Raw genomic sequence first — 71,808 nt, forward strand, 5'->3', positions numbered from 1 at the left:
GCAAAATAGATCTATTAGGAAGCAATCTACTTCCGTTCTTCTTCGCAATTTTTATGTAGGCATCACTCCTTGGAATAGATATATTCTTGATAACATTACCGGGGGAAACTTCCTGAGTAGCCATACTTTTGATTCTTATAATGCTATGATAGATTTGTTTGGCCCACCTCCTCTTTTTGTTAATGGAACTATTTTAACTTTGGAACATGTGATGCAAAGGCTTGACATTATTGAAAATAAAGTTGCCACCATAGAGTTGATTGAAAATTTGGATAAAAAGACCCACAGCCAAATTACCCAATACGGATCTAAGGTAGGAGTTGCTCTTAAAAAATTTAAAGAAAAGGAACCCATGGTTAACGAAAAGATAGATCAATATTCCACTAGAATTGATAAAACTGAGGATATTATTACCAACTTAGGGTCAGCCTTTTCTTCCGTGAAAAATACTCCAAAACCTCCTAATGCTAAAATTGCCAAACTGATGTATGTTCCTAAAAATAAGGGTGAAACTTATAGTAAGGAAAATGCGAATCTCAAATCCATAAGTGTTCACCCCAACTTTCTCGCTATCATTAAGGAACCTTTTGCTATAAATTATTTTCTTGATTTCTTGCCTAGGAGTTTAATCATTAATAAAAAGAAGGAAACTCCTAAGGGTTATAAGTGTTCTATTGAAGAATTGCCTGCCAAAGATGGCGATACCTAGATCTATGGAACAATAGCGCTTGTTGGGAGGCAACCCAATTTTATTTTTGTTTCTTTATTTGGGTGATGTTTAGTAATAAATCTTTGATCTAGCCTCTAGTTATATGTGTTTTCATGCTTTAATTAGTGTTTGTGCCAAGTAGAACCTTTAGAAAGCTTGGGTGTAGTTCTTATGATCTTGCTGTAGAAAACAGAAACTTTAGCGCTCACGATTTAGCTGCCATTGTTGACTGGAGAGTGCTATTAGGTTGATTCTTTTTGCAGAAGATTAATAGACAAATTGCTCAGGTCGTCCTAAATTTTCAGAATTTTTGGAGTTAGGTAAGTATACGTAAGTTACAGATCGCTACAGACTGTTTTGTTTTTGACAGATTCTGTTTTTCGTGTGTTGTTTGCTTATTTTGATGAATCTATGGCTAGTATCGGAGGATATGAACCATAGATAAGTTGGAATACAGTAGGTATAACACCAATATAAATAAAGAATGGGTTCATTACAGTACCTTGAAGTGGTGATTTGTTTTCTTATACTAACGGAGCTCATGAGATTTTTCTGTTGAGTTTTGTGTTGTGAAGTTTTCATGTTTTGGGTAAAGATTTGATGGATTATGGAACAAGGAGTGGCAAGAGCCTAAGCTTGGGGATGCCCAAGGCACCCCAAGGTAAAATCCAAGGACAACCAAAAGCCTAAGCTTGGGGATGCCCCGGAAGGCATCCCCCCTTTCGTCTTCGTCCATCGGTAACTTTACTTGGAGCTATATTTTTATTCACCACGTGATATGTGTTTTTCTTGGAGCGTCTTGTATGATTTGAGTCTATGCTTTTTAGTTTACCACAATCATCCTTGATGTACACACCTTTTGGGAGAGACACACATGATTCAGAATTTATTAGAATACTCTATGTGCTTCACTTATATCTTTTAGAGCACGGTGGTGGTTTTATTTTATAGAAATTATTGATCTCTCATGCTTCACTTATATTATTTTGAGAGTCTTATAGAAAAGCATGGTAATTTTCCTTGGTTATAAAATTAGTCCTAATATGATAGGCATCCAAGATGGGTATAATAAAAACTTTCATAAAAAGTGCATTGAATACTATAAGAAGTTTGATACTTGATGATTGTTTTGAGATATGAAGATGGTAATATGAGAGTCATGCTAGTTGAGTAGTTGTCGATTTGAGGAATAGTTGTGTTAAAAGTTTGTGATTCCCGTAGCATGCACGTATGGTGAACCGTTGTGTGATGAAGTCGGAGCATGATTTATATTTTGATTGTGTTCCTTATGAGTGGTGGTCGGGGACGAGCGATGGTCTTTTCCTACCAATCTATCCCCCTAGGAGCATGCGCGTAGTACTTCGTTTTGATAACTAATAAATTTTTGCAATAAGTATGTGAGTTCTTCATGACTAATGTTGAGTCCATGGATTATACGCACTCTCACCCTTCCACCATTGCTAGCCTCTCTAATACCGCGCACCTTTTCGCCGGTATCATACACCCACCTTATACCTTCCAAAAAACAGCCACCATACCTACCTATTATGGCATTTCCATAGCCATTCCGAGATATATTGCCATGCAACTTTCCATCGTTCCGTTTATTATGACATGCTTCATCATTGTCATATTGCCTTGCATGATCATGTAGTTGACATCGTATTTGTGGCAAAGCCACCTTCATAATTCTTTCATACATGTCACTCTTGAGTCATTGCACATCCCGGTACACCGCCGGAGGCATTCACATTGAGCCATATTTTGTTCTAAGTATCGAGTTGTAATTCTTGAGTTGTAAGTAAATAAAGTGTGATGATCATCATTATTAGGGCATTGTTCCAATGAGGAAAGGATGATGGAGACTATGATTCCCCACAAGTTGGGATGAGACTCCTGACGAAAAATAAAAAATAAGAAAAAAAAGAGGCCATAAAAAAAGAGAGAGAAAGGCCCAAATAAAAAATAAAAAATGAGAGAAAAAGAGAGAAGGAACAATGCTACTATCCTTTTACCACACTTGTGCTTCAAAGCAGCACCATGATCTTCATGATAGAGAGTCTCCTATGATATCACTTTCATATACTAGTGGGAATTTTTACATTATAGAACTTGGCTTGTATATTCCAATGATGGGCTTCCTCAAATTGCCCTAGGTCTTCGTGAGCAAGCAAGTTGGATGCACACCCACTTAGTTTCTTGTTGAGCTTTCATACACTTATAGCTCTAGTGCATCCGTTGCATGGCAATCCCTACTCACTCACATTGATATCTATTGATGGGCTCTCCATAGCCCATTGATACGCCTAGTTGATGTGAGACCATCTTCTTCTTTTTTGTCTTCTCCACAACCACCATTCTATTCCACCTATAGTGCTATGTCCACGGTTCACGCTCATGTATTGCGTGAAGATTGAAAAAGTTTGAGAACATCAAAAGTATGAAACAATTGCTTGGCTTGTCATCGGGGTTGTGCATGATTTAAATATTTTGTGTGATGAAGATAGAGCATAGCCAGACTATATGATTTTGTAGGGATAGCTTTCTTTGGCCATGTTATTTTGAGAAGACATGATTGCTTAGTTAGTATGCTTCAAATATTATTATTCTTATGTCAATATTAAACTTTTGTCTTGAATCTTTTGGATCTGAACATTCATGCCACAATAAAAAGAATTACCTTAAGATTTATGTTAGGTAGCATTCCACATCAAAAATTCTGTTTTTATCATTTACCTACTCGAGGACGAGCAGGAATTAAGCTTGGGGATGTTTGATACGTCTCCAACGTATCTATAATTTTTGATTGTTCCATGTTATTATATTATCCGTTTTGGATGTTTAATGGGCTTTACTATACACTTTTATATTATTTTTGGGACTAACCTATTAACCCAAGGCCCAGTGCAAATTGTTGTTTTTGCCTATTTCGGTGTTTCGCAGAAAAGGAATATCAAATGGAGTCCAAACGGAATGAAACCTTCGGGAGCATGATTTTTGGAACAAACGTGATCCAGAGGACTTGGAGTGGACGTCAAGAAAGAAACGAGGAGGCCACGAGGCAGGAGGGCGCGCCTGCCCCCCTGGGCGCGCCCCCCACCCTCGTGGGCCCCTCGTTGCTCCACCGACCTACTTCTTCCTCCTATATATACCCATATACCCCGTAAACATCCGGGAGCACCACGAAACCCTATTTCCACCGCCGCAACCTTCGGTACCCGTGGGATCCCATCTTGGGGCCTTTTCCGGCACTCCGCCGGAGGGGGAATCAATCACGGAGGGCTTCTACATCAACTCCAAAGCCTCTCCGATGATGTGTGAGTAGTTTACCACAGACCTTCGGGTCCATAGTTATTAGCTAGGTGGCTTTTTCTCTCTCTTTGGATCTCAATACAATGTTCCCCTCGATCTTCTTGGAGATCTATTCGATGTAACTCTTTTTGCGGTGTGTTTGTTGAGATCCAATGAATTGTGGGTTTATGATCAAGATTATCTATGAACAATATTTGAATCTCCTCTGAATTCTTTTATGTATGATTGGTTATCTTTGCAAGTCTCTTCGAATTATCAGTTTGGTTTGGCCTACTACATTGATCTTTCTTGCAATGGGAGAAGTGTTTAGCTTTGGGTTCAATCTTGCGGTGCTCGATCCCAGTGACAGTAGGGGAAACGACAGGTATTGTATTGTTGCCATCGAGGATAAAAAGATGGGGTTTATATCATATTGCTTGAGTTTATCCCTCTACATCATGTCATCTTGCTTAATGCGTTACTCTCTTCTTATGAACTTAATACTCTAGATGCAAGCTGGATAGCGGTCGATGTGTGGAGTAATAGTAGTAGATGCAGGCAGGAGTCGGTCTACTTGTCGCGGACGTGATGGCTATATACATGATCATGCCTAGATATTCTCATAATTATGCACTTTTCTATCAATTGCTCGACAGTAATTTGTTCACCCACCGTAATACTTATGCTATCTTGAGAGAAGCCAGTAGTGAAACCTATGGCCCCCGGGTCTATTTTCCATCATATAAGTTTCCAATCTATTTTTACTTTGCAATATTTACTTTCAATCTTTATCATAAAAATACCAAAAATATTATCATCTCTATCAGATCTTACTTTTGCAAGTGGCCGTGAAGGGATTGACAACCCCTTTATCGCGTTGGTTGCAAGGTTCTTATTTGTTTTTGTAGGTACGTGGGACTTGCGTGTGGCCTCCTACTGGATTGATACCTTGGTTCTCAAAAACTGAGGGAAATACTTACGCTACTTTGCTGCATCACCCTTTCCTCTTCAAGGGAAACCCAACGCATGCTCAAGAGGTAGCAAGCAGCAACAATAGTAACTTAGCAAGTATCAATATGTGGAAACTCGTAGGCACTGGATCGGTGATGATGGTTGTGTTGGATTATATCGATCGTATAGCAGTTATAAACTAGGGCGACACGGAACTAGCTCAAGTTCTTCAATGCAATGTAGGCATGCATTCCGTAAATAGTCATACATGCTTATGGAAAATAACTTGCATGCCATCTTTTGTCCCACCCTCCCGTGGTAGCGGGGTCCATAAGGAAACTATATATTAAGGCCTCCTTTTAGTAGAGAACCGGAACAAAGCATTAACACATAGTGAATACATGAACTCCTCAAACTATGGTAATCACCGAAAAGAATCACAGTTATTGTCACCCTGGGGGATGCAGATCATAACACATAGCAGGTGCATACAACTTGCAAGATCGGATCAAGAACACAAATATATTCATGAAAACATAAACGGTTCAGATCTAAAATCATGGCACTCGGGCCCTAGTAACAAGCATTAAGCATAGCAAAGTCATAGCAACATTAATCTCATAACATAGTGGATACTAGGGATCAAGCCCTAACAAAACTAACTCGATTACATGATTGATCTCATCCAACCCCTTCACCGACCAGCGAGCCTACAAAGGAATTACTCACTCCCGGTGAGGAGCATCATGGAATTGGCGACGGAGATAGGTTGGTAATGACAAAGATCGAAGATTCCCCTCTCCGGAGCCCCAAACGGGCTCCAGATCTGGCCTCTTGATGAAGAACAGGAGGTGGCGGCGGCTCCGTCTAGTGAAACACGATAAAACTTCCTCTCCTATTTTTTTCTCCGTAAAAGTGAATTTATAGGCTTGGAGTTAGGGTCAGGGGGGCCTCCAGGGCCCCACACATCACGAGGGCACGCCCCAGGGGGGCGTGCCCAGGTGCCATGTGGCCACATGGGACCCCCTCTGTAGTGGATCTTGGCTCCATAATTCCTCATATATTCTATAAAAATCCTCAAAAAGTTTCGACCAGTTCTGAGAACTTTGATTTCTACACAAAAACAACACCATGGCAAATCTGCTGAAAACAGCGTTAGTTCCATTCAAATCATGCAAATTAGAGTTCAAAACAAGAGCAAAAGTGTTTTGAAAGTAGATACAACAGAGACGTATCATCCCTCCTCATCATGGAGACCGCCGGGATGATGAGAAGGCCTTCGGTGATGACTTCCTCCTCCGGCAGGGTGCCGGAACGGGGCCCTAGGTGAGATCCTTTGGTACAGAGGCCTGCGGCAGCGGCATGGAAGTTCGAGCTTTATTTCTGGGGGTTTCTCTATTTATAGGATTTTTCAGCTTTGTAATCACGCGAAAAGGAGCTACAAGGGGCCCACAAGGCAACACCACGTGACCCCCCAGGGCACGCAGTGATACCTTGTGACCTCCTTGTGAGGCACATGGTCCTCCCACGAATCTTCGGGGGACTCTTTTGTCCCCAAAAAAATCGTCAGAAAATTTGGGGTCAATCCAAGAACTTTTATTTCTGCACAAAAAACAACACCATGGTAGTTCTGCTAAAAACAACGTCAATCTGGGTTAGTTCTATTCAAATAACACCAAAACCATATAAAATTGTTGTAAACATGGCATAAATACTTCATAAATTATAGATACGTTGGAGACATGTCAGTATCCTAATCGGCTTTAAGCTTCTCGTGCCCTTTCTTGATGCTTTGGGCGGAAGCGATGAGCCGCCGGCGGAAAGCTTCCAAAGCAAGGAAATCTTCAGGGACGACAAACTCGTCCGGACCAGGCTGATGTCCTCTTCCGATTTAGGCATATAGTTGCTATCACCGGGATCATCAAGGTTCTCGGGGCCCATCGTTCCCGCAGCCATCAGCCTGATCAGGCATGGCGTCATCGCCATTGGCCTGGTCATCGGTGCCATCACTAGTGTCCTAATCTCTGGCACCATCCGAGGTGGTATCGTTACCAGGAGTATCGTTGCATGTATTGTTGTTGCTCACGTCTCCTCTGCCAGTGCGTTTATCGCGCTTTCGTCGACGTCCGGATGCATCCCTTTTCTCCTCCTTTTTCTTGTCGTCCTTAGGTGTGTCCACCATGTAGACGTCATAGGTGGAGATAGTTGTCTAGTTGTTGGTATTGGATGTGGGAGCGCCAGGCAGCTCACCGACGTCTTCATCCATGTCGGTTGCCTCATCGGAGGCGTAGTCGAGTACGTCGGTTAAATCTTCGACCATAGCGACTAGGTGGGTGGTGGGTGGGATATAAATTTCCCTATCATCGGCTTTCCATCCGATTTTGTCGTAGACCGAGGTCTGGTCATCCAAGATCCCGAGACTCTCGATCGGATCCAGCACCTTTTTCAAAAGCGCAAACTCTGTCGGGCCCATCTCTACTGTAGGCGAGGCAAACCTGCAGCCTGCTCAACGAAGCATGCGACACATCTTCGGAATGGGGATCTGCCTGGGTAAGGGCCTGGTCTGGTTCTATGGTGATCAGATCAAACTTGACGTTGGTTCCGAGGTGAGGCCCGACTTGATGTCCAGGTCTGGGGTCGAATCCGATGTCAAGGCCACCGTATTACTGGAGTTCTCCAGCCAACCTGGCATCCAGCCAGAGAGGGCGAGATCACCATGGGAGTCGGCAGTGTATTCTAGATTTCCAAATCTGACGATCTGATCTGGGGCGAAGTTCTCAACCTGGCCAAGGTGGCTGGTCGGACCGGCGTGAAGGACGAAACTGCCGAACACAAAAAGTTGGCCGGGGACGAAGATGTATCTATAGCCGATGTTGCTATTGATCTAAAGGCGGGCCATTGATCCTTTTTTACCACACGGTGGGACTTGCACGGGCCACCAATGTCGATGCTAAAACCGGCGGATCTCGGGTAGGGGATCCCGAACTGTGGGTCTAGGGCCAATGGTAATATGGGGAAAACAAGAGACGATGCTTACCCAGGTTCGGGCCCTCTCGAAGAGGTAAAACCCTACGTCCTACTTGATTATAGTGATGTGATGGAGTAGAAGGTACAAGATGATCTACCACGAGATCGTATGATTGTGTTGTAAACCCTAAGGCTGGTAATCGTGTCCCTAAAGACTAAACCCCTCGGCTTATATATGCACCAGGGTACATAGGTTACACACATGGTCGGTTGCCAAGGCGTCTACTACAGAGAAATCCTTGAAGTACACACCAAGTGTTTGGAGGTTTCCATCTTGGTCACGCCGAGGTTCGCAACTTCAGTAGTCCTTCCTTCTAGTGATCGGCGGGCCATAAGCCCTGGGCCGTACGGGTTAGCACCCCTCAGTCCAAGATACCGTTAACTCCCTAAAAATCCAGAATAAATCACTACACTGCAATCTCTCTGAAGATTGGATCCTCTTACTACTTGATGCTTGGTGGCCCGCCATAGAGTTTGTTGTTTTTGTGTGTTTAGGATAGATGGATCTCCATGTGTGTCGTGTGGTTAATTACTACAGTAGACTAGATAGATAGAGTTTGTTGTTGCTCAATTGGCTTAGCTCAACTACTTAATAATTAGCTTAAGATGGATCCGATCCGCATGCATCTGCTATAGCCAATCTATTCTCCGCCGCAGCGTCCTTCGCGCCCATGGACTGTCTTGTAACCAAATCGACATCGAACTTTTCGACTGTGAGTAACCAGTCCACTCAGCAAAATATTCCTGAATTCTTAAACTGATGCTCGATCTTGCACAAGTATCTACATTTATTTACTTGCCTGATCTTGCACAAGCACCTGACAAGAGCTCTCAACACCTCGCACTTGAAGAGGTTAGAGCTCGAAAACATGGCATTTGTTGGGAGCTCTCTGGATTTTTCAACTTGCCAGGTGCTTGAGGTGCTAGAGTTAGGAGAGGGTTGCTACATTTTCGGAGATATCTCATCCCAATCATTACGATATCTTAATATCTATGGTGGAGTTTTTGACCCGCGTGCACATTTTGGTCTAGACCTACTATTAGGTGCTGGTTTAACTCCTACGCTTGATAGCATGCCATCACTAGCAACCGCAACTATTCTAGTTGGGGAAGGGTGGAAGGACTATTGTTCCTGCAACCGCCTTGATGATCTGTCATGTGATATAAGCAATGGTGAAGTTGGCGAAAGCAACTACTCTCATGTTCTCCAAGCTTTGTCCAGCGCTACAATTTTGAAACCATCATGCAGGAGGGGGTTAATTAGTACTCCCTCTGTAAACTAATATAAGAGCATTTAGATTACTAAAGTAGTGATCTAAACGCTCTTATATTAGTTTACGGAGGGAGTACTTGTGGTACATGTATGTATGTCGGGTGAAACCATCATGCAGTAGCAGTCAGGCAAGCTTATGAGTGTTCATTATGCAGTAGCAGTCATGCAACTACTCTCATGTTCTCTAGTTTGATTCGCTCAGGAATTGTTTCTCTTGATGCACTAGAAAAACTGTTGTATGCGGGTATGTCTCTGTCTGTCTTTCTGACAATGTGGAAGAATATGTATCGTGTATGGTTAATTATTTCATAATAAAGTTTATACATAATGCAAGCAGGGATAAAAGAGACGCATCTACTTGCTACTAACAAAGTGATACCAGAATATTGGGGTGAAGCCTATTTACAAAACAAAAAATGGCCTATGAAAGTTGGAAACAAGTATGTAGAATTGTATCACCAAGACGAATGCAACATCTTGTTACCCTGTCGTTGGTTGCACTAAAAAGAAACAAGAATGTAAGTATAAGAGAAGAGGTACTCATTTACTTTTGCCTTGTCAGATTCTTTTGGGGTACATACATTTGAGTGCGTTTTATACATACATAGTTTTGCCATCTAGAAAACCAAGTCGTCATTCATCACTCCATTGCTGTGTGTGCTCCTCTAGACGCCGTGTTCATGCTGCTCATTCACAATATTCAGACAAAAAACAAAGATACATTTCAACAAAACAAAAAAGGAAATAAAGTATCACCCTTCCTATCTTGGGCAGACATAACCATATATAGCACATTCAAAAAGTATTATTTTCTTCAGCTAGCATATCTAAGTGAAGATAAGAGTTGCCTTAAAAGTTTATATTCAGTACTAAAACCAATCCAAAACTACATGTTCCTGGCACATAGAGTTAACTACAACCTCTGAAGTCAAAGCCAGGAAAAAGCTCAGTTATTCATTAATCCATCCCTGCTAGGCTAGGATATGTGCAGATTTTCCGTGTCTCTTTCAACCTTGTTAGAACAAATAAACTCTTAAGAGTAGGAAGCCAAGATCAACTGTGTCATTACAACTAAATTGTTGAAGCCTGGGACCTGAATGCTAGCTCATATTAACATAGAGTTAACCCCCTGACTTCTTCCATCAGTTATTTCCAGAAAAGTAACATCAGCTATTGTATTAAAAAAATAATGAAAACCACTATCGCTTATCGGAGTCGTATATATAAATGATAATATCAAAATAAATACTTGGGCGAGTACTCCGACCTTTATCCATCTTATTCTACAAGGTAACACCAACTAAACCCAGCAAATTCTTACAGTTGCCTGCCTCTGAGTGCTAAAACTAATATACATTTAAGTGCTTGGTTCTTCCATAAGGTACCATCTTATGCAATCAGCTACTTCATAATTCTAAATCAAGTGCCATCAAAATTTATTATGGCTTGGTGCACTTTTACATGCTTCACTCAAACTAAATGTGAAAGCTCACTGGGATCTGAATATTTGGGCTCACACATTGTTTACCAAAACTGAAGGTAGAATGACATGGAAGCATAAGAAGCAGCCCTCCTCTTTTTTGCTGCCAACCTCCCTCTCAGATGTCGATACTCTCTGAAAAATTTGCATGATGCTCTTCTATACAATTTTGGAAAGAAAACCATTCTTGAATCAGAAAATTGCTAGCTATCATCGTTTATCAATTATAAAGTAGACCAAGGCAGCAATCATATTAAGCTGGCAAATAAAGGACAACAACCACACTATCAAGAAGATCTATAAACTCTGTACGTGTGTGTGTGTGTGTGTGTGTGTGTGTGTGTGTGTGTGTGTGCATGCACACTTGTGCAAAACACGGTGATTCATCAACATGGTAACTAGAAAATACACTGCACACTGAACCTGCTATATGATCCATCAACACGGTAATTCTCTTGTGCAAAACACGCAGTACCTACATGAATAGAATGAAACAAAATAAGGTAACTCCTTTAGAGTACAACAATATTACCAACTGAATGACATGCACTACTACTTCCATGTACCATCTGTAATTCTGACAATAGAACAAACAAAAATTATAGATACGTTGGAGACGTATCATCCAGCGTACCACGGGGCCGGCTGAAACTGCTGCGTGGACAGGCGGCTCCTCCCTGAGCGCCGTGGGGCTGCTGCTGCTTGCGCACACCACGCCGACCCCCGCGGCGACCCCCATTGGCAGTCAGGGCTGGCTGCTGCGGCGGGAAGGGGGCCGGCACCTGCGGGAAGGCGGGCAGCGGCGGGGTGGCCGGCGCGGGGCGCGACTGAGGTGCATGTAGCGTCGAGCCACCGCGGGTGCCGGTGGTGAGGGCGGTGTGCGTAGCCCGTGTCTGCGCCATCTTCATACATCGCTCCTCAAGCTTTAGGTACGCCACAACCTTAGCGAAGGTCGTCTCCGGGATGAGGGTATGGACGCGGCGTTCCCAAAGTCTTCGTTGAGACCGGCGGTGAGGGTGCTGATGAGGAGCTCGTCACCGACCCTTCTCACCAAGATCACGGAGCTCATCGGCAAGCTTTTTGAGGCGCATGCAAAAATCATCAATGGATGAATCAAGCTGCTGGCACACATAAAACTCGCCGTGAAGGAGGACCTTGCGCTGAAGTTTGTTGTCAGTGAATAGGCCGTTGAGCTTGGTCCAGACAGCGTAGGCGTCGTCCTCATCGCACACCACCGTGTTGAAGAGGTCCTTGGAGATGGTGAGGTAGAATCATCGGATGATGGTGGCGTCGAGAATCATCTAGTCCTCGTTGTTCACCATGAGACGAGAGTCCACGGTGCCACCGTGTAGCAGGTACTCACGGAACACAAAGGAGAAGTACCTTTTCCAGACGGAGTAGGAGGCAGTGGACCGATCAAGGATCACCAGAACGCGTTCGAAGATGTTGAGATCACGAACGAGGTCGATGTCCGGACCGGCGAACGGGTTGCTGCACCCGGAGGAGACCGAGGAGCTCGGGGAGGCCATGGCAGCGGGGTGGATCGGTGGGAGGGAGGGCGGCATCTAGGGTGAAAGGAGAAGGCAACGGTGGGAGAGGGTTAGGGTGGGGGCGGTGGCTGCGGGGACAAAGGGTGGTAGCGGTGGCTAGGGTTAGGGTGGCGAAAGCGGTGGAGGGAGGCAGCGGCGGCGGCGGCTAGGAGGAGCGATGGCGCCGACTAAGATAGGATCGTAGAGAAAACTGATACCATGCAGAGACTTAGGTTTAGGCAGTGCAACTCACAATGCATTGACCAGATGCACTAGACACGTATATAATGTACAAGACACTAGACACGTATATAATGTACAAGACGGGCCACAACCTCAACTATACAGGAAAACTAGGAGGTGGACCTACGACACAACATACATACACAAATATATTCAACACCTTCAAACACACCCTAGGTGTCCAAAAATATAAACTGAAATGTTGTAAAAATCGTCGCATGACCATAAATAGCATGTAGGAACAGCAAAATCCATTTCCCTCGAAAGGCACTCAGTTACCAAACATAAAAAATATGAAATGTCATGAAAATCACCACTGGGCCCAAAATATAGGCCAGAAATACCCCAACATACTACCTCATTATGGGCCCCAAAATAGCCATGAAGGAACAATGAGTGTGATGATCCAACAAAATATGCAAAATATTTTATGGGCAAGTAGAAAGCAAAAAAGACAGATCCAAACTTTGCATGCTACTGCATTCATCAGATTTCTTTCCTTTCCTTTCCTGGAGCTTGCTTGTGAAAGCAAGCAAGCACAAAGGGATCAATCAGTCTTCTTCCTCTTCTACACTAAAGAATGATGAATTACAACACAAAGTTGCGACAGCGTAAACTTAATTTCTGTGTCATCCTAATTGCCGTTTTTCTTCTCATGTGGCTTGCCTCCATCACGTCCCCGTTCCTTCCCGGGAGCGTCTCATGCTCTCGTCCATCAGCTTGAACGTCTTCTTTACAAGTTTCTGGTCCAGCGCTGTCGTTCTGTAGATCTTGAACACCCGGTCGACACGCTCGGGCTTGCTGCTCTGGAAGTAGACCTCCTCAAACTTCTTCTTCACGAACCTGCACTCAAGTAAAACACCATAAGTAAACTGAAACTAATAATGTACGTGGTGAGAGCGGCAGGCATGGCACTCACTCATAGGCATGCTCCACATCCTGTTTGCCAGGCGCGATTGGCTCATAGTCCTTAAACCACTCGCACACGGTCAAAGGAACCTTTTGTATTTTCCTCTCGAATATGTCAAATTTGTTGAGGAACAACATGAAGGATGTTTTCTGGACCGATCGAAAGCAACATCACATCAAGTAGAGTAGGATCAGAAATACTCCAAAATAGCTTCAAGTTAAAACGGGAAATTTGAGACAGACCTCAAAACATCTCTGCTTTAATACCCAGTCGAACAGCTCCTTGGTCTCCATCATCCTGTTCTGCGTCTCGTCCTCAAATAACAACTGATCGTACCTGACAGACAGTAACAGCCTCCAAACATCAGACAAAGGATGCACCCATTCATGTATTCAGTGCAGTTTAGAAATGAGATTGTACTCACTCGCTAATGGCAGCACAAAAGATAACTGCATCAACACCTTCAAAGAGATGAATCCACTTCCTTCTCTCATTCCTTTGACCCCCTACGTCGTACAGCCTGTACACCTCTCCGCCCCTTTTGCTCTCTCCAAGGGGGCTGCATGCAGAGAGAGAAACTGCCCGGTTAACTCTCTTCAGTCTGTCATTCTGTATGTATCTGAGCAGAGCAAAAGATGACATATGCAAACCTCAATTAACCAGATTACCTAAATTGAATTTCTACAACCCCATTTGTCCGCACTCTTGCATGGAGCACATCCTCCTGCAAAACATCTCGAAATGTTAGCAGGGAAAAGATCTGACCATCATTATATCCATCTGATAACCAGTAAATAAATGTCTCCAGATAAGAATTTGATTGTGGATAATTACAGACCGACCTTTGTTGGTACGTAATCTGCTTCAGCTAATCGGTCCAAATTGTCCATGAAGTAGTGTGCACAGTCAGGAACTTGCAGCACACTTCCACACGAGTAAGTTTCCTACACAGTAGATGCATTTCTTTATAACTAAGTTGGTTGTTTGACGTCATTCACATCTCTTTACAGAAACCGAAACAAAAACCTGAATGGCTTGATCTTCCCATAATTTTCTTACATCCTGTACGAGTTCTTTGTTAAGCGACGGGTAATCCAACCTGCCTCCGATTTCTGATAGTTTTTCTCCAATCTCCTGAAGATAGGATAGGATGGCACGACATAAAAAATAAACAGACTTCATAACAATCTCAATAATACTGTACGGCATACGATGTCAAGCTGGAAACAAGTATCCTTTACATAAAGAAGGAAACACGTCTTGTAATCTCATTGGCATTGTAATGCATATGATGTTAAGGTGGTAACCTGTATCCTTCAGTGCCATCAAACAATTTAAACAGTAAAGCCCTCAAAGTGCCAAATCTAAACAACCAAAATTTTAAGTGACAATCATCACAATCATACAAGGTGAAGGATTACTGAGTATATAAGAGTAATATAAGAGTATATACTTCCCAGTTATCAGAAGACAAATGATTTCCCCGCAAAAAAAAAAGACTAATGATTTGAGGAAAATCAAAGGAGCAGAGCAATACATAAAAGGGAAAAGTATTCGAGAGTTGGATATGTATTCGAGAATGACAGTGGAAAAGCAGCAAAACACAATACTGCCTGCTTAAAGCAGGGTGTTTACGGGTCTGAAGAGGTTCATCTAGATCTAGTGCAGCAGAGCTGCAATGCGAGGTCTGAAGAGGTTCGATTGTAGCTAGCTACAGTAGTTGTGTAACAAACAGATGATGGTTATCAGTTTGAAATAGAAACTGCTGCTTGCTCTCTGGACAATAATACTGCTTAAAGATGTTCCTTAACAAGGAACTGCTGCTCCAGTTGTAAATTGTAGCAGATGATGGTTACCATGTTGCAAGATATTACATCATGTTGTAAGTTGGACAGGTTCGAACATAGCCTAGACTAGCTGGTTGTGTAACTGTAATGCTGCTTCAGTTGTAACAGACCACAGTTACCATGTTGCGAGATATTGGTGGTGCTTATGTCCAAATCCACCAAATGTAACTCTACTACTTACTGAACAAAATAGGATGCACGGACCTGATTATCGGGTAATATCACATATTTTGAAGACTCGGGTTCCACTTGGGCAAGCTCTTTAGCTCCATCGTATAGTATCTGTGCAAATTCAACTCATTATTACTCAGGGAAAATATGTGCAAACACACCAGCCCCCATAAGAAGATGATAAAGCTGCCTACATGATCCCCACTAAGCAATGAGAGGAAGAGGAAAAAAATCATATATATTAAAACACACCCGTTCCAGTAGTAGGAGCATACTTTGATTGTCTGGAACACGTTGGCATGGATGACGGGCGTATAGCCCTTGAGTTCTGCCTCGTCGAAGCCGGTTCTGAAAAGAAGCTTGATCTGAAGATAAACAAACATTCAGTAAACGTAAGGGCATACTATATTTCCATGGGGCCATGGGGCAGGGAAGAATAATACAATACAATGGAGGGGTTCTTGCCTGTTTAAATATCGTGGACTTTCCTGATTCTCCGGCACCTGAAAAAGAAAGAAAGCATCGGCATCCTATTAGGAATCGCTCTGTCCTGATTCTGAAGCAAAGCAGGCTAAAGAAGAGAGGTCCAAGTAATGTTTTCAGTGATCCCAATCATTAACGAGAAAGCTTGCAAGAAAAATTCAAAAACAAAGGAGATACACAAATGAAGTTGGTTAGAAAGATTTAGTTGAGTGAAGCAGTAAATTCAAATTGTGAAGATAATATTGAGACTAGCAGGCATAAGAAGAAATGCGTGTAAAAGTTAAAGTGAGTTGGCAGTTAGGTTACCAAGAAGCAAGAGCTTGTGGATGTGCTGGTCCGCCTTTGTCTCCTGAAGAATCCGCCGGTCGATGTCTGCAGACTGTAGTGGTGCATCAGGACATTAGGACAGGACAGGAGGAATTGAATGAAATGAAGAGGTCTAGTAAGTGGTATGGAAAGGAGGCTACTCACTCTTGTGTTGTCAGCTGCGTCTGCCTCATTTACTGAGTGAGGTCTGCTGCAGGATGAGCCCATGGTTTGAAGCGCACACGCGAGCATGGAGACTTATTATTATTATTCTAGAAGACAAGACGCGCGGTGGGTCTCATGCTTCCTTCCTTGCCAATGACCTGAAAGATAAGATGACGGGGGGCAAGTAAGATCCAGAGACCTCTAAATAAAACTACTTATAGCTTAATAAAAAAGAGATGAGATGAGATGTGGAACAAATCAAGCAGCATATCCTTTCCTTTCCTTTCCTTTCCTTTCCTTTCCTTGGTACAGTACATTTACATTTACAGTAGAAACAAATCAACAAATCAAGAAAGAAAGAAAGAAATTAATAAGCAAGCAAAGCTAGAACGTGATTTGGTAGTGGCGACCTACCAACTGCACGGCGGGCGGGCGGGCGGGCGGATCTACTGAGCGAGCTAGCTAGCTACAACCAACAAGCTGTGTTTTTTATTTATTTATTTTCTGAGTGACGAAAAGAGATGAGAGATAGAATGAATCTGAATCTAGGCTTCTTGCTTGCTTGCTTGCTGCTCATACATACCTCAATCGAATCCGATCCGATCCAAGGGCAGGGCAGGGGAGCCAAGAAGGCCCAACCCAATCCAATCCAATCCAAGGGGAGGGGAGGGGAGGGGAGGGGCGGGGTGGAGACGGCAGGGGGGAGCTTCTGGGCGGCGGCGGGTGGTTTGTAGGGAGGAGGAGAGATTGGTTCGGTAGGTCAGTGAGAGTGAGAGTGAGGAACCAAAGTGGGAGTGGAGTGAGAGAAGGGAATGCGTGCGTCCTCCCACTTTGGTTTGGTAGGCAAGACAAAATCGAAATGGAAATCCAACTACAACAAACGTCCTATATTATAAGACGGAGGGAGTACAAAGGAAGCCCAATAAAAAAAAATATTCTTTTTTGATGAAATGAAACTACTAAAATCACGTCACCAATACAAAATTTCCAAACAGAGAAAATAAAATAAAATACTCCTATTATTGTAGAAACCTTTAAAAAACTGAACTAAAATTCAGGGTGGTGGTTGTCTTAGAGCATCTCCAGTGCACCCCAACACGCTCCAAGACGCCTTTTTTTCCGTCGGCGCAAAAAAATCCAGTCACGCTCCCAGGACGCCGAATTCCGCCGATTCTGCCCATTCTTTGGCCCGGTGATCTCAGCCTGAACCTAGCGCACTGGGGGGGCTCCGGCGGAAGGAAAAGTGGCGCGTGGGCCACCACTATCAACGAGAAACGTCTTCTTCCCCGCCCATATTCAACCCGCGCGCGGCAGGACGCCACTTCCCCTTTCGCCGCCATGCCGATCCCGACGCCACCCACCTGCCCACAGTTGCTACTCCGCCGCTAGAAAGGCCATTCCCCTATGGAAAGAGAGGGTTTCGCCACGACAGCCTCCATCCTGCTCCTGGGCGAGCTTTCCAGGGCTCTGACCACGCAGGCGGGGATACCGGCGGCTGCCCACCCACCACGCTCGCTAGGTGTTCGACGATTTGCCTGTTCAGCAATGAACTCCGACGAGGAGGAGGCGTTCGCAGCTCTGATGGAGGAGGAAGCCGCGGCCGACACCGATGACGAAGAACACCTCATGATCCTCGCCGCTCTGGCCGGCCTGTTCGTGAACAATGCAAAGCCGCGGCAAGGTGGCTCGGTGTCGGGCTGCCGTAATAGCAAGCAGAGGCATCGAATGGAGGGCTATTGCTTGCTCTACGCTGACTACTTCGCCGATGCTCCACTGCACATGGAGAAAGTATTTCGGTGTCGTTATCGGATGAGCCGGAAGCTCTTCCTCGGGATTGTGAATGTCATCCGGGAGTTCGACAGCTATTTCATTTGCAAGAAGGATTGCACCGGCACAGTTGGATTCTCCTCACTCCATAAGTGCACAACAGCTATTTTCGCCGTCTCCACCCGCCAGGAGGCTTGCAGGAAGGATGTCGAGCGGGCATTTGGTGTTCTCCAATCTTGATTTGCTGTTGTCTGATGCCCCGCTCTAGCCTGGTCGAAATCTCAGATGTGGGAGGTGATGAATTGTTGTGTCATCTTGCACAGCATGATCATTGAGAGCGAGCAGGAAGAGCCACTGTTTGACACTGAACCATATTTCTGAAGGAAATATGCCCTAGAGGCAATAATAAAGTTATTATTTATTTCCTCGTATCATGATAAATGTTTATTATTCATGCTAGAATTGTATTAACCGGAAAGATAATACATGTGTGAATACATAGACAAATATAGTGTCACTAGTATGCCTCTACTTGACTAGCTCGTTGATCAAAGATGGTTGAGTTTCCTAGCCATAGACATGAGTTGTCATTTGATTAACGGGATCACATCATTAGGAGAATGATGTGATTGACTTGACCATTCCGTTAGCTTAGCACTTGATCGTTTAGTTTACTGCTGTTGCTTTCTTCATGACTTATACATGTTCCTATGACTATGAGATTATGCAACTCCCGATTACCGGAGGAACACTTTGTGTGCTACCAAACGTCACAACATAACTGGGTCATTATAAAGGTGCTCTACAGGTGTCTCCGATGGTACTTGTTGATTTGGCATAGATCGAGATTAGGATTTGTCACTCCAATTGTCGGAGAGGTGTCTCTGGGTCCTCTCGGTAATGCACATCACTATAAGCCTTGCAAGCAATGTGACTAATGAGTTAGTTGCGGGATGATGCATTACGGAATGAGTAAAGAGACTTGCTGGTAACGAGATTGAGCTAGGTATTGAGATACCGACGATCGAATCTCGGGCAAGTAACATATCGATGACAAAGGGAACAACGTATGTTGTTATGCGGTTTGACCGATAAAGATCTTTGTAGAATATGTAGGAACCAATATGAGCATCCAGGTTCCGCTATTGGTTATTGACCGGAGACATGTCTCGGTCATGTCTACATAGTTCTCGAACCCGTAGGGTCCGCGCGCTTAAAGTTCTGTGACGATCGGTATTATGAGTTTATATGTTTTCATGTACTGAAGGTAGTTCGGAGTCCCGGATATGACCACGGACATGACGAGCAGTCTCGAAATGGTCGATACATAAAGATCGATATATTGGATGACTATGTTTGGACTTCAGAAGGGTTCCGGGCAAGTTTGGACTAATACCGGAGTACCGGGGGGTTACCGGAACCCCCCGGGGGATGTAATGGGCCTGTTGGGCCTTAGTGGAGAAGAGAGGGGGAAGCCAGGAGGGGCGCACGGCCCCCCTTGCCCCAGTCCGAATTGGACAAGGGAAGGAGGTGGCGGCCCCCCTCTCCTTCCCTCTCTCCACCTCCTCATTCCCCCTTCTACTCCCACTAGGAAAGGAGGAGTCCTACTCCCGGTGGGAGTAGGACTCCCCCCTTGGCGCGCCCTCCTCCTTGGCCGGCCGCCTCCCCCCTAGCTCCTTTATATACGGGGGCAGGGGGCACCCCAAGACACACAAGTTGATCATTGATCTTTTAGCCGTGTGCGGTGCCCCCCTCCACCATATTCCACCTCGGTCATATCATAGCGGTGCTTAGGCGAAGCCTTGCATCGGTAACTTCATCAACATCGTCACCACGCCGTCGTGCTGACGAAACTCTCCCTCGAGCTCTACGAGATCATGAGTTCCCGGGACGTCACCGAGCTGAACGTGTGCTGAACGCGGAGGTGCCGTACGTTCGGTACTGAGGATCGGTCGATCATGAAGACATACGACTACATCAACCGCGTTGTCATAACGCTTCCGCTTAACGGTCTACGAGGGTACGTGGACGACACTCTCCCCTCTCGTTGCTATGCATCACGATGATCTTGCGTGTGCGTAGGAATTTTTTTGAAATTACCACGTTCCCCAACAGTGGCATGCTACCTCTTGAGCACTGCGTTGGGTTTCCCTTGAAGAGGAAAGGGTGATGCAGTAAAGTAGCGTAAGTATTTCCCTCGGTTTTTGAGAACCAAGGTATCAATCCAGTAGGAGACCACGCTCGAGTCCCACACACCTACACAAACAAATAAGAACCTCGCAACCAACGCGATAAAAGGGGTTGTCAATCCCTTCACGGTCACTTACGAGAGTGAGATCTGATAGATATGATAAGATAATATTTTTGGTATTTTTTATAATAAAGAGAAATAAAGATGCAAAGTAAAATAAATGGCAATAGAAATATCTAAGTGTTGGAAGATTAATATGATGGAAAATAGACCCGGGGGCCATAGGTTTCACTAGTGGCTTCTCTCAAGAGCACAAGTATTACGGTGGGTGAACAAATTACTGTCGAGCAATTGATAGAATTGAGCATAGTTATGAGAATATCTAGGTATGATCATGTATATAGGCATCACGTCCGTGACAAGTAGACCGAAACGATTCTGCATCTACTACTATTAGTCCACACATCGACCGCTATCCAGCATGCATCTAGAGTATTAAGTTCATAAGAACGGAGTAACGCTTTAAGCAAGTTGACATGATGTAGAGGGATAAACTCATGCAATATGATATAAACCCCATCTTTTTATCCTCGATGGCAACAATACAAGACGTGTCGTTTCCCTTTCTGTCACTGGGATCGAGTACCGCAAGATTGATCCCAAAGCTAAGCACTTCTCCCATTGCAAGAAAGATCAATCTAGTAGGCCAAACCAAAATGATAATTCGAAGAGACTTGCAAAGATAACCAATTATACATAAAAGAATTCAGAGGAGATTCAAATATTGTTCATAGATAAACTTGATCATAAACCCACAATTCATCGGTCTCGACAAACACACCACAAAAGAAGATTACATCGAATAGATCTCCAAGAGAATCGAGGAGAACTTTGTATTGAGATCCAAAGAGAGAGAAGAAGCCATCTAGCTAATAACTATGAACCCGAAGGTCTGAGGTAAACTACTCACACATCTTCGGAGAGGCTACGGTGTTGATGTAGAAGCCCTCCGTGATCAATGCCCCCTCCGGCGGAGCGCCGGAAAAGGCCCCAAGATGGGATCTCGTGGGTACAGAAGGTTGCGGCGGTGGAATTAGGTTTTCGTGGATGCGTCTGATGGTTTGGGGGTACGTAGGTATATATAGGAGGAAGAAGTACGTCGGTGGAGCAACGTGGGCCCCACGAGGATGGAGGGCGCGCCTGGGGGTAGGCGCGCCCCCTGCCTCATGCTCTCCTCGTTGATTTCTTTACGTGGACTCCAAGTCCTCTGGATCACGTTTGTTCCGAAAATCATGTTCCCGAAGGTTTCATTCCGTTTGGACTCCGTTTGATATTCTTTTTCTGCGAAACACTGAAATAGGCAAAAAAAACAGCAATTTGGGCTGGGCCTCCGGTTATAGGTTAGTCCCAAAATAATATAAAAGTGTATAATAAAGCCCATTAAACATCCAAAACAGAATATAATATAGCATGGAACAATAAAAAATTATAGATACGTTGGAGACGTATCAAGCATCCCCAAGCTTAATTCCTGCTCCAGTAGGTAAATGATAAAAAGAGAATTTTTGATGTGGAATGCTACTTGGCATAATTTTCAATGTAATTCTCTTAATTGTGGTATGAATGTTCAGATCCGAATGATTCAAGATAAAAGTCTAATATTGACATAAAAATAATATTAATTCAAGCATACTAACTAAGCAATTATGTCTTCTCAAAATAACATGGCCAAAGAAAGTTATCCCTACAAAATCATATAGTCTGGCTATGCTCTATCTTCATCACACAAAGTATTTAATCATGCACAACCCCGATGACAAGCCAAGCAATTGTTTCATACTTTTGGTGTTCTCAAACTTTTCAATCTTCGCGCAATACATGAGCGTGAGCCATGGACATAGAACTATATGTGGAATAGAATGGTGGTTGTGGAGAAGACAAAAAAGGAGAAGATAGTCTCACATCAACTAGGCGTATCAACGGGCTATGGAGATGCCCATTGATAGATATCAATGTGAGTGAGTAGGGATTGCCATGCAACGGATGCACTAGAGCTATAAGTATGTGAAAGCTCAACAAAAGAAACTAAGTGGGTGTGCATCCAACTCGCTTGCTCATGAAGACCTAGGGCATTTTGAGGAATCCCATCATTGGAATATACAAGCCAAGTTCTATAATGAAAATTTCTCACTAGTATATGAAAGTGATAACATAGGAGACTCTCTATCATGAAGATCATGGTGCTACTTTTGAAGCACAAGTGTGGTAAAAGGATAGTAACATTGTCCCTTCTCTCTTTTTCTCTCATTTTTTTTCTTTGGGCCTCCTCTCTTTTTTTTGGCCTGTTTTTTTATATAGTCCGGAGTCTCATCCCGACTTATGGGGGAATCATAGTCTCCATCATCCTTTCCTCACTTGGGACAATGCTCTAATAATGATGATCATCACACTTTTATTTTCTTTACAACTCAAGAATTACAACTCAAAACTTAGAACAAAATATGACTCTATGTGGATGCCTCCGGCGGTGTACCGGGATATGCAATGATTCAAGAGTGACATGTATGAAAGAATTATGAACGGTGGCTTTGTCACAAATACGATGTCAACTACATGATCATGCAAAGCAATATGACAATAATGAAGCGTGTCATAGTAAACGGAACGGTGGTAAGTTGCATGGCAATATATCTCGGAATGCTATGGAAATGCCATGATAGGTAGGTATGGTGGCTGTTTTGAGGAAGGTATATGGTGGGTGTATGATACCGGCGAAAAGTGCGCGGTATTAGAGAGGCAATGGTGGAAGGAAGAGAGTGCGTATAATCCATGGACTCAACATTAGTCATAAAGAACGCATATACTTGTTGCAAAAATCTACGAGTTATCAAAGCAAAGTATTACGCGCATGCTCCTAGGGGGATAGATTGGTAGGAAAAGACCATCGCTCGTCCCCGACCGCCACTCATAAGGAAGACAATCAATAAATAAATCATGCTCTGACTTCATCACATAACGGTTCACCATACGTGCATGCTACGGGAATCACAAAATTTAACACAAGTACTTCTCAAATTCACAACTACTCAACTAGCATGACTCTAATATCACCATCTTCATATCTCAAAACAATTATCAAGCATCAAACTTCTCATAGTATTCAACGCACTCATAAGAATTTTTTTTACTAATCTTGGATGCCTATCATAATTAAAGTAAATTACCATGCTGTTTTGTAGGACTCTCAAAATAATATAAGTGAAGCATTAGAGAACAATAGTTTCTATAGAACAAATCCACCACCGTGCTCTAAAAGATATAAGCGAAGCACTAGAGCAAAAACTATATAGCTCAAAAGATATAAGTGAAGCACATAGAGTATTCTAATAAATTCCGAATCATGTGTGTCTCTCTCAAAAGGTGTGTACAGCAAGGATGATTGTGGTAACTAAAAAGCAAAGACTCAAATTATACAAGACGCTCCAAGCAAAACACATATCATGTGGTGAATAAAAATATAGCTCCAAGTAAAGTTACCGATGGACGAAGACGAAAGAGGGGATGCCTTCCGGGGCATCCCCAAGCTTTGGCTTTTTGGTGTCCTTAGATTATCTTGGGGTGCCATGGGCATCCCCAAGCTTAGGCTCTTGCCACTCCTTGTTCCATAATCCATCAAATCTTTTACCCAAAACTTGAAAACTTCACAACACAAAACTTAGCAGAAAATCTTGTGAGCTCCGTTAGCGAAAGAAAACAAAACACCACTTCAAGGTACTGTAATGAACTCATTCTTTATTTATATTGGTGTTAAACCTACTGTGTTCCAACTTCTCTATGGTTTATAAACTATTTTACTAGCCATAGATTCATCAAAATAAGCAAACAACACACGAAAAACAGAATCTGTCAAAAACAGAACAGTCTGTAGTAATCTGTGACTAACGCAAACTTCTGGAACTCAAAAAAATCTACCAAAATAGTAAGACCTAGACAATTTGTTTATTGATCTACTGCAATTGGAATCAGTATTGTATCACGTTTTGGTGATTTTTAACTATTGTTTTCGTGAACAGAAAGTTTCTGGAATTTTCAGCAAGATCAAATAACTATCGCCCAAGAAGATCCTATAGGTTTAACTTGGCACAAACACTAATTAAAACATAAAAACAAATCTAACCAGAGGCTGGATCAAATATTTATTCCTAAACATAAGCAAAAAGCAAAAAACTAAAATAAAATTGGGTTGCCTCCCAACAAGCGCTATCGTTTAACGCCCCTAGCTAGGCATAAAAACAAGGATAGATCTAGGTATTGCCATCTTTGGTAGGCAATCCATAAGTGGCTCTCATAATGGATTCATAAGGTAATTTTATTTTCTGTCTAGGGAAGTGTTCCATGCCTTTCCTTAACAGAAATTGGAATCTAATATTCCCTTCCTTCATATCAATAATTGCATCAATCGTTCTAAGGAAAGGTCTACCAAGAATAATAGGACATGAAGGATTGCAATCTATATCAAGAACAATGAAATCTACGGGCACATAGTTCCTATTTGCAACAATAAGAACATCATTAATTCTTCCCATAGGTTTCTTAATGGTGGAATCCGCAAGGTGCAAGTTCAAAGAACAATCATCAAATTCACGGAAACCTAACAAATCACATAAAGTTTTTGGAATCGTGGAAACACTAGCACCCAAATCACACAAAGCATAGCATTCATGATCTTTAATTTTAATTTTAATAGTAGGTTCCCACTCATCATAAAGTTTTCTAGGGATAGAAACTTCCAACTCAAGTTTTTCTTCATAAGATTGCATCAAAGCATCAACGATATGTTTAGTAAAAGCTTTATTTTGGCTATAAGCATGAGGAGAATTTAGCACGGATTGCAACAAGGAAATACAATCTATCAAAGAGCAATTATCATAATTAAGTTCCTTGAGATCCAAAATAGTGGGTTCATTAATTTCTAAAGTTTTGATCTCTTCAATCCCACTTTTACCCAATTTCGCATCAAGATCTGAAGACTCCGAATTTTTGGAACGCCTTCTAGGTAAAGGTGGCTCATATTCAGTCCCATCATTATCAAGATTCATATTGCAAAACAAAGATTTAATAGGAGACACATCAATAACTTTTAGATCTTCATCTTTATTATCAAACCATAAAATTCCTTAGACATATCATCGAGCTCTTTATTCATATATCCCATAAAGTTTTTTGTTCCTTAAGCTCGTTTCTAAAGAAATTATTATGCTCAAATTGTATATTCATAAAACTTCTGACGTTGTTTTCAATCTCTTCTAACCTTTTAAGGTGAAGGTCACCAAATCTAGGTCGAGCCATTGTGACAAGCAAGCAATCCAACACACGAGCAAACAAGAAGCAAGCGAAAAAGAGGCGAACGGAAAAGAGAGGGCGAATAAAACAGCAAGGGTGAAGTGGGGGAGAGGAAAACGAGAGGCAAAAGGCACATTATGTAATGCGAGGGATAGGAGTTTGTGATGGATACTTGGTATGTCTTGACTTGTGCGTAGACTCCCCGGCAACGGCGCCAGAAATGGCTCGTTGTCGGGAGTCAAATCTTGACTTGACTTGGCGCGAATCTCCCCGGCAACGGCGCCAGAAATCCTTCTTGCTACCTCTTGAGCACTGCGTTGGTTTTCCCTTGAAGAGGAAAGGGTGATGCAGTAAAGTAGCGTAAGTATTTCCCTCAGTTTTTTAGAACCAAGGTATCAATCCAGTAGGAGACCATGCTCGAGTCCCACGCACCTACACAAACAAATAAGAACCTCGCAACCAACGCGATAAAGGGGTTGTCAATCCCTTCACGGTCACTTACGAGAGTGAGATCTGATAGATATGATAAGATAATATTTTTGGTATTTTTATAATAAAGAGAAATAAGATGCAAAGTAAAATAAACGGCAATAGAAATAGCTAAGTGTTGGAAGATTAATATAATGGAAAATAGACCCGGGGGCCATAGGTTTCACTAGTGGCTTCTCTCAAGAGCACAAGTATTACGGTGGGTGAACAAATTACTGTCGAGCAATTGATAGAATTGAGCATAGTTATGAGAATATCTAGGTATGATCATGTATATAGGCATCACGTCCGTGACAAGTAGACCGAAACGATTCTGCATCTACTACTATTACTCCACACATCGACCGCTATCCAGCATGCATCTAGAGTATTAAGTTCATAAGAACGGAGTAACGCTTTAAGCAAGTTGACATGATGTAGAGGGATAAACTCATGCAATATGATATAAACCCCATCTTTTTATCCTTGATGGCAACAATACAATACGTGTCGTTTCCCTTTCTGTCACTGGGATCGAGCACCGCAAGATTGAACCCAAAGCTAAGCACTTCTCCCATTGCAAGAAAGATCAATCTAGTAGGCCAAACCAAAATGATAATTCGAAGAGACTTGCAAAGAACCAATCATACATAAAAGAATTCAGAGGAGATTCAAATATTGTTCATAGATAAACTTGATCATAAACCCACAATTCATCGGTCTCGACAAACACACCACAAAAGAAGATTACATCGAATAGATCTCCAAGAGAATCGAGGAGAACTTTGTATTGAGATCCAAAGAGAGAGAAGAAGCCATCTAGCTAATAACTATGGACCTGAAGGTCTGAGATAAACTACTCACACATCATCGAAGAGGCTACGGTGCTGATGTAGAAGCCCTCCGTGATCAATGCCCCCTCCGGCGGAGCGCTGGAAAAGGCCCCAAGATGGGATCTCACGGGTACAGAAGGTTGCGGCGGTGGAATTAGGTTTTCGTGGATGCCTGTGATGGTTTGGGAGTGCGTAGGTATATATAGGAGGAAGAAGTATGTCGGTGGAGTAACATGGGCCCCACGAGGGTGGAGGGCGCGCCGGGGGGGTAGGCGCGCCCCCTGCCTCGTGCTCTCCTCGTTGATTTCTTTATGTGGACTCCAAGTCCTTTGGATTACGTTTGTTCTGAAAATCACGCTCCCGAAGGTTTCATTCCGTTTGGACTCCGTTTGATATTCTTTTTCTGCGAAACACTGAAATAGGCAAAAAAACAGCAATTTGGGCTGGGCCTCCGGTTAATAGGTTAGTCCCAAAAATAATATAAAAGTGTATAATAAAGCCCATTAAACATCCAAAACAGCAATTTGGGCTGGGCCACGTAAAACTTGCAACAACAAAGTAGAGGACGTCTAACTTGTTTTTGCAGGGCATGTTGTGATGTGATATGGTCAAGACATGATGCTACATTTTATTGTATGAGATGATCATGTTTTGTAACGGAGTTATCGGCAACTGGCAGGAGCCATATGGTTGTTGCTTTATTGTATGCAATGTAATCGCCCTGTAATTGCTTTACTTTATCACTAAGCGATAGCGATAGTCGTAGAAGCAATAGTTGGCGAGACGACAATGATGCTACGATGGAGATCAAGGTGTCGCGCCGGTGACGATGGTGATCATGACGGTGCTTTGGAGATGGAGATCAAAGGCACAAGATGATGATGGCCATATCATATCACTTATATTGATTGCATGTGATGTTTATCCTTTATGCATCTTATTTTTCTTTGATTGACGGTAGCATTATAAGATGATCTCTCACTAAATTTCAAGGTATAAGTGTTCTCCCTGAGTATGCACCGTTGCGAAAGTTCGTCGTGCCGAGACACCACGTGATGATCGGGTGTGATAAGCTCTACGTTCAAATACAACGGGTGTAAGCCAGTTTTGCACACGCAGAATACCCAGGTTAAACTTGACGAGCCTAGCATATGCAGATATGGCCTCGGAACACTGAGACCGAAAGGTCGAGCGTGAATCATATAGTAGATATGATCAACATAGTGATGTTCACCATTGAAAACTACTCCATCTCACGTGATGGTCGGACATGGTTTAGTTGAGATGGATCACGTGATCACTTGGATGATTCGAGGGATGTCTATCTAAGTGGGAGTTCTTAAGTAATATGATTAATTGAACTTTAATTTATCATGAACTTAGTACCTGATAGTATTTTGCTTGTCTATGTTGTTGTAGATAGATGGCCCGTGCTGTTGTTCCATTGAATTTTAATGCGTTCCTTGAGAAAGCAAAGTTGAAAGATGATGGTAGCAATTACACGGACTAGGTCCATAACTTGAGGATTATCCTCATTGCTGCACAGAAGAATTACGTCCTGGAAGCACCGCTGGGTGCCAGGCCTGCTGCAGATGCAACTAACGACGTTAAGAATGTCTGGCAGAGCAAAGCTGATGACTACTCGATAGTTCAGTGTGCCATGCTTTACGGCTTAGAACCGGGACTTCAACGACGTTTTGAACGTCATGGAGCATATGAGATGTTCCAGGAGTTGAAGTTAATATTTCAAGCAAATGCCCGGATTGAGAGATATGAGGTCACCAACAAGTTCTACAGTTGCAAGATGGAGGAGAATAGTTATGTCAGTGAACATATACTCAAAATGTCTGGGTATAATAATCACTTGATTCAATTGGGAGTTAATATTCCGGATGATAGTGTCATTGACAGAATTCTTCAATCACTGCCACCAAGCTACAAGAGCTTTGTGATGAATTATAATATGCAAGGGATGGATAAGACAATTCCCGAGCTCTTCGCAATGCTAAAAGCTGCGGAGGTAGAAATCAAGAAGGAGCATCAAGTGTTGATGGTCAATAAGACCACCAGTTTCAAGAAAAAGGGTAAAGGGAAGAAGAAGGGCAACTTCAAGAAAAACAGCAAACAAGTTGCTGCTCAGGAGAAGAAACCCAAGTCTGGACCTAAGCCTGAGACTGAGTGCTTCTACTACAAACAGACTGGTCACTGGAAGCGAAACTGCCCCAAGTATTTGGCGGATAAGAAGGATGGCAAGGTGAACAAAGGTATATGTGATATACATGTTATTGATGTGTACCTTACTAATGCTCGCAGTAGCACATGGGTATTTGATACTGGTTCTGTTGCTAATATTTGCAACTCAAAACAGGGACTACGGATTAAGTGACGATTGGCTAAGGACGAGGTGACGATGCGCGTGGAAAATGGTTCCAAAGTCGATGTGATCGCAGTCAGCACGCTACCTCTACATCTACCTTCGGGATTAGTTTTAGACCTGAATAATTGTTATTTGGTGCCAGCGTTAAGCATGAACATTATATCTGGATCTTGTTTGATGCGAGACAGTTATTCATTTAAATCGGAGAATAATGGTTGTTCTATTTATATGAGTAATATCTTTTATGATCATGCACCCTTGAAGAGTGGTCTATTTTTATTAAATCTAGATAGTAGTGATACACATATTCATAATGTTGAAGCCAAAAGATGCAGAGTTGATAATGATAGTGCAACTTATTTGTGGCACTGCCGTTTAGATCATATTGGTGTAAAGCGCATGAAGAAACTCCATACTGATGGACTTTTGGAATCACTTGATTATGAATCACTTGGTACTTGCGAACCATGCCTCATGGGCAAGATGACTAAAACGCCGTTCTCCGGAACAATGGAGCGAGCAACAGATTTGTTGGAGATTATACATACTGATGTATGTGGTCCGATGAATATTGAGGCTCGCGGCGGGTATCGTTATTTTCTCACCTTCACAGATGATTTGAGCAGATATGGGTACATCTACTTAATGAAACATAAGTCTGAGACATTTGAAAAGTTCAAAGAATTTCAGAGTGGAGTGGAAAATCATCGTAACAAGAAAATAAAGTTTCTACGATCTAATCGTGGAGGAGAATATTTGAGTTACGAGTTTGGTCTACATTTGAAACAAAGCGGAATAGTTTCACAACTCACGCCACCCGGAACACCACAGCGTAATGGTGTGTCCGAACGTCGTAATCGTACTTTACTAGATATGGTGCGACCTATGATGTCTCTTACTGATTTACCGCTATCATTTTGGGGTTATGCTTTAGAGACAACTGCATTCACATTAAATAGGGCACCATCGAAATCCGTTGAGACGACACCTTATGAACTATGGTTTGGCAAGAAACCAAAGTTGTCGTTTCTTAAAGTTTGGGGCTACGATGCTTATGTAAAAAAACTTCAACCTGATAAGCTCGAACCCAAATCGGAGAAATGTGTCTTCATAGGATACCCAAAGGAAACTGTTGGGTACACCTTCTATCACAGATCCGAAGGTAAGACATTTGTTGCCAAGAATGGATCCTTTCTAGAGAAGGAGTTTCTCTCGAAAGAAGTGAGTGGGAGGAAAGTAGAACTTGATGAGGTAACTGTACCTGCTCCCTTATTGGAAAGTAGTTCATCACAGAAACCGGTTTCTGTGACACCTACACCAATTAGTGAGGAAGTTAATGATGTTGATCATGAATCTTCAGATCAAGTTACTACCGAACATCATAGGTCAACTAGAGTAAGATCCGCACCAGAGTGGTACGGTAATCTTGTTCTGGAGGTCATGTTACTTGACCAAGGCGAACCTATGAACTATGAAGAAGCGATGGTGAGCCCAGATTCCGCAAAATGGCTTGAGGCCATGAAATCTGAGATGGGATCCATGTATGATAACAAAGTGTAGACTTTGGTTGACTTGTGGGATGATAGGCAAGCCATAGAGAATAAATGGATCTTCAAGAAGAAGACTGACGCTGACGGTAATGTTACTGTCTACAAAGCTCGACTTGTTGCGAAAGGTTTTCGACAAGTTCAAGGGGTTCACTATGATGAGACTTTCTCACCCGTAGCGATGCTTAAGTCTGTCCGAATCATGTTAGCAATTGCTGCATTTTATGATTATGAAATTTGGCAAATGGATGTCAAAACTGCCTTCCTGAATGGATTTCTGGAAGAAGAGTTGTATATGATGCAACCGGAAGGTTTTGTCGATCCAAAGGGAGCTAACAAAGTGTGCAAGCTCCAGCGATCCATTTATGGACTGGTGCAAGCCTCTCAGAGTTGGAATAAACGTTTTGATAGTGTGATCAAAGCATATGGTTTTATACAGACTTTTGGAGAAGCCTGTATTTACAAGAAAGTGAGTGGGAGCTCTATAGCCTTTCTAATATTATATGTGGATGACATATTGCTGATTGGAAATGATATAGAATTTCTGGATAGCATAAAAGGATACTTGAATAAAAGTTTTTCAATGAAAGACCTCGGTGAAGCTGCTTACATATTGGGCATCAAGATCTATCGAGATAGATCAAGACGCTTAATTGGACTTTCACAAAGCACATATCTTGACAAAGTTTTGAAAAAGTTCAAAATGGATCAAGCAAAGAAAGGGTTCTTGCCTGTGTTACAAGGTGTGAAATTGAGTCAGACTCAATGCCCAACCACTGCAGAAGATAGAGAGAAAATGAGAAGTGTTCCCTATGCTTCAGCCATAGGCTCTATCATGTATGCAATGCTGTGTACCAGACCTGGTGTGTGCCTTGCTATTAGCTTAGCAGGGAGGTACCAAAGTAATCCAGGAATGGATCACTGGACAGCGGTCAAGAACATCCTGAAATACCTGAAAAGGACTAAGGATATGTTTCTCGTTTATGGAGGTGACAAAGAGCTCGTCGTAAATGGTTACGTCGATGCAAGCTTTGACACTGACCCGGACGATTCTAAATCGCAAACCGGATACGTGTTTACATTGAACGGTGGAGCTGTCAGTTGGTGCAGTTCTAAACAAAGCGTTGTGGCGGGATCTACGTGTGAAGCGGAGTACATAGCTGCTTCGAAAGCAGCAAATGAAGGAGTCTAGATGAAGGAGTTCATATCCGATATAGGTGTCATACCTAGTGCATTGGGTCCAATGAAAATCTTTTGTGACAATACTGGTGCAATTGCTTTGGCAAAGGAATCCAGATTTCACAAGAGAACCAAGCACATCAAGAGACTCTTCAATTCCATCCGGGATCAAGTCTAGGTGGGAGACATAGAGATTTGCAAGATACATACGGATGTGAATGTTGCAGACCCGTTGACTAAGCCTCTTCCACGAGCAAAACATGATCAGCACCAAAACTCCATGGGTGTTAGAATCATTACTGTGTAATCTAGATTATTGACTCTAGTGCAAGTGGGAGATTGAAGGAAATATGCCCTAGAGGCAATAATAAAGTTATTATTTATTTCCTCATATCATGATAAATGTTTATTATTCATGCTAGAATTGTATTAACCGGAAACATAATACATGTGTGAATACATAGACAAACATAGTGTCACTAGTATGCCTCTACTTGACTAGCTCGTTGATCAAAGATGGTTGAGTTTCCTAGCCATAGACATGAGTTGTCATTTGATTAACGGGATCACATCATTAGGAGAATGATGTGATTGACTTGACCCATTCCGTTAGCTTAGCACTTGATCGTTTAGTTTACTGCTATTGCTTTCTTCATGACTTATACATGTTCCTATGACTATGAGATTATGCAACTCCCGATTACCGTAGGAACACTTTGTGTGCTACCAAACGTCACAACGTAACTGGGTGATTATAAAGGTGCTCTACAGGTGTCTCCGATGGTACTTGTTGAGTTGGCATAGATCGAGATTAGGATTTGTCACTCCGATTGTCGGAGAGGTATCTCTGGGCCCTCTCGGTAATGCACATCACTATAAGCCTTGCAAGCAATGTGACTAATGAGTTAGTTGTGGGATGATGCATTACGAAACGAGTAAAGAGACTTGCCGGTAACGAGATTGAGCTAGGTATTGAGATACCGACGATCGAATCTCGGGCAAGTAACATATCGATGACAAAGGGAACAACGTATGTTGTTATGCGGTTTGACCGATAAAGATCTTCGTAGAATATGTAGGAACCAATATGAGCATCCAGGTTCCACTATTTGTTATTGACCGGAGACATGTCTCGGTCATGTCTACATAGTTCTCGAACCCGTAGGGTCCGCACGCTTAAAGTTCTGTGACGATCAGTATTATGAGTTTATATGTTTTGATGTACCGAAGGTAGTTCGAAGTCCCGGATATGATCACGGACATGACGAGGAGTCTCGAAATGGTCGAGACATAAAGATCGATATATTGGATGACTATGTTTGGACTTCGGAAGGGTTCCGGGCAAGTTCGGACTAATACCGGAGTACCGGGGGGTTACCGGAACCCCCCGGGGGATGTAATGGGCCTGTTGGGCCTTAGTGGAGAAGAGAGAGGGCAGCCAGGAGGTGGCGCGCGGCCCCCCTTGCCCCAGTCCGAATTGGACAAGGGAAGGGGGCGGCGGCCCCCCTCTCCTTCCTTCTCTCCACCTCCTCCTTCCCCCTTCTCCTACTCCCACTAGGAAAGAAGGAGTCCTACTCCCAGTGGGAGTAGGACTCCCCCCTTGGCGCGCCCTCCTCCTTGGCCGGCCGCCTCCCCCTAGCTCCTTTATATACTGGGGCTGGGGGGCACCCCAAGACACACAAGTTGATCATTGATCATTTAGCCGTGTGCGGTGCCCCCTCCACCATAGTCCACCTCGGTCATATCGTAGCGGTGCTTAGGCGAAGCCCTGCATCGGTAACTTCATCAACATCGTCACCACGCCGTCATGCTGACGAAACTCTCCCTCGAGCTCTACTGGATCTTGAGTTCGCGGGACGTCACCGAGCTGAACGTGTGCTGAACGCGGAGGTGCCGTACGTTCGGTACTGAGGATCGGTCTATTGTGAAGACGTACGACTACATCAACCGCGTTGTCATAACGCTTCCGCTTAACGGTCTACGAGGGTACGTGGACGACACTCTCCCCTCTCATTGCTATGCATCACCATGATCTTGGGTGTGCGTAGGAATTTTTTTGAAATTACCACGTTCCCCAACAATTTCAGGCAGGGTCCTCTTGCAACTGTCGATCACCAGGTACCCGCAGCATGGCTGCCTTCCTCAATATGCGTCAGGAGATCCGAGACCCACAGGTGCATCAAGACCTGCAGCACGGTCTGGTGGAGCACCTATGGAGGCTCAAGGGCAACACCTTGTTCGATGTGTTTTAATTTGTGTTCAGATTATGAGTTTGCTTCGTTGAACTATTTGAGTTGTATTGATTTTTGTGAAAAACTATGTGATAAAAAATAGTTTTTGTTGAATTTGTGCCAAAGTGTGCCAAATTTGGGCCTAATTTGCACCGAATTTGGGCCGAACTCGGCAGCTGGGGGGCGAACTTGTGGGGGGGGGGGCTGGGAACCCGAGCACCCCCACGTCGAAAATATCGCTGGTAAGCCCCCAGAGGCGCTATTTCAAGCCCTTGGGGGTCGAACGGCTGGAGATGCTCTTACCCTGGAGCCCACCTCATCTGTTTCCAGACACTGTTGGCGGTCGATGCTTGAAGCTCTCCCCTTGGCTATCTTATAGGGCTGGAAGCTAGCTAGCTGCCGGAGGTGAGTCAATTCAATAAAGCTTGTAGGATCGCCAGACTTCAAATATGTGGTGGCTCCATCTCCCCTCTCTTTTCTCTCATCGTCCTTGTTTGACAAAAAGGAGGCAGCGGCACTAATCCTTCATCGATACGGTGTACTGCGTGTCGTGCAAGCTCACGGCGGGATGTTCCTTCTTCATTAGATGCACAATGCCAAACCTAGTCACCAAAGCCGCAGATTCAACCATCACATGTGTGGCTGCAAAGTGTGAGGGTTGGTCGTCGGCAGGTAAGGGGTCTTACGCTGACCCCCCCCTTCTCCTCTTACTCAACATCCAAGTCTAGGAGGCCCCAACCTCCTTCCTACAATTTCCATTTCTTTCTCGGCTGACTTTGGTGGCTAGGGTTGGCATATTCAGGGTTGGCTTAGATGTGTTGGCAAGGTGAAGTCAATTGGTCTCGCTGAGGTTGGCATCTCTGCCATGGTTGGCTGCAATACCTGGACCCGACTACATTTTAACAATTTTGTTCGTGGTTCTGTGTGCAAGTTCAAAAGACTCGTCTGTAATTCTTATTCTCCTTGGTTAACATGTTGGGGGACATGTCTTGTGATCTTTAGTTTGTTCATGGTTCCTTTCGAAGAAAGATGCCTGCTACTGACATAGTTGTGAGACACGATTGTACCACCAATTCGTGGGTCATGTACAACTGGTGATTCCAACACAAGATCAGTCGTAACACACTTTCGGTGCATAAAAACGAATATGCCATGGATCGATCATGTTATGAGCGACATCAAAAGCTCATCGACACACAACAAAAAGATGCATACATACCATTGAAAGCATCACATCAAAAATTCCATTTAAATGCACGTGATTGAACCTCGGTATATGATGCATCGAGAGTGACCTTCTATCCTTACCTCCTACTTTTTGCTTAAATAGATGTAGATGGTTATAAGTTTGGGAAACAAAATAAATGAGAGAGAGAGAGTTGAAAACAAACCCGACGACCAAAAAATAATTGGACAAGAAAAAACTCAGGATGATGCATTGAGAGCGCCATCCTGCCTTATCTTGTGCTTTTCTGCTAAAATGGATGCATGATTTTTGTAAGTTTGACACCAAAATGGTGCAAGAGTTGAAATCAACCATGACGGGAAAAAGTGGACAACAAAGGTCAGTCGTAACGAGCATTCGGTGTGTAAATACGAATATGCCATGGATTGATCACGTTATGCGTGGCAATAAAAGCTCATTGACACAACAAATAGATACATATCATTGAAAGTGTCATATCAAGATTTCTATTTAATGCACACGATACAACCATAAGATATGATGCATTGTGAGCGCCTTTATATCCTTATCTTGTGCTTTTGTGCTTAAAAAATTTATATATGCAGTGGTTAAAAGCTTGAGAAACAAAAAAGTTTATGTATGAGAGAGAGAGAGAGTTCAAACAATGTTTGGAGACGAAGGGGAAAAAGTGGAGAGGAAAAAACAATGTGTTTGGGTGAGTGACCCCGTGGTTTGTTGTTGCTTGTTGTTTCCTCTCCCCTCCCTCTCGTCTCGGACAGAAATAAAGCAGAAGAGAAAGGTAAAGTGTTGACATGGTTGAAGGACTTGTTTGTAATGTTATCTTTCTTTGGTTGTCATGCTTTGGGGATGTGTTGTGATCTTCGTTTGTTCACAATCACTTATGTAAAAAAAGGATTGTTGCCGACATAGTCGTGAGAGACGACGGTATCACTGATTAGTGTGTGATGTACAACCAGCGATGGATGCCAAATTGCCAACACAAGATCATTGATTAGACACTTCAGGCGCATAAAAGCGAATATGCCACAGATCAATCACATTATGAGCGACAATAAAAGCTTATCGACAAAATAAGTAGATATCATGCATCACATCAAAATTCCCATTTAATGCACTTGATATAACCTCAAGATACGATGCACTAAGAGTGTCCTTGTACCTTAGCTTGTGCTTTTGTGCTTAAATAGACAACAAAAATAGTACCAAAGAGTTGAAAATGACCATGACAAGGAAAAAATGGAGAACAAAGGTCAATGGTAACGTGTTTTCGGCGCATAAATGCGAATATGCCACAGATTGATCACATCATCGACACAACAAATAGATACATGCCAATTGGTAGCGTCACATCAAAATTTCCATTAAATGCCCACTATACAACCTTAAAATATGATGCATCGAGAGCGCCTTTATGTCATTATCTCTTACTTTATTCTCAAATAGATGCAGGTGTTTGTAAGTTTTGGGAAACAAAAAAGTGAGAGAGAGTTGAAAACAACAAGCAAAAAGTGGACAAGGGAAACCATCAGCAAGTGTTTGGGTGGTGCGGTGTGTTGCAATACCTGGACTCGACTACATTTTAACTATTTTTTTCCAATGTCCCGTGTGCATGTTTGAAGGAGTTGTATGTACTTTCAATTTCCTTTGGTTGACAAACGTGTTCTTTGTTGTCATTTTTAATTTGTTCACGGGTGCTTTGTAAATAAATGATTGTTACTGATGGTAGTACCACCGGTGAACGGGTGATGTAGAAGCGAAGATGCCAACCGAGATAAGTACGCATTTGACACATGAGTACAAACATTTCATTGACTCATCATGTTAGGTGTGGCAATAAAAGCTTCTAGACACTTAAAGATAGATATGGACCACTGAAAACATGACATGGAGATTTTCATTTAATCCATGCGTTCCAACCTTATATAAATATATGGTGCATTTGTGATTCTGTGCTTAAATAGATGGAGGGGTTTATAAGTTTGTCAACAAAACTGCGTGAGAGGGTTGAAAACGACCACGAGGAGAGAAAAAAATGGTCAACAGAGATAAGCCGTAACGCACTTTCAACGCATTAATTAGTACGAATACGCCACGCGGGACAATAAAAGCTCATGGACACAACAAGTAGATACCGACAACCGGAAGCGTAAACGTCGAGATTTTCATTTAATGCACGCGATACAACCTAAAGAGAGCGCATTTACATCGTTATCTCTTACTTTGTGCTCTAATAGATAGATTGTAGATGCAGGGGGGTTTGCAAGTTCTGGGAAACCAAAAAGTTTTTTATTATTTTTTGAGAAATTGGGAAACCAAAAAGTGAGAGAGAGAGAGCTGAAAAGGGGAGTAGAAAAACCATCCATCACCTCTCCTCTGCTCTGCTTCCCCTCTCCTCTCCTCTGCTCTGCTCCCAGACAGAAAGAAAGAAAGAAAGAAAGAAAGAAAGAAAAGCAGAGTAGGAGGAGAAAGGGGAAGTCTTTAGGCAGGCAGCGATGACGACCACCGCGGCGGGGTCGGAGTCGTCGTCCTCGTCGACCACGGCGGCGGCGGCGGTGCTGCCGGTGGGGTTCCGGTTCCGTCCGACGGACGAGGAGCTGGTGCGGCACTACCTCAAGGCCAAGATCGCGGGGCGGGCGCACCCGGACCTGCTGGCGATCCCGGACGTGGACCTGGCGGCGGTGGAGCCGTGGGACCTGCCCGCCCGCTCCGTCATCAAGTCCGACGACCCCGAGTGGTTCTTCTTCGCCCGCCGCGACCGCCCCAAGTACCCCGGCAAGTCCTCCCGCTCCTGCCGCTCCACCGCCGCCGGATACTGGAAGGCCACCGGCAAGGACCGCCTCATCCGGGCGCCCGGCCCCGGCGGCTGCAGGGGGAAGGGCGCCCTCATCGGCGTGAAGAAGACCCTGGTGTTCCACCGCGGCCGCGCCCCACGCGGCGCACGCACCCCGTGGATCATGCACGAGTACACCGCCACCGACCCAAACCCCCAATCCCAGTCCCAATCCCAATCTCAATCTGCAGGCCCCCAAAATGTAACCTTCCTCTTGTTGTTCTCCTCTGCTCTGCTCTGCTTCCATTGATTTGATTTGATTTGATTTCAGCTTGAATAAGTAGAGGAGTAATTCTTTCTTTCTGCCATGCCATGGATGTGGAATCAGATACCGTTAGGTTGCATTGCAGTCAGGCAGTCTACTCTATTTGCATCCAGGCGTCAAATCAGATAGATACTCTGCCTCTTGTATTGCTCTGCTCTGCTTCAGTTTCATGTCAACTAATCTATTTTGTTTGTTGCTTGTTTCTCACTTATTTATGCCTACTATATAGGTAGTATGGATATGAATATGAATGTGCTTGTTTTCCTCTGCTTCCATCTCAACTTTACATCAGTGTTAGCAGTACCAAACTATAATATTTGCAGTCAGCAGTTAGGATATTTATTATCGCTTGTATTGCTCTGTCTGTCTGTCGAATTGTTTTCCTCTTTATTTCTGTATATAATAGGAAGGATGGCTTGGAATCATGCATGCACACAACTTAGTCCAACAAGATCAGATCATCTGCCTCTTGTACTGCTCTGCTTCAATTTCAGTTCAGCTCATCTATTTTGTTTCTTCACATATAAGATATTGCATCTCATTCACTTGCTTGTTTCTCAATTATTTATACAACTATGGGTATGAATGTGCTAGCTAGCTTAAATACGTACAATTTGCTGTCTTGACAGGATTTGAACACTAACTAGGATAGGAGGACAGAGCATACTTCCTTCCTGGCAGGATGAATATGAATATGTTGTGTTCAAAATATCTTCTTCTTGTTTCTTCAGCGATGCTTCTTTCTTTCTTCTATGAATATGGATATGAATATGAATGCCCTAGCTAGCTGAGCAGCACCGTTTGCAGTCAGTCGGTAAGGTGTAGCTCACTCTATTCTTGGGCCAATTCTGCCTGCCATAACAATAGGACAGGGCATACTTGCAAGATGATGAAACCATGTATAATTATAATTGAGCAGTCAGTCAGTCACTAGTTGGTGTCTGTGTCGTTCGTAGGCTCTATGTCGCTCGTCAAGTCAGTACTTGGTGCAATAGGAATGGCCTGTATATTTTGTGGTAGCTAGGGCTTAAAAATCATCATTGTGCACTCAGTCAGTCAGTACCATTGTGAAGAAAGATAATGTACCTCGCCTCACTCACTTCTTGACAGAATCCTTTGTCAACTTGTCATAACACTAGGATTATAGTACATACTTGCAAGCTGATGAAATCATTTATATATCACTCGATGACTGTCTTGTTAATTTGTTTCTTCAGGATAGCTTTGTTCTGTACCGCCTGTTCAACAAGCAGGATGAAGAGACCCCGGCGCCCATTTCAGAACCCCCGTCCACGTCGCCTCCAGCCAATCCGCCGCTACAGCAAGCCGACGACACGGCCAGCGCCTCCATGGTGGAAGACAAGGCCTCGCCATCTGATTCGAGCCAGCTGACCCCGACCAATGCAACCACCGACCACTCCTCCACGGCCCATCTTCCTGCAGCCGCCGGCGATGCAGAGCAGACAGCGGATCAGGTGAACTGCTTGTTTTCCCTTTCCTGAGTACAGTATTATCTTCAGTCTGTTCCGCCTTTCAGTTGACTGAGAAATGTGTGTGTTTTCGTATCCATAAATTAAATTGCAGGAAGCTGCTTTTACTGCTTCGATGGAGCAGCTTCCAGACATACAGCTACAGGCCGAGCAGCAAAGACACGATGAGTTCCCTATATTCAATTCCCCGATGCGTCCTTACACGGATCTCCCGTTCGTCGGCAACATGGGTGATGAGCAGGAAGACTTTTCGATGTATCTGAACAACACCATAGGTGAGCAGGATGTGCAAGACATGTTGCTCAATCCAGCCGGCTCTACTACAGCTCCTCTTCCGTTCTGGTCCGCTAGCTCAGGTTCATGGACTCCTTATGATCTCCAAGATATGGGGGCAGCACCTTGGACGCAGCAGCAGCCTACAGCTCCAGCAGATTTGATGGACCCGCAACAAGGGATCGCGGCAAGGAGGATCCGGCTTGCGTACGCTGTTGAGAGGGCATCGGCGTCTCAGCCTGTATTAGCTTGTCACTCGGAAAGCGAAGAAGGTGAGGGCGAATCAGCAGGCTGTAGCACAGAGAGTTCATCCAGCAACCATGAGGAGGAGGATCATGTCGATGATGCCGTTTTCCAAACCATGGTATGTATGGTTCTTCTGACTAATTACCTTGAGTTATGCTCTCTTGAAAAAAAGACTTAGAGCAAGTCTACTTAGTAGTAGTATTTACTTTACTCATCATAATAATATGTCTGTGTTGCTCAGGCTGGAGATCTGATGCACAACATGGCTCCTGCTCAAGCACTAGTAGTTTCTCCGGTGGAAGTTGCAGACAAGCTCCAGCATCTATCATTCAATCTCAATGGTATGTAATATAATAAACCTTGCTTGTTCAGTTTTGAAAAGAGGAAGGGTAGCTTAGTGCCCGTATCCTGAGCTGTTTGGTAAATTTGGTGCCGTGCAGATAACAACATATTGGAACAAGAAGATGCCAAGCTGCCTGGTGGAGCTGTTCTGAAGCAGGATTCCGGTCGAAACGGGCACGACCAGGACGGACTCGTGCGCAACAGTGACTGCGTGCCTGGCCCTGGAGATTCATCTTCAGAAACAGCCGTGCGGAGGTCCCTCTGGCTGGCGCTCCTGGTGATGGCCCCTCTGCTTGTGCTTGTCTTGGCTGGTGTCTGGAGGTCACTGAGCTACCGGCCGGTGTAAACTAAACTAAACGGTTCCTCCTCATCGTTCTTCGTTGGTAGGCTCTCTCTCTATATATACTTGTGTTGGTGTTGGTGGTGTGGTGTATATACTTCACTTGGTGTCTGTCTGTCTGTGTGTGTTAAGTAACTTTAGGCTCTCTCTCTCTACCGTAATCGTATGGACTTTGTAATGTAGCCATCCCATTGACATGACATATTGGAGAGAGAAATCGACTTACAAACTCTATTGTCTATGCAAGCAAATGAATGAATGGATGATTGAGTCAGCAACTCCATGGCCATGAGCAGAGCATATACATATATGTGAGTGCAGTGCATCTCAAGTTGAGTTTCTGAATCCTCACAGCTTCATTTTTGCCTCAAGTTGTTCAGTTTCAGTGATAAGTCCTGCAGGAGTGACTGATCTGAATGTTGATCAGATCCAAACTCAGTTGATTCTTTCTACTCCCTCCGTTCCTAAATATAAGTCTTTCTAGAAATTTCAACAAGTGACTACATACAGAGAAAAATGAATGAATCTGTACTCTAAAATATGTCTACGTACATCTGTATGTTGTAGTCCATTTGAAATGTCTAAAAAGACTTATATTTAGGAACGGAGGGAGTATAAAGTAAGTGCATTGCGTTACATTACATATGCTTGAGGACCAACACCCCGAAACAAATGCTTTACAAATTCTTTCTAGCGTTGGACACGATGACCAGCACGAACGCGAAAGCCAAGATGCCGGGCACCGTGTGGACGACATCGCGGAGGCTCTGACAACAGCAAACAACACCTGCATCAGGATTCAGAAACAGTGGCCGGGCCAAGCCTCCCGATGTGAGACCTCTGGAGTATTTGGCTTCAGAAAAGGAGCTGCGGATAGAAACAACTTATTAGTTTGGTAATTTTAGGATTTATTAAAATCAAAAGCTTAATGAGACGACACTTAGCAATGCCTCATAAGATGAAATATATGCATATCTTAATACTATTTTGAATGCTTTATAAATTATTGCGAAACTCAAACAAAATACAACAAAATGAGTATCAATATTCTTTCCTGAATTTTATAATAATTATCCATTGTTGTTTATTCTTTATGTTTACCACAAATGCTTCAACGATGTTTGAGTAGGTCTTGATAAACTTCTTACTACACGCAAATATGTTTAGCCGCTGGGACACCAACGTCGCCCCTCGCCTCCCTGACGTCCGCCGCTGTGTGGTGGATAGCCGCGCCAAGGCACACTCTGCTGCACTTGAAGAATATCACATGAAACATAGCCAAGATGTCGTCGTCGAGGCCGCTAGCGTCGGCCGAGGGGACAAGGGTTCGCTCCAGCTCGTCGGAGCGGCCAAGTCGCCGAGGACATTGATATGACGATAAAGATACAATAAGTGGGCACACATTAAAATTCTCAATAATTATTCAGCAAACCATACACCGGATCGATTATGAAAAGACGATACATTGCACAATAACTCTGAAAATCTAAACATGACCATGGTCGCCTATAATAAAATATATGTCCATATCTATAATTTTTTATGCTTCCATTGTTCCACATTATTAATGTCACCAATCACAACCTTATTCTAAGAGGATGGAATATATAGAATTCAACACCGTTGATGTAATTTATAGTTTATACTTCTTCATGTATTCACGGAATATGACTTGGTCATAAATGGGCTTATTGTCTTCTGATAAAAGCTCCTTTATCGGGCCATATGGCCTATCAAGATCATCAGCGCTTAGAAAGCATGCAATTGAGATACGTGGCTCTACAGTTGGTCTTAGCAGAACTCGGTGCTCCACGCTCTTGAACTTCCCGTTTGTAATAATCTGCACAATTACAAAAAGGACAAATAAGAATTGATTTCAAACAATCCATCATAGAGATCAATGATGGTGTATGGTATTATGGTGAGTAACAACATATCTTTTAGTTAAGTATAGTTTAATTTATTAAACAATACTGTTTATGACAAACAAAATATTGCAAATTTATCACGAATAAAATGATTTTGTATGATAATTAAATTATTCTTCAAATTTAGAATTGTGTCAAAACCGTCCTTCAATCTTAAATAACAAATAAAGATCAATTTACAAAAACTCACATCAACAACTAGAATACAAATATGTATGTGCTTGGTCCAATATCAATTGGTAATGTCATTTCTTATCAAAATTTATATATTTACTAATAGTTTAGAGTTTACACACCGTTTTAATATAATTTTAAAATTAAATACTAGAAGTTGAGACAATGAGAGATTGGGGAATATACTATATATTTTTCTGAAACTTATCACTGCAGGGTAAAACCGCTATCCAGCTTTATATATTATAGCTCTACTATTAGAAAGAGAAACGTACAGGTTTCACAAAAAGTGCTGGTACCCATAAAATATGTAATTTATATATTAGCTTAAATATGCCTATACAAATAGAATTGTATACTAACAATAAAAATAATTTATTTTAAATATAATGTATAGATGAATATTGTAAGCACAAAAATAGATCATAAGATAGTTAATTTATGATGGAAAATAAATAAATACGAGTGAATGTACAAAAAATATTTAATTAATGTATAGCAATTTGGTTAGGTGAAAGTGTGACAGTACCTGCATCATGTCAGCAATATTGGCCAGCAACGCACCCTTGACCGGAGGAACATCAATCCAAACATCTTGATGAAGAACTTGAAGGCCGCCGACACTATCTTGGAGGAGCAAGGTGAGGAACCCGAGGTCAGCATGCTTGGTCCCACCCATGGTCAAATGTGGCTGGGGACATATCGGGAAATAGTGACACGCCATTGACCTTGCACTGAAGCATCTTGTGCTTGTGCTTGCTAGATAATCACTTCCAAGACCTAAAGCTTCCGAAAATAACTCAGACATGTACTCCTTCACTTCTTCTCTGTACACTTTCACAATGTTACCAAAAAATATAATTTTATCTCTATTATAAACGAAAGCACCCTCAACTTCAGTTGAAAAATAATTAAAAAGTTAGTGGGTGAAGTTAATTATATACTACCTCTGTACTGAAATACTTGTAGTTTGGGGAACTTGTACTAGTTTCTCCCAGCTACAAGTATTGTGGTACAGAGGGAGTATAATGGAGGGATGACCTGCAGATTTGTGGTATTGCTTCAAAGCTTTGAGGGTCTTGTAGGACCTTGCAAGACAAGGTGTCTCTCCAGTCGGCCGGAGTTGTTTCGTTGAGATCTCCATGGAAGCTGAACAAGTTAACCTTCCGAGCAAAGTCACGCGAGTACCACTTTGCCTTGTCCTCCTGAGCTGAGGAAGCTCATGGAAAGCTCGGACTCCTCTCTGGATTCCCTCCATGACGCCAAGAGGAATCCCATGGTTCACCAGCTGAAAGAATCCCCATGACTCGGCCGCGTTCCTTATCTCCTCCACCATCTCCTTTCGACACTCGGAGGAATCAAACCTTAACCCGGTGAGATCGATCACAGGGAAATGAAGGCTGCGAATAGCTGAGGCATCTTCTTCAGGTTCAGGGAGTGAAGAGCTGAGGAGATCCTCTGGAGGGTGTATGAACATGGAGGGAAGCTTGGTGACACCGTGGAAGGCTTTGATCTCCATGTCAGGCTGGTTGTAATCCACCACAACTGATGCCATGGTTTGTTTGGTTAAGCAAGAACAAGTTTGGTTTGGATTGCTCTGGTGTTCTGCTCTATTTATATGGGCGAGTTAATGAGTTGAAGATAAGATGAGTGAGACTTGTTTACCAAGTAGAGTGTTGAAAAAAGGACGGCTCTCTTAATTTCTACGCCTGCTGTGCAATTTTTCTTTTACTTCTAGACCAACCATTATCTTTGAAGGGCTTGGCTGAAGGAGATCAACATCATGATATTGACCAACCTGCACGTTTGGTCTGATTTTCAACAATACTGATACTGTAGCACACAGCTTTCTTTGAATAAAAAAAATCAACAATACTGTCTGCCGCGCTTGCTTCAAGATTCAGCGATTTCCTTTTTCACCTTCACCAACCATTGTTTCCTGTTTAACGGCGCAGGTGCTTTTCTCGGACCAGACGCAGACGCCCAGCGCGACCGCGGCCCCAGTGACCGAAGGCCGCCGCGCCGAAAAGATAAGGACACACACATACATCCAACACGCCTGTACCAGCCTTCGCCATCTGTGGCTTTGAGTACCGATGTATGTGCCCCTTCCAGATGGAAGAGAACTTAGATCCTATAGGACCAGCGCACAAACAACAACTATCGCCGTTGAAGAGAATTTTAAATCCAAAGGATACAACCTGTAGATAGACGAACACACACAAACAAGATCTTCTTCTTCTTCTTCTTCCTGACCAAACAGAGCACGCTCACAAGGCGAATAGAAAATGGGACATTTTTTTACTTCTGCTTTGGTACACCTCTAAATAGATATATACACCTTGCTTACCCACGAAAAAGAGCGCTCATACCTAGAGGTGGTTAGGTTTTCTCCTCCCTCCCGCTGGCGTCGACGCTGGTCTGCCTCGTCTCCTGTGGCCTTAGGGCCATGAAGGCGTGGTGGATCCCGACCCTTGCCGGCAGAAGAGCTTCGTTTTTGGATGCTTTTTTGAGTTTTCTTAGGTTTGTGTTATGCTCAGAGACGAGGCGGCGGCAGCTCTTTGAAGATGGAATAGGTTCTCCCGATGAATAGGAGTCCCTGGCCACATGTCCCATTTTGACTACCTTCTTTACTTTTTGAATCAAAATTAATATTGAGTATATTTTCAAAATTAATATTTTGTTGCTTTCAAATTTAACTCGAAACATGACTGGAACATTTACACGTTTTATTAATTATAATTTTTCGGTGAGGAATATCTGCATCTTTCTCACACGTGTGTCCTACGTGCACATTCTTCTAGTACATCAAATTCCGAGTCAAGCTTCAAAGAAGCAAATAATAATAATTTTTTGAAACATATTCAACATTGACCTTATTTCAAAGGTCTCGTCTAGACAAAAATCACAGTAAAAACGGATCTTAAATCGAACATCCGGTTCAAAATATATGAACCATTTTGTGTTTGGGCAAAAAAAAAAAAGCGTACAGATTTTTTATGGGAGTGTGTGCTGCGGAGTGCGGATTAGTTTGTACAAACAGTGAGGTTGTCTCTGCAAAAATGGTATAGTCCAACTTTTGACCAGAATCTGATCCATTACTTTTTCATCTAAGGGTCCTGAATCTACTGGTGCATTGGGTGCACAATTTGAATGGGTGCGCAGGATACATTCTCTTAGTATGACGACTTCCCAACAATCCACTACAACAGGGTTTTATCTGGCTCCAGTGAGGGAGGGGAGATGACGGCGACGCGTCTTCGGCTCACTTCCGTGCTTGTAGTCGTTGCTAGGTGATCTATGGATCTAGATGCAATTTTATTCTTTCTAGTATATTCGTTGTACTGTCATGATTGATGATAAATAGATTCGACCCTATATATCCCTTCATAATAAAGGGCAGGATGGTCCTCCTAAAGTAAGTCAGCTGCACCGATACGTGTGCGACTCGGCCGACCCATTAAGCCATGTCCCTCCTATCAGATATAAGAAGCCAATTTCCCAGGCTTTTCCTCCTCCTCCTCCTCAGAATTTCGCTGATGTCTTGGCGGCAATGGTTGAGGAGGGCGACACCGGAAGGGCCGACGAGCCCACTGACAATGGGACGTCCTTGGAATGTGCCCCTGCAAATCCCCCGCTCTCGTCGAATGCGAATGAGGATCAGACTCATGCCTCCGGGGCACTGTTGTCGGGGAGCTTAACTCCCCTGTTCGCCAGGCGAAAGAGCAATATCTAGTCCTCCACACCATCGTATCCGCCTACAACCACCGATTCATCGACCACTCTCATTCCAAGTGTTGCTACTCCTGCAGCGCCGTTAGGTCCTGCCACCACGCCAGAGACCACACACACTTCCGAGGAGATATCGGTGATGCCTTCTGTGGCCGTGGCGATTAATCTGTGCACTACCGGGAGGAGAGCAAGTCATGAATGGACCTTGTGTTGACATCGGCACATAGGAGCACCCTCAAGATTACGAGGGAGGGAGGGAGCGAGCCAACACCATGAACCAAGGCATGAATGACATGACATACATTTTTGCGGCTGATCATGCTCTTCAAATTTATGCATGACAGTGAGAATTTGCAGTTGCAGAAAACCATACCATTTAAATCTAAACCAGCCATGGTTGAGGACATGCCAATATTTAGTTGCATAAAACATGCATGACTATTGAGTCTGTACCAGTCAATAGTATAATTTATTTAGTTTCTAGGGTATAGGATTATCAATCTTAGATGCAATTAATTAAATAGGTTCCACAAAGTAGTGCGTATAATTTATTTTTAAAAAGTCAAACTTTAAAAAGTTTAGGTTGATACCCGTTGACATGACATATTGGAATTGTCTATGCAAGCAAATGAATGAATGGACGATTGAGTTATGTTAGCAACTCCATGACCTCATTCATATGGGAATGGGAGCAGAGCAGAGCATACATATGTGAGTGCAGTGCAGTGCAGTGCATCTCAAGTTGAGTTTCTGAATCCTCACAGCACAACTACAGCTTTGATGACAGGAGTCTATCTCAACTACTGATCTGAATATTGATCAGATCCAAGCTCCTTCGCAGGTTGATTCTTTCCTCTCTATAAAGTGCATCGAGGACCAACACCCTGAACTGAAACAAAAGCCGGCGAAGATCCCACGAGCTGCAGCCTTTGTGGTGCCCATGCATTACTCTGTTTTCCCGTCGCATTACTTTGTTTTTCTTTACTGTAGCACAATTTCAACCTCTTGGACATGTGGCAAAATCTAGGCTGAGTTGCTTAAACAGGGTGAGACAGGGGTCCACAAAAGTAAACCTGATACGGTTTCAGACCCTCTGGATATACCTGTAAAATGAGACAAAATTGAAGGCAGGGAGACACTACTCTAGCGCATCCAAGCCTTTTTTGTTCATGTAAACAAGCCAATGATCGGCCAGCCGATCAATTGACCTTTTACTCTTGGAATCGCCCACTTGGGTATTGGAGTATTTCAAAAAAAAAAAACTGGGTGGTTACATATTTATTTTTTTGGCAAAGCCTGGGTTTTTAGGTTGGCTTGGCATAACGGACACTTGGTATGTGCGTACTCCCTCCGTTCGGAATTACTTGTCACAAAAATAGATGTATCTACAACTAAAATACATCTAGATACATTCATTTCTTGGACGAGTAATTCCGAATGAAGAGAGTACATAGGAGATCTAGGCTATGGTTAGGTGTAGGAGTACAAGAGCATACGTAGGGTCTAGGGTTAGGGGCGAATCTAGTAAAGGGGCTTTAACAGGCTTGAGCCCCCCCTCAAGAACTGAAAAACGTTTTTGACTACTAGTCTCAAGGCCCAACTCAGCCACATGCCAGCCCAACCCAACATATATTTGCATGATGCAGACTTGCATAAACTTTGAGCTCACCCTCTATTTTCTGTCTAGATTCGTCACTGTCTATATCTTCACCTAATAATAAAGGAGCTATTGCTTCTGGCGGTACGTCACCGAAATTGCCCTTAAAGTTGCAAAGCAATATCCACCGATGCCACCTATTAGTGATAAAAAAAAGTTACACACGGGGAATCCCAGCCTAGGCCGGCCCATGCAGTCGAAACCTTTTTTTTTAGAAAAGGAGGATGACCCCCGGCCTCTGCATCTGGGAGATGCATGCGGCCATTTTATTGATTATTCTTGAGGACCTTACAAAGTAGTACAACAATATGCCTGAATCCACCATCTTGGCAACATCTGCCGCTACTCCAATCCATATGATGAAGGGGTGCAAGCTGGGCCAAATACCCAGACCTCTCACCTAAGCCTAACATCTAAAGTCGTAGGCCCCGACCGAGCCACATACCGGGTCCGGGGCACAAACCGGTCCGACGCACTCACATGTGTCGTCGCCGCCATCTTCCACTGGTCCATCTTCAGAGCAGATTGAGGTGCCAACCTTGGCGGGTGCCTCCGCCATCGACGCCACCATGACGCCAAACGACGACCTCCACCTACGCGAGTCCATCTCCAAGCAACGGACGCAGATCCATGTTAGGATAGGGCCGCACCACCGCCGTCGCCCACCACCCACAAGCACCACCTAGCCCCAAGGTTCCCAAAGCGGCGCCTTCAAGAAGGGAACGACGCCGTGAGCGCCGTCGCCGCCCAACAAAGTTAGGGCTTTCGCCCGAGAGACCTAGGGGAAGGGGAAGTGAGGGGATCAATCCATACCGACGCCTCCAAGGAGGGGAACGGCGCCCTCGGGCGTCGCCGTCGACGCGGCCGGCCATGGCCGACCAGGGATTTCGCCCGAACTAGATCCCCGCCACCAGCAGCGCCTCCTGTACAGAACCGGCGACCCAAGGAAGCGCGGCCCGACGAGGCTGGCCCGCACGCCGAACAGGGGAGGAGGGGAGGCGCCAGATCGCGCGCACCGGTCACCGCAGAAACTGCCGCCGGCCGCCAACGACCACCGGATCCCGCCGCCCGCACGGCCGGGATGCCAGATCCACCGCCCGCACGGCTGCTAGCCAGCCGTGCCTTGCCAATGGAGCCGCCGCTCCAGATCAGGGGTTCCCCACGCAGAGGCAGGGCAACCGAGGCCCCGCCGCCACCATCCTTGGCGCCCCGGGCTTGCCCTACGGCTGCCTCAGGCGGCGGCGAGGAAGGGAAGCGGAGGAGGGGCGACTAGGGAGGAGGAGGGAGGAGGAGGGGCGGTTAGGGTTGGGAGGGAGGAGGAGGGGCGGTTAGGGTTGGGAGGGAGGAGGAGGAGGGGCGGCTGGGAACCTTCTATACTACGCTCTGCGAGCTGGGAGAAAACACAGCGCGCCTGTTTGGGCCGGACCATGTCCAGGCGGCCTTTTTTTTAAATTTTATTTTCCTTTTTCATCTTTGTTTTCTCTACTTTAAATAATTTGGGACTTCAAAAAACTTAAGATCATTAAAAAAATGAGAATTTTGAAATAAAATATTTAATAATTCATAAATGTTTATGCATTCAAGAAATGTTTGTGATTTAAAAAAAATGATCATATTTTGTAATTTTTAAGACAAATATTCAGGAAATCAGAATTTTTTTTATGTTTTTAAAAAAAGTTCATGTATTAAAAATTGTTAATGAAATCGAACAAAACTTGGCCAATTTCAAAAAATTCATGAATTGAAAAATATCCTAGGAAAATCAATAACTGTTCGTGACTTTCAAAATAGTTTGTTGATTGATAAAATGTTCGTTGATTCATATTATGATCATGCATTTCAAAAAAATTCGTGAATTTTAAAAATTGTTCCACCAATTTCCCAAAAAATGGCCGTCAATTCTATAAATATTCGCCTGTTCAAGAAAAAGTTTCAAAAAATGTTTGCAAATTGTATAAAATGTTCATGATTTTAGAAAATGTTCGAAAATCTGTAAAAATGTTAATGGATTTAAAAAATGTTCATGATGTTAGATATGTCGAGTTTAAAAAAATTCATGAATTCAAAAATTGTTCATGATTTCACGAAAATGAGAGAGACAGTGCATCTCGGTGATGCAGTAAAATGTGGTCATGTCCATTGGAGATTATGATTTTTTTTCTCCCGTTGCAACACACGGGCCGTTTTGCTAGTTTTATGAAAAGAAGGATTCAGATTTGAGCCATGCCGGAGTCCTTGTACAAATCAAAATCTGGGAGAAGAAAAGGAGCCCGTATACAAATTCCATCACGTGCGTGGATATATTTAGCTTAGATGCAAGAAAATGATCACCAGCATTGTTCCATCTCCTGATTTCTCCAACATGGCAATAGCAAGCGATGCGGCACTCAGCTCCACACCGTGCAACTAATCATGGAGGTGCTCGTCAACGATGTCACAGGCATGATAGCGAAGGCGGTAGCAACGTCGCTCATCAAGCAAAGCTCCTCTGCCAAGGCTGGCGGGCTCTAGCGGACACCAACACCTTCAGGACGATGCTGGGGATCAATTGTCGCCAAATATCACCAGCACCTTTAGGACGATGCTGATCAACTGTCGCTGAATATCACCAGCACCTTCAGGCTGACTGATCGGCCAGTGCAGATGGAAAGAGCAATGGGAGGGGAAAATATCACTCGCGTCAAGCAGTTTTCGGGATGGAGTGTGCTCCAATTATCCCCCACCCCCGCGTCATCAAATATGGAGGCTCGCAAGCTCAATTTGGAGCATCCTCCAAAAATTATAGTGATTAGAGGCGGGATGGCGACTGGTAGAGCAGCCTTTTCAGCCAAAATCACCATAATGCCCCATAATGAGGGTTATTGTGATATTTAGGCCGATATATGACGACTCTGCTAGAGTTGAGTAGCTAGCTCAACTGGCCTCGCCTCGCCATTCGTGCACACTTGCACAGTTCTCGTCTCTAAATATAGAAACATAACAAAAAAGTTACGTCCTCGTCTCTAAATTCACGTCAACTATGATTAGTTTGGTATCTACCGAAACCATACTAGTACGTCGCAGACAGAGTATGGGTGGGTGCAAATCATGCCATTTCGATACGGTTTGCTCTTCATCTTTGGTATCCCTTTTCCTTTCCTTTCTTTCTTTATAAAAGGATACGAGTATAGTAAGACCATGAGTCGTCATTTGAACCTCCAAGGACTAAAGCATCAGCGCCAAGAATACAACTTTTGTCACCTTGAAGAATGTTATGAAGGACAGAAATCCTTGACCATCTATCTATCTACTCCCTCTGTCCCGTAATATAAAAGCGTTTTTGACACTAGTGCAGTGTAAAAAGGGCTCTTATATTATGGGACGGAGGGAGTATCGTCTAAGGTATCGAGCTTTTGTTCTCTCCAAGAAACCTGGAGCGGCATGACGTAGCTGGCACGGCTGCTACATTCGTGGCCAGCATGCACGGCTACTATCGTCTAAGGACGTAGCTTTGTAACTCCGATTTGAGCATGCAAATGCAATCTTTAAAATAAAATACTAAAGTGAGGTAAATGGGCTTGTGTGCTAGAGTGTTTAAGTCCAACTATTTTCCTAACGGAGTCTATCCCGACACAGCGGGGAGCACGGCGGCACGGGCGTCATCGTTGCCGTCGACGGCACCGTGTCGTTCCGTGCCTCCTGTGTCTACGACCGCACTTTCCGTGTCTGTGGCCGTGCCACCCGTGCCCGCGTCATGCAGGCTGAGACAGAAACCGGGTGCGCAGAGAGCGATAAGTCGATGTCCAGTGCATCCGTGTCCGCTATCATCATCGAGAAAAAGTAGAACATGGGAGGTCGTCGCCGCTTGGGTCCCATAAAGTCCACCGCCCAGGCGACACCGGCATACACGGGAGCATCTCAAGGATGGGAGTACTTGATATTTCCCCGCTGCAACACGTACGGGAAGAGCAAAAGAACGAATCTTTGGTTGGCTTTTGCTTTGGTTCATGGCGAGAAGGTTGGCAAAGAGGAAAGCAATAGAAGAATTGCTTGTTAGGTTTCTGTTCGGTTAATTCTGGGCTGGATGGTTGGAGAGAGAAAAGATGGAAGGCATCGGAATTATGCCAAAGAAGCTGCAACAAGGAAGAAGAAAAGAATAAAACTTTGCTTGGCTTTTGCTTCAATTGGTTCTTTTTTTCCAAACTTAAAAAGGTTTTCGCCCCGCCTTATATATAAAGCAACGGTCCTCGCCAACCGATACAAACACACGTTACCCTAACACACGCACGCATCCAAGGCTGGATACATAGGAGCTGCGCGTAGCAACACCACCCCCTACCACCACAAGAGCTACCGGGGTCCTTCATGATGAACACGCCACCAGGAGGAGACAAAGCCGCATATGACGAGCCGTGAGCTCCAAGACGGTGCCTTCAGGAAGGTCACGACACCGGAGTGCCGCCACTGCCCGATTCGAGGATCCGGGTTTCCCCTGAAGCTACACGATGAGCAATGAGAGCCGCGACGACGTCTTCAAGAAGGGGACAAAAATCGCCGCCGCCGGACTGTGCGAAGACAGAACATGTTTTCATCCCGTCCATAGCGCACCCCCACCGGCAAATGGGACGAAAGTCGCAGCACTGCCACCGAACGTCACACCCTGGAAACCATGCCGCCCACACGGCCATCGCCACTGGGTAGCACCTGAGCCATGGGCTCCGCCCATGAGCCCGCGCTGCCACCACCAGAGCCACCACCCCGGAATCCAAGATCGTCCCACCACCTACACCATGCACTAGTAGGAAAAGGGGCTTTTACCCCGGTTTGTAAGGGCCTTTTGTCCCGGTTTTCGAACCAGGACTAAAGGGTCGTTACTAAAGCCCTAACTCTTTAGTCCCGGTTCTTACACGAACCGGGACAGAAGGTCCTCCACGTGGCCGCTGCTGCCAGCCCAGGCAGGGGGGCCTTTGGTCCCAGTTGGTGACACCAACCGGGACCAATAGGCAGGGCCTTTTGTCCCGGTTGGTGTCACCAACCGGGACCAATAGGCATCCACGCGTCAGCATTTCAGGGGCTGGGGTTTTTGTTTTTTTGAAAGGGGGGGGGTTGGGGGGTTTTGGGGGGTTAATTTAGGTGTTTCATATATTGTGTTAGCTAGCTAATTAATAGAGAGAAGTGTCCTCTCTTATCTCCGTGCTTGGTCGACGCTACGTACTATATACGTATGGAGAGGACTAGACACGCTAGCTAGTAAGCAAATGAAGGAAACAGAAGATCGTCATGAACATATGGATACAGAGAGAAGTGATATCGACCACCTCTCCTTCTCCGAGAGATTGGTCGAACAACAAGTTTTCGTATATCTATCTGACACTACCGGCTACATATATACAATAATTATCTCTTACAATATAATCTTCTAATTAAATTGTAAGAACACAGGGTCCACATAGTATTCTCCGTTTTCAGCGATCACGTGGTCAAGGAAGAATGCCGCCAATTCCTCTTGAATTCCTTGCATACAATCTGGTGCTAGGAGTTCATCACGCATCTGAAAGATCTAATTTGAAGAAGGGGGTCAATACATATATATATATATATATATATATATATATATATATATATGAATAAATGAAACTCGACACAAATGATGGTAATAAAATAAAATTGTGAATATTATTGCTTACGCACTTCATATTGTTCGTCAGAGTAGCCCCGCTCACAGGTCGTGTGGCGGATGGACTCGCAAACGTAGTATCCATAGTAATTATTCCCGGGTTCCTGCCACAACCACTTTACAAGAAATAGAGGTCAATCAAACTGATAAGCAAGCATGCTAAATGGTATTGATGAAACTAGCGCTTGAATCACTAGGAGATGCGCGGAACATGCTACTATAGTACTTACTTTCGGGTGTCTAAATTGCAGCTTCTTCGGCAGTCCCAGAGCTTTTGTGGTGAATTTTCTCCAAACCCTGCCAGACAAAGAAAACAATTACTTGATATCAGGAAATGAACAAAGTTGCTGATATGGTGGATAATGATCGATTTAACTTACTTCTCGAGCATTTGAGTCATGTTCGCATAGTCCTGGGGATCTTTTCGTCTCGAGTCTAAGACGGTTACTACTCCCTGCTCAAGCTTAATCTCTAGGAGAATATAGTGGAAGCTGTCCATGCATGCATAAGTCATCAATTACATTACCATAACCTGGACTAATAAGGGAAACCGAATATGCACAAGACAATAACACTCACTTGAAGTTGTAAGGAAAGAGTATTATATCTTTGTTTTGATTTAATACCAACGATCGTAGCAAGTTGGCCTCGGCTTCTTTGGCATGTTTTTCAACCTCACATGCATCTATGAGATTTGTGTTAATGAACCCAATATCACCGATTTGTCTTTTCTTCAATTCGGCGATCTTCAATCTGCATAATATAGTGAGGATAATTATAAATACATGCAATGAAAGAGCTGACCTATATAGAGAGACTTAATGACAGAAGTAGTACTACTTACAGACAGTAGCAAGTGATCGTTGTTTTATCGAGGGCCTTTTGATTGTAAAACTGGAAGAAATCCTCAAATGGAACATTCAGCAGTTCAATTCCAACGAGGTCATGCTCCGGTTTAACTCTCAGCGTCAAAGTATTCATCCCATCAGACTCTCTGCAGGTTTTCATGTACCAATCATGTAATCTTCGCATCATCGTTGTTAGAGATCTTTCATCTTTGAAGAGAGGCTTCCCGTAATGGTATTTGTGTTCGTCCACCTCCATGATTTCATAATGTACATCGTCGGGCAGGTAATCTCCAAGATTGCTATAACGGCCACCATCCTCGGATCATTAGCGACGATGTCTTTTGACACCTTGAGCGGGGGGCACGATTGGTTCGCTTGTTCGCCGAGCTGGGCAATTTTTTCCCAGCTCGTCGTTCTTTTAACCTTTGATCACTGACAGTACTTCCCGACCGCTCCGCTTCGGCATATGTCTTTGCAAGAATGCGCTCATAGTTGCCTCTCGGCGGAGACTTTGGTGGTTTTGTCAGGGCAGCCAGAGTCCGCTTTGCTTTCACCGGATCTACCTTCTCCTCCGGAGGTGGATGTTTCTTTGCTTTCACCCCTTCAAAGAAGTTTGTCACTTCGGCTCGCACGATCTCCCTGGTTTCCTCCTCGGTCCTCTCGTATGGTAACTTCTCTGGAGTCTTCAGAGAAGGACCGAATCTGTATTGCCTCCCGCCTCTAGCAGCTGTACTGCTAGACGCCGGCAGAGCAGACGGAGCGGCTGCGGCTGTCTTCTTTCCTTGCTTACGAGGCGGAGGAGAAGGACTACGACGCGCCGGAGCAGCCGGAGCGGCGGCGGGTCTCTTCCGCCCTTGCTGACGAGGCGGAGAAGGAGGCGGAGTGCTGCCACGCGCCGGAGAAGGAGGCTGAGTGCCCTGATCACTCGCCGGAGGAGGAGGCGGAGTGCCGCCACGCGCCGGAGAAGGAGGCTGAGTTCCCTGATCACTCGCCGGAGGAGGAGGCAGAGGAGGAGGCGGAGTGCCCTTACTCGCCGGAGCCGTCCAGTTCGGAAGGTTGATGAGCTCCTTCCGCCATAGGCATGGAGTCTTCAGAGCAGAACCCAGCCGAGTCTCCCCTTCACCGGTAGGGTGGTCAAGCTGGAGGTCCTCAAATCCCTCCGTTATTTCATCCACCATCACCCTAGCATATCCTTCTGGAATCGGCCGGCAGTGGTAGGTTGCGCCGGGTTCAGGAGGTAAAACAGAGCCAACAGCTGCCTTGACTTTGAAGTTCTGCCATTGCGCCATAAGGTGGCAATGTTGAGACTCCGTGATAGCATCCACGGGGTAGCTAGCAGGAGCCGTCAAGACATGCTCCGGCTGAAGCAGCTCGGTGGAAGCCATGCTGCTTCTCCGCTGAGATGGCGGTGTAGCTTCGGGGGTAGTTTCGGCATGTCGATTGCCGTCTCGTTCCTCTAGCGCTTGAACCCTTTCGTGCAGCTTCTGAATTTGGATCTACTCCACTTTTTTCCTCCTCTCCTGGCTTTTGTAACCGCCCGCGTCCGGAAAATCAGCCTTCCACGGAACGGAGCCTGGCGTGCCTCGTGTCCGTCCAGGGTGCTCAGGATTCCCGAGGGCCATTGTGAGCTCGTCGTTCTCTCTGTCTGGAACGAACGTCCCTTGCTGCGCTGCATCGATATATTGCTGAATCTTCTTGACTGGTATTCTCAAAAGCTCGTTCGTCCAAACGCACCTCCCTGATACAGGGTCCAAGGTTCCGCCAGCCCCGAAGAACCAAGTCCGGCAACGGTCTGTCCAGTTCATTGTCTGTGGTTCGATCCCTTTTTCAAGCAGATCATTCTCAGCCTTGGCCCACTTAGGCCGGGCTTTGAGGTAGCCACCTGACCCCGTGCGATGGTGAAGCTTCTTCTTCGCAGCATTCTTCTTGTTTGTCGCTGACATCTTCTTACTCTTTTCCGATGTCTTGTGGGCCACAAATGCGGGCCAGTGATCTCTGATCTTCTCATACCGGCCGATGAATTCTGGTGTCTCTTCTTTGTCGACAAACGTTTTCAGCTCATTCTTCCACCTTCTGAATAGGTGTGCCATCTTCTTAAGAGCATGAGACTTGATTAATTGCTCTTTAACTGGCTTCTCCGGATCCTCCTCTCGCGGTAGGGTGAAATTTGCCTTCAGCTCAGTCCAAAGATCATCTTTCTGCATATCATTGACATAAGACACCTCAGGGTCTTCCTTCTTAGGCTTATACCATTGCTGGATGCTGATCGGGATCTTGTCCCTAACTAGAACCCCACACTGAGCAGCAAATGCATCCTTTGTCCGGATGGGTTCAATCGGTTGGCCATCGCGCGCGATTGCTGTGATCTCAAACCTTTCATCCGAGCGCAACTTTCTCTTTGGGCCTCGTCTCTTTACCGAAGTTGTGCTCGATCCGGAGGGCTAGAAAAAAGAAGAAAGACGAGTGTTAGTTAATATGTGTACATACCAAAACAATGAATGCATCAATTAGCTAGTCAGCACAGGCTTAACTAATATATTTACCTGGCCGGACTCTGTTCGGTCACCGGAGCCGTCACCACGGGCTCCTTCTTGCACCAGCATTGGGTCACCGGAGCCATCATAATCATGTCTTTCCTCCTCCACTCTTCGATCACCGTAGCCTGCTTCTTCACCCTGTTCTTCCAGACCATCATTGTCGTTAAGATACGACAAGATATCACCTCCGGCTAAGATTATGTCCCCCAACACCTCTTCTGCTTGCTCGTCTCGTCCGTGCTCCTTTGTTTCTGCAAATATTACAACATGGCAATTATTACACAAACATGACAGCAGGTGGATATATTAGTGCAAACGTAGACCTAGCTTATTCCGGGTTTGGGGTGGCCTCGGCAACGCTTCAAGGGTAGGGGCGCGGCGGGAGGGGGTAGGAGACCGACATCGTTTTTTTCTAGGGTTTGGGTGTCCTCGAGAGTTTTGGTCGAGCGAGAGGGCCGAGGGGTGCTCCCGTGGTATAAGTTATCACGGTCGAGAGGGGGTATAAATATCGACTGTCCATCATGTCGAAGTTATCTGGGAGGGAGTTATATATATCGACAATGACGACATACATACATGGGAAAATAATGTTATCGGGGAGGGGGTATATCGACCCCCCCCCCCCCCCCCCCCACGTGTTGAAGTTATCGGGAGGGGGTTATATCGACAACGACGACATACGTACATGGGAAAATAATATTATCGGGGAGGGGGTATATCGACCCCCCCTCATGTTGAAGTTATCGGGAGAGGGGTATATCAACGACGACAGACCCGATAAAACATAAGAAAACGAAGAAGAAATAAAAAGAGGAGAAGAAGAAAAGGAATAGAGGAGAAGATCAAAGAAAAAAAAGAAGAAAAAAAAGAGGAGAAGAAGAAAGGAATAGAGGAGAGAAGAAGAAAAAATAGAATTTTTTCTATTTTTTCTTCTTCTCTTCTATTCCTTTCTTCTTCTCCTCTTTTTTTCTTCTTTTTTCCTCTTCTTATTTATTTCTCCTCTTCTTCCTCTCCTCTTCTTCTCCTTTCTTCCTATTTCATCATTGTTCATATTTCATCATGTTCATATTTTGAAAAAAGTAAAGGTTTTGCCTAATGCATTGTTCATATTTCATCATGTTCTATGAACAAAAAAACATCATATTTCATCCACATCCATGCATACATCATATATGTGATCATCTATGAAAAAAACATCATATTCTATAAAAAATCATTACATATATATATATATATATATATGAACAAAAACAATTATGATAACAAGCATATATATCATCATATATATAAAAAACAAGCATATATATATTAAAAAAACAAGAAAAAATGCGGGCCAGTGAGGGCGCCGGCCGGACCAAGGTGAGGAGGACCGCGGGGTCGGCGGCAAGGATGGCGACGGGGTAGTGGGCGCGCGCTCGGGGTAGGGGGCGACGGCGGCGAAGGGCGGGGCAGGGCGACGGCGACGACGGGGACGGGCCGGGGCGACGCGCGTCAGGGCAGGGGCGCGGCTGATGGCGAGGGCGCGGGCAACGGCGACGGCGACGGCGGGGGCGGCGGGCGGCGTCGGGGCAGCCTGGCGGCGTCGGGGCAAACTGCAGATGAACTCTGAAAAATTTCCTAAGTGTTTGCTTATATAGCAAAGCCTTTAGTACCGGTTCGTGGCACCAACCGGGACCAATGCTACCTTTAGTCCCGGTTGGTGCCACCAACCGGGACCAAAGGCCTCTTTTCAGCAGCCCAAAGGGCGGGAAGCGGCGGCCTTTGGTCCCGGTTGGTGGCACCAACCGGGACTAAAGGGGGGGCATTGGTCCCGGTTGGTGCCACGAACCGGGACCAATGCACCCCTTTAGTCCCGGTTGGTGGCACCAACCGGGACCAAAGGCCTCTTGCTGCCCGCGTCGCGGCCAAAAGTTTAGTCCCACCTCGCTAGCCGAGGGGCGCCCGTACCAATTTAAAAGCCCCGGCGCGGCTGCTGTCTCGAACTCCTCTAGAAGGCTTCTGGGCCTAACTTTGGCGCGCTGCCCGTTGAGCCCTCTAGCCCTTCTGGGCCTGTATTTGCAAACCCGAGGGTTGGAGGGCCCAGCGGGCAGCGCCCCAACAATTTTTTTTGCTGTATTTAGTTTTTTTGTTTTCTTTTTTGCTTTATTTATTTTGTTTTGTTTCTACTTACAACAAAAAACTTATTTATTTTATTTTATTTTGTTTCTAATTACTTATTTATTTTACTTTATGATAATCCTTTTTTGCTATTAAAGTTTCTATCAAAAAAAGTTTTTATGAAAATTCTTTTTGCTGTATTTAGTTTTTTTGTTTTCTTTTTTGCTTTATTTATTTTGTTTTGTTTCTACTTACAACAAAAAACTTATTTATTTTATTTTATTTTGTTTCTAATTACTTATTTATTTTACTTTATAATAATTCTTTTTGCTATTAAAGTTTCTATCAAAAAAAGTTCTTTATGAAAATTATTTTTGCTTTTAATGATTTTGAACAGAAAATACTTCGATAATTTTAGTTGCATCAATTTTATATGATTTTAGTTTCAATAATACTAGAGGTTTCTTATAATGTTTTGAACAGAAAATAATTTTTAATTTTAGTTTCATAAATTTTATTAAAGTTTATTTTATTTTGCCGTAACACAAGAAGTCCGGAGTTGTAATAAGTTATTAAAAATAAAAAAGAGGCGCAATGCTCGTTGATTTGCTTCAAGCCTTTCGGAATAGTGTAGACTGCACTGCACATAGATCCATGCAGTCTACCTTATTCCTCAAGGCTTGAAGCTAAGCAACGTGAAGGTGAGCATTGCGCCTCTTCTTCATCGTCTCTGCACTCAGGGCTTATAAACCGCTCCTAGTGCCTCTTAGCTAGCGAGGTGGGACTAAAAAACTGCTTAGTAAGAAACTCTAGTACCGGTTCGTGCCACGAACCGGTACTAAAGGTGCTCGTGGGGCCACAGCCTCATTAGTACCGGTTCGTGGCACCAACCGGGACCAAAGGGTGGAATTGGTCCCGGTTCGTGCCACCAACCGGGACCAATGGCCTTGCACAGCGGCGTGGTGGTGGGAGTTTAGTCCCACCTCGCTAGCTGAGAGAGAGCCGCACCTGTTTATAAGGTGCGGTGCGCCTGAGCTGTCGAGCTCCTCTCTAAAGCAGGCTTACGGGCCTAACCTCTCTGTACATGCCTGTGGGTCTACTGGGCCTTCTGCGGGCCTGAATCCTGGCCCATGGATGGGTTTCTAATCGTATTCAGGCCGTGGTGGCCCAGTAGGTGGCATAATGTTTAATTTTTGGCCTGTTATTTTTCATGCATTTACTAATTATTTTGAGCTATAAGACCCTAAAATTGAAAAGCATTTCAAATGAACTCTGAAAAGGTTGAAAGTTGGCATGGTATCATCATTTCATCCACATAGCATGTGCAAGAAAGTTGAGAGGGTTTCGGCAAAAACTGGATGCACTTCGTGTACAAAACGGACAATGATATCATACTCGTCTATTACAAAGTTGGCATGGTATCATCATAATAGTTGCGGGAGAAAGTCTTCACTTTTTCTTCGCTTGTGTCATTTGCTTATTGCGCCGTAACCATGGATAATCTTCATCATTTATCAGGATGCTTGGGTCAGCCTTGACTTTGAAGGGAGGAATTTCATGAAACTTTTCATAATCTTCAGACATGTCTGTCTTGCCCTCCACTCCCACAATGTCCCTTTTTCCTGAAAGAACTATGTGGCGCTTTGGCTCATCGTATGATGTATTCGCTTCCTTATCTTTTCTTTTTCTCGGTCTGGTAGACATGTCCTTCACATAGATAACCTGTGCCACATCATTGGCTAGGACGAACGGTTCGTCAGTGTACCCAATATTGTTCAGATCCACTGTTGTCATTCCGTACTGTGGGTCTACCTGTACCCCGCCTCCTGACAGATTGACCCATTTGCACTTAAACAAAGGGACCTTAAAATCATGTCCGTAGTCAAGTTCCCATATGTCCATTATGTAACCATAATATGTGTCCTTTCCCCTCTCGGTTGTTGCATCAAAGCGGACACCGCTGTTTTGGTTGGTGCTCTTTTGATCTTGGGCGATCGTGTAAAATGTATTCCCATTTATCTCGTATCCTTTGTAAATCAATACAGTCGAAGATGGTCCCCTGGACAACGAGTACAACTCATCACAAACAGTAGTGTCACCTCTAAGACGTGTTTCCAACCAACTGCTGAAAGTCCTGATGTGTTCACATGTAATCCAGTCGTCACACTGCTCCGGGTGTTTGGAGCGCAGACTGTTCTTGTGTTCATCGACATACGGGGTCACCAAGGTAGAGTTCTGTAGAACTGTGTAGTGTGCTTGAGACCAAGAATATCCGTCCCTGCATATTATTGAGTCCCCTCCAAGCGTGCCTTTTCCAGTCAGTCTCCCCTCATACCGCGATTTAGGGAGACCTATCTTCTTAAGGCCAGGAATGAAGTCCACACAAAACCCAATGACATCCTCTGTTTGATGGCCCACGGAGATGCTTCCTTCTGGCCTAGCGCGGTTACGGACATATTTCTTTAGGACTCCCATGAACCTCTCAAAGGGGAACATATTGTGTAGAAATACGGGTCCCAGAATGACAATCTCGTCGACTAGATGAACTAGGACGTGCGTCATGATATTGAAGAAGGATGGTGGGAACACCAGCTCGAAACTGACAAGACATTGCGCCACATCACTCCTTAGCCTTGGTATGATTTCTGGATCGATCACCTTCTGAGAGATTGCATTGAGGAATGCACATAGCTTCACAATGGCTAATCGGACGTTTTCCGGTAGAAGCCCCCTCAATGCAACCGGAAGCAGTTGCGTCATAATCACGTGGCAGTCATGAGACTTTAGGTTCTGGAACTTTTTCTCTGGCATATTTATTATTCCCTTTATATTCGACGAGAAGCCAGTCGGGACCTTCATACTGAGCAGGCATTCAAAGAAAATTTCTTTCTCTTCTTTCGTAAGAGCGTAGCTGGCAGGACCTTCATACTGCTTCGGAGGCATGCCGTCTTTTTCGTGCAAACGTTGCAGGTCCTCCCGTGCCTCAGGTGTATCTTTTGTCTTCCCATACACGCCCAAGAAGCCTAGCAGGTTCACGCAAAGGTTCTTCGTCACGTGCATCACGTCGATTGAAGAGCGGACCTCTAGCTCTTTCCAGTAGGGTAGGTCCCAAAATATAGATTTCTTCTTCCACATGGGTGCGTGTCCCTCAGCGTCATTCGGAACAGCTAGTCCGCCGGGACCCTTTCCAAAGATCACGTGTAAATCATTGACCATAGCAAGTACGTGATCACCGGTACGCATGGCGGGCTTCTTCCGGTGATCTGCCTCGCCTTTGAAATGCTTGCCTTTCTTTCGACATTGATGGTTGGTCGGAAGAAATCGACGATGGCCCAGGTACACATTCTTCCTGCATTTGTCCAGGTATATACTTTCAGTGTCATCTAAACAGTGCGTGCATGCGTGGTATCCCTTGTTTGTCTGTCCTGAAAGGTTATTGAGAGCGGGTCAATCGTTGATGGTTACAAACAGCAATGCGTGCAGGTTAAATTCCTCCTGTTTGTGCTCATCCCACGTACGTACACCGTTTTCATTCCACAGCTGTAAAAGTTCTTCAACTAATGGCCTTAGGTACACATCAATGTCGTTGCCGGGTTGCTTAGGGCCTTGGATGAGAACTGGCATCATAATGAACTTCCGCTTCATGCACATCCAAGGAGGAAGGTTATACATACATAGAGTCACGGGCCAGGTGCTGTGATTGCTGCTCTGCTCCCCGAAAGGATTAATGCCATCCGCGCTTAAACCAAACCATACGTTCCTTGGGTCAGCTGCAAACTCAGCCCAGTACTTTCTCTCGATTTTTCTCCACTGCGACCCATCAGCGGGTGCTCTCAACTTCCCGTCTTTCTTACGGTCCTCACTGTGCCATCGCATCAACTTGGCATGCTCTTCGTTTCTAAACAGACGTTTCAATCGTGGTATTATAGGAGCATACCACATCACCTTCGCAGGAACCCTCTTCCTGGGGGGCTCGCCGTCAACATCACCGGGGTCATCTCGTCTGATCTTATACCGCAATGCACCGCATATCGGACATGCGTTCAGATCCTTGTACGCACCGCGGTAGAGGATGCAGTCATTAGGGCATGCATGTATCTTTTGCACCTCCAATCCTAGAGGGCATACGACCTTCTTTGCTGCGTATGTACTGTCGGGCAATTCGTTATCCTTTGGAAGCTTCTTCTTCAATATTTTCAATAGCTTCTCAAATCCTTTGTCAGGCACAGCATTCTCTGCCTTCCACTGCAGCAATTCCAGTACGGTACCGAGCTTTGTGTTGCCATCTTCGCAATTGGGGTACAACCCTTTTTTGTGATCCTCTAACATGCGATCGAACTTCAGCTTCTCCTTTTGACTTTCGCATTGCGTCCTTGCATCGACAATGACCCGGCAGAGATCATCATCATCGGGCACTGGTTCCTCTTGATCTTCAGCAGCTTCCCCCCTTGCAGCATCATTGGGCACATCGTCTGGTTCCTCTTGATCTTCAGCAGCTTCCCCCGTTGCAGCATCACCGTATTCAGGGGGCACATAGTTGTCATCGTCCTCTTCTTCTTCGCCGTCTTCCATCATAACCCCTATTTCTCCGTGCCTTGTCCAAACATTATAGTGTGGCATGAAACCCTTGTAAAGCAGGTGGGTGTGAAGGATTTTCCGGTCAGAGTAAGACTTCGTATTCCCACATATAGGGCATGGACAACACATAAAACCATTCTGCTTGTTTGCCTCAGCCACTTCGAGAAAATCATGCACACCCTTAATGTACTCGGAGGTGTGTCTGTCACCGTACATCCATTGCCGGTTCATCTGCGTGCATTATATATAATTAAGTGTGTCAAAAACCATTACAGAACATGATGAATAGATAATTAAGTGACCAAATTAATAGAAGTTCATCATCACATTAAAACCAAAGTACATACATAGTTCTCATCTAACAACATATATATATCTCTCCAGAGCATCTAATTAATTAAACCATACATTGAAACTATGTAAAACATTTCAATGCGAAAACAAATGCGATCATAATCGCAACCAAGGTAACAATTGATCCAACGGCATAATGATACCAAGCCTCGGTATGAATGGCATATTTTCTAATCTTTCTAATCTTCAAGCGCATTGCATCCATCTTGATCTTGTGATCATCAACGACATCCGCAACATGCAACTCCAATATCATCTTCTCCTCCTCAATTTTTTTCCTTCAAGTAATTGTTTTCTTCTTCAACTAAATTTAACCTCTCGACAATAGGGTCGGTTAGAATTTCCGGTTCAACAACCTCCTAGATAAATAAAATCTATGTCACGTTGGTCGGTATATTTGTCATAAACAATAAATGAACCAAATAGTTATAAAAATATAATATATACCACATCCGAATCATAGACAGGACGAGGGCCGACGGGGGCGGATACCAAAACCATCGCACTATGTAATAAGAAGGAATAATAAAAGTAACAAAATTAGACAAGTATCTATCTAAAGTAAGAATTTTTCCCTTTCAGAAAGAAGATAAGAACAAGAGGCTCACCACGGTGGTGCTGGCGACGAGATCGGCGCGGGCGATCGACGGCGATGAAGACGGGGATGGGACGTGACGGACCGCTAAACCTAGACAAATCTCGGGGAAAATGGAGCTCGGAGGTCGAGTTTCGAGAGGAGAAAGATTAACTAGTGTGGCTCAGACATTTCATCGAACACCTCATGTGCATAGGAGGTGAGCTAGAGCACCCAAATGCCCTCCCCTCGCCGGCCAGAAAAAACAGAGCACTGTGGAGTGCTCTGCTGTGGCGATGGGGTATATATAGGGAACTCATTGGTCCCGGTTCGTGGCACCAACCGGGACTAAAGGCCTTTGGTCCCGGTTGGTGCCACGAACCGGGACCAATGACCTCTTTAGTCCCGGTTGGTGGCACCAACCGGGACCAAAGGCCTTGTGCTGCCCCGCGTCAAAAGTTTAGTCCCACCTCGCTAGTTGAGAGGGCTCGAGAGTGGTTTATAAGCTCTGCTGCGCCCACTCTCTCGAGCTCCTCTCAACTGCAGGCTTTCGGGCCTAACCGTTCTCTTTGCCTGTGGGGCCTACTGGGCCTTCTGCGGGCCTGAATCCTAGCCCATGGATGGGTTTCAAGTCGTATTCAGGCCGTGTTGGCCCAGTAGGTGGCATAATTTTTTTCTCTGTTTTTTGTTTTCTCTTTTGCTTTATTTGTTTTGTTTTATTTCTACTTACAACAAAAAACATATTTATTTTATTTCTAATTACTTATGTATTTTACTTTAATTATTTTATTTTTATTTATTTTACTGCTGCTATTTTTATTTAATTTATTAAGGTTAATTTATTTTAGTTACTATAGTTTATTTTATTTTATTTTATTAAGGTTTATTTATTTATTTACTATAAAAAATGAACATAGATGCGCCTATAGAGAAAATTCAACCTAAATTCATAATAAATTTCTATGAAATTCAAAGAAATTTACTGTGAATTTAGGTCAAATTCCCTGTATAAGGGCATCTATTTTCACTTTGAGAGGAGCTCAACAAGGCAGAGAGGGACGGGCTTATAAACTGGTGTGAGCGCCCTTCGGTTGGCGAGGTGGGACTAAATACTGGCCGCAACTAGGACCAGCCCTTTAGTCCCGGTTTGTGGTATGAACCGGGACTAAAGGGTGGTGGGCCAGGTGCGTGGCCCATTGGTTCCGGTTTGTCCCACCAACCGGGACCAAAGGGGCCGGACGAACCGGGACCAATGCCCCCACGAGGCCCGGCAGACCCCTGACCGCACGAACCGGGACCAATGCTCACATTAGTCCCGGTTCGTGACTGAACCGGGACTAATGTGAATATTGCCCTGTGACCAAAGCCCAGTTTTCTACTAGTGATGGTTCAGCGACCCTGCTGTCAGCAAAGTGCCACCTTTGGGCAAGAACGAGGCCCAGCCGGCTGGAACGGGGGAAGAGAAGGCCACCGGCGGCTGCCAGCCAAGCCGCAGCCACCGTGCCTCGTTCACAAACACTGTGTCTTGGTGTCATCTATGATCTCACACCACATGCATGTTCATAAAGATACTGTGGCGCACGGCATGCTTTATTTTGTTTGTCCTTGATACCTTTCTTGTTTCTTTTTTTAAATATTTTCATTCATATCACGAATCAGCACAAAGAAGTTGACCCTTACAAGCACACTGAAACGCAAACATAAAGGACCATGAACACCCAGAGTACCCTAAGACAACCATAACACAAGAAGATCTCCGGAGCCCTGTGTCATCATCCCTGAATCTTGAGAGAAGGCCCCTGCAGCAGAAGGATCTGCAAAGTCGCAAGCAGGTCATCATCTTCGACCACGGTACAATTGCCGCCACGCTGCTTCCTCCTTTCTTGACACCAGCGCTGAGAGGGCATGGACATCAATCCAACACACCTGCAACAACCGTCGCCATCTTTGGCTTTGAGTACCGCGAAAAGTGTCCCTTTCGGAAGGAAGAGAACTCGAGTCATCCGACCGGTCCAGCACCGCGGCCGGGCCATCCGCCCGGACAAAGCAGAATCTCCCACCAGCATCAGCGCAGAGGAAGGAGAAGCACAACATCAGCAAATTATACCAACAAGGAAGAAGGGTCTTCGTCTCCCTGCATCCATCGCCCATCTGAGGACCCAAATGGCCAGTGCCAATGGACCTCCAGCCACCATAGCCCGCGACCTTGACAAGATCCGGGGATCCCCAACCTCGCTGGCTCCTAGACGAAGGCAAAAGCCTCGCCTGACCGCGAACGGAGCCCGGAGAAACTTATTCCGACGCGACACCACCGCAACGGCCTCGGCAGCGTCTCCCTCAACCCTAACCCTACCACACACCCACCTAGCGAACAGACCCGAGGTTCCCCCTCCCTACCGCCGCCGGAGTGGCCGACGGAGAGAGAGGGAACCGGCGGCGTCACCGGCGGCGCACAAGGGAACCCTCGTCGCCTCCCTTGATCGCCTCGTGCGATCCTACTTTTTCGGGGCGGTTCGCTCCTATCTACACGAGGATCTGTGGGTAGTCTGGTAGATCGATATCTTTCTTGTTTCTGTAAAACAAGACTTGGTATCACTTGGCATATGTGGTAAGCTATTTGAAAGATAGAAAAGTAAACAAAGACTTGGTTGTGATGCTCAAGTGGCTGTCCTACCACGGACCTTTACTTTCATAAAATAAGAGCAGGGCCACATCTTATAGAGATTCGTTAATCAATCAATCGGCATCCGAAGCAGATGATCAAGTGTCTTTTTTTTGCGGGGTATCAAGTGTCTTTTAGTGTGTGTTTGTTTGCGTGCTACTTGAGCAGTGGTTAGCACACAGGAGTATATAACCAATCTTAGAGCATTTCTAACCGAGCCCCAAAAATAGCGAAGTATCCGTCGAAGTAAGAGCATTTCTAACTGATCCCCTAGAAATAACGGAGTATCCGGCGGAGTAAACACTTAGTGGAGTATTTTTACTCCACTAAGTTTTCGCCGGACCTAACTAATCCCTTATATCTAACAGAGTAAATTTTTTCATTTGCATTTTATTTTCGGCCACCGCCACATTTCTTGACTTCTTCATTTTATTCAATGACATTTTGATACATTTGAGTACATGATTCACCAATGCTTCACTGCGAGAGCAAGACAAAAAAAAGAACCACAATTAGACACTTTAAAAGATATCCAATTTTCATAACTCCTCCCACCAGTTGGATCAATACCTTCTCCATCTCTTCATTGTTGATTCTCTTTATTGGCTTCTCGAGCTTGCACATTTCTTTCTTTTACAATTCCGAAGAATTTGACGTTGCTTCGCATCTAGGCTCATCTCCAGCCTCTATTCTAGCAACAGGTGCGTGAGAATTTATCAAATTTCATGCTATCAATAGATCGATGTAATCCTCTTCCCAGTACCAAAACTTGCAAACATCCTACACACATATTTGAGCAAACAATGCGCTATCAAAATTGTGCTGAACCCGGTGAACAACCGAATCAAAAGAAGTACATACTCCATCTTTTTTGCACTTGAAGAACACCCATCCGGGATGTTTCGGCTTGGTAGAAACTCGGCGCACCACCTGCCACGGGCAGTCGTCGCACTTTATGACCGACAACGGTGAGCCCTTGAGCCGCTGGGCCAGCGCCAAGCCCGGGCAATGACCGGGCATGTCATTGTTGGCAAAACCATCGACGGGAGAGATCCGACCGGCTAGAGGCGGAGTCAATAGTTGCATGTGGCGCGGGGGCATTGCGGGGGCTGTGAGATCCTGTACCAGGCAAATTCATGGCAATGCGCAGTCGCTGGCGGCCGGAAGCGCCAAATCTGGCGCTGGCGGGAGCCGCAGATCTACCGGTTGTGCGCTGGTGACGAGATGAGGGAGACACAAATCCGAGTGGTCAAGGAGCGTCCGCGGTGGAGGTTGGTGGCCGGCGAGAGGTGGGAGGGGCGGCGCCGGCGAAGATGCGGCGCGGAGGAGGTAGAGGAGAGGAAATTTTTTACTCAGCCACTGAGCGATGGAATAAATATAAGAAGACGTGGCGCGGCACATGTGTGGATGATTTATCCTTCACTAGCATCGGTTGGGGATCGGCTAGGTGCCGGTTGAAGGAGTAAAATTCGGTTTTACTCCTCTAACCGATTACAGGGATCGGTTAGAAAAGCCCTTAGCAGCCTGGTTTGAGCCATTGAAGGTCCAGTCCTTGGAGCGTGCTGCCTAAAGACAAAAGCATCGGAATGATGCCAAAGAAGCTCCAACACACGGAAGAACAAAAGAATAAAACTTTGCTTGGCTTTTGCTTCAGAATGGTTCCTTTTTTCTCCCATATATACGATCCTGAAAAATGGATCATGTTCCAGCATCAATGGTTTATGTAGACGTCCAGACAGATTTCAGGGAAGGGTCATGTGTCTCGGACATAGATGAATTATTCACAAACACCTCGCGTGCGTCGGTGTCATCTAGTGTTAAAAACGTTCTTATATTATGAGACGATGGGAGTAGTAGTTATCTGGCACCGCATGTTGATAAAGATACGGTGGCACATGGCATGCTTTTATTTTATTTCTCCTTGATATCTTTCTTCTTTCTGTAAAACAAGACTTGGTACCACATGCACATGCATGGCATATGTGGTAAGCTATCTCAAGGATACAAAAGTAAAATCGGTCGTGATTCTCGAGCCTGCAAGAAGCGTGGCTGTCCTACGACGATGGACCTTTACTTACTTTAATAAAAACAAGATGCGGGCCACCATCTTGTAGAGATTCGTTGATCAATCGATCGGGCCGGCATCCCAAGCAGGTGATCAAGTGTCCTTTTGCGTGTGTTTGTTTGCGTGCTACTCATTGATTAAAATAGCCCGCGAAATAGCCGCGATAGCTGCGCTATAACTGCCCGGGAGCCTCGCTGCTACGCTATGGCTGCTGCCGCGAAATCCTTCACATATCCCTATAAATGACTCAACAATCAACAAATCCCTTTAGAATCATCTCCCCCACCAGAAAAATTTCCGCTATTTGCCGCGATTGCCCGCTACGGCGGCAGCTATAGCTGCTGGGAGAGGCCGCCGCGAAATCGTTTCTCCTGTGATTTTAATCTATGGTGCTACTACTTGAGCAGTGGTTAGCACTGCTCAATTGAGGGTCCAGTCCAGTCCAGTCCAGTCCATTGAGCGTGCTGCCTAAAGGCAAAAGCATCATAAAAGCAGTGGATAAAAGCAATCGAACGAGCTGTATTCGACCCAGCTGCTCCGATGGCAAGCGCAAGCGCAATGGGTCCTGCTGCTATGTTGAACAAAGAGCATACTCAAAGCAGCAGCAAGCCGAATGAGGAGTTTCAACATCTACATCGCCCTGAGCTGCTCATTGCCGCGGCGCGTGGCGACTTCAATGAAATTAAGCGCCTTCTTCTTCTTCTTCTTCTTCTTCTTCACAGGGAAGGGGAAGGGGAAGGGGAAGGGGAAGGGGAAGATGAAGATGCAGCGCACCAGCCGGTGGAACTTGTCCTCGATGTCGACGAGAAAATCACCGGCATCAAGGATACCGTCGTGGCCGACATCACCGGTGCAGGGGACACCGTCCTCCATGTGGCGGCGTCTAGTGGAGACGCCGATCAATTCTTAAAGTGCGCAACGCTGATCGCCGACGAAGCCAGTCACCTCCTCGGCGCCCGCAACCGGAAGGGCGACACCCCCCTGCACAGCGCCGCCCGGTTCGGGAATGCTAGGATGGTCTCTCATCTCTTGGCTCTGGCAAGAGCCACTGAAAATGATGATGAGAGGGTGAAGGTGATCCTAAGAGTCCAGAACAACAAGCAAGAGACGGTGCTGCACGAAGCCGTCCGTTTGGAAGCCATGGAAATAATCGACCCACAGCTAGCTCGTTTTCCGCTGACCGCCCTTGTACTTGGCCCTCTCGCTGGGTCACAGGGACATTGCCCGGCTGCTCTTTGAGACAGACAACGAGCTGTCTTACTCTGGACCCGACGGCCAGAATGCCTTCCACGCAGCTATTCTGGGGAGGCTGGGCAAAGCTACGTCTTCAATCAATTTATTTTCTACCCATGCTTGTTTTGCCATATTTATTTATACAGTTAGGGCACTACTAATACTCATATATACTAGCTAGGTGTTTAATTAGATTTCAAGAGTTTATCTTTTTTGCAGGAAGAGTCTAATTTTTCTAGTACTACAGTCCTCTCTTCATTTCAAATTACTTGTCACGCAAATGGATGAATTATGCCCCACTTCACCCGAGACACGATCTTATGTTTCTTCCTCTACATACAAGTGCTTGATTGTGTATACGACAAAATAATTCTGGTTGCTAGCTTTGAATACGCATGC

General features: G+C 44.6%; 3 protein-coding genes across 6 annotated transcripts; 1 reads left to right on the top strand and 2 right to left on the bottom strand.

Annotated features, from left to right (window-relative positions):
* Positions 1–12,844: 12,844 nt before the first annotated feature.
* Positions 12,845–17,230, bottom strand: LOC109777024 (guanine nucleotide-binding protein alpha-1 subunit). 4 transcript variants are annotated; one of them, XM_040397958.3, is made up of 13 exons: positions 16,969–17,230; positions 16,386–16,543; positions 16,221–16,293; positions 15,897–15,934; positions 15,707–15,796; positions 15,465–15,542; positions 14,440–14,547; positions 14,256–14,357; positions 14,082–14,137; positions 13,838–13,972; positions 13,656–13,749; positions 13,423–13,562; positions 12,845–13,346 (listed from the first exon to the last, which is right to left on the bottom strand). In XM_040397958.3, the coding sequence occupies exons 2-13, from the start codon at positions 16,470–16,472 to the stop codon at positions 13,175–13,177; spliced, it is 1,173 nt and encodes a 390-aa protein (XP_040253892.1). In that variant the 5' UTR covers positions 16,473–16,543; positions 16,969–17,230; the 3' UTR covers positions 12,845–13,174. The 4 variants fall into 4 exon arrangements, with proteins under 4 accessions (XP_040253892.1, XP_040253894.1, XP_073362085.1 ...); XM_040397960.3 differs by having other exon boundaries at positions 14,473–14,547; positions 16,969–17,214; XM_073505984.1 differs by lacking the exon at positions 16,969–17,230 and adding an exon at positions 16,800–16,865.
* A 20,672-nt stretch (positions 17,231–37,902) lies between these two features.
* Positions 37,903–41,592, top strand: LOC109757228 (uncharacterized). Its single transcript, XM_020316057.4, has 5 exons — positions 37,903–38,560; positions 39,841–40,098; positions 40,208–40,750; positions 40,874–40,973; positions 41,073–41,592. Exons 1-5 carry the CDS (start codon positions 38,021–38,023, stop codon positions 41,318–41,320), a joined length of 1,689 nt encoding a protein of 562 aa, XP_020171646.1. The 5' UTR covers positions 37,903–38,020; the 3' UTR covers positions 41,321–41,592.
* A 947-nt stretch (positions 41,593–42,539) lies between these two features.
* Positions 42,540–45,362, bottom strand: LOC109757227 (1-aminocyclopropane-1-carboxylate oxidase homolog 12). Its single transcript, XM_073503161.1, has 3 exons — positions 44,458–45,362; positions 43,946–44,310; positions 42,540–43,154 (listed from the first exon to the last, which is right to left on the bottom strand). The coding sequence occupies exons 1-3, from the start codon at positions 44,969–44,971 to the stop codon at positions 42,948–42,950; spliced, it is 1,086 nt and encodes a 361-aa protein (XP_073359262.1). The 5' UTR covers positions 44,972–45,362; the 3' UTR covers positions 42,540–42,947.
* Between the last annotated feature and the right edge of the window lie 26,446 nt (positions 45,363–71,808).

This window comes from Aegilops tauschii, chromosome 7 (genome assembly GCF_002575655.3).
Source record: "Aegilops tauschii subsp. strangulata cultivar AL8/78 chromosome 7, Aet v6.0, whole genome shotgun sequence".
NCBI classification, from domain to species: Eukaryota; Viridiplantae; Streptophyta; class Magnoliopsida; order Poales; family Poaceae; genus Aegilops; species Aegilops tauschii.

What these genes read in the sequence shown, in the direction of transcription:
- LOC109777024 (XM_040397958.3), bottom strand. Translation starts at nt 16,472, where the DNA reads ATGCTCGCGTGTGCGCTTCAAACCATGGGCTCATCCTGCAGCAGACCT. An exon ending in AGTCCACGATATTTAAACAG is followed by an intron (nt 15,797 to 15,896) that starts GCAAGAACCCCT and finishes GTTTATCTTCAG; the next exon opens with ATCAAGCTTCTTTTCAGAAC. An exon ending in GGGAAGATCAAGCCATTCAG is followed by an intron (nt 14,358 to 14,439) that starts GTTTTTGTTTCG and finishes TCTACTGTGTAG; the next exon opens with GAAACTTACTCGTGTGGAAG.
- LOC109757228 (XM_020316057.4), top strand. Translation starts at nt 38,021, where the DNA reads ATGACGACCACCGCGGCGGGGTCGGAGTCGTCGTCCTCGTCGACCACG. An exon ending in ATGCCGTTTTCCAAACCATG is followed by an intron (nt 40,751 to 40,873) that starts GTATGTATGGTT and finishes TGTGTTGCTCAG; the next exon opens with GCTGGAGATCTGATGCACAA. An exon ending in TCTATCATTCAATCTCAATG is followed by an intron (nt 40,974 to 41,072) that starts GTATGTAATATA and finishes GGTGCCGTGCAG; the next exon opens with ATAACAACATATTGGAACAA.
- LOC109757227 (XM_073503161.1), bottom strand. Translation starts at nt 44,971, where the DNA reads ATGGCATCAGTTGTGGTGGATTACAACCAGCCTGACATGGAGATCAAA. An exon ending in GCAATACCACAAATCTGCAG is followed by an intron (nt 44,311 to 44,457) that starts GTCATCCCTCCA and finishes TTTCAACTGAAG; the next exon opens with TTGAGGGTGCTTTCGTTTAT. An exon ending in ATATTGCTGACATGATGCAG is followed by an intron (nt 43,155 to 43,945) that starts GTACTGTCACAC and finishes GTAATTGTGCAG; the next exon opens with ATTATTACAAACGGGAAGTT.